This window comes from Lygodium microphyllum, chromosome 2 (assembly GCF_053477565.2).
Source record: "Lygodium microphyllum isolate KBCC chromosome 2, Lygodium_microphyllum_v1.1.10, whole genome shotgun sequence".
NCBI classification, from domain to species: Eukaryota; Viridiplantae; Streptophyta; class Polypodiopsida; order Schizaeales; family Lygodiaceae; genus Lygodium; species Lygodium microphyllum.
Window position 1 is genome coordinate 127437407 of NC_141136.1, and position 72089 is coordinate 127509495.

At 40.4% G+C, this 72089-nt stretch overlaps 4 protein-coding genes across 6 annotated transcripts; all 4 read left to right on the forward strand.

Moving 5' to 3' along the window:
- Positions 1-1381: 1381 nt before the first annotated feature.
- LOC148040298 (pentatricopeptide repeat-containing protein At4g18520, chloroplastic-like) lies at positions 1382-1843 on the forward strand. The gene has a single exon (XM_087663607.1). The coding sequence runs from the start codon at positions 1382-1384 to the stop codon at positions 1841-1843; it is 462 nt and encodes a 153-aa protein (XP_087519733.1).
- LOC148040299 (pentatricopeptide repeat-containing protein At5g27110-like) lies at positions 1843-17514 on the forward strand. Its single transcript, XM_087663619.1, has 4 exons — positions 1843-2060; positions 2154-2878; positions 3517-3775; positions 17292-17514. The coding sequence occupies exons 1-4, from the start codon at positions 1843-1845 to the stop codon at positions 17512-17514; spliced, it is 1425 nt and encodes a 474-aa protein (XP_087519745.1).
- Positions 17515-17529: 15 nt separating this feature from the next.
- LOC148040300 (pentatricopeptide repeat-containing protein At4g18520, chloroplastic-like) lies at positions 17530-18808 on the forward strand. Its single transcript, XM_087663632.1, has 3 exons — positions 17530-17893; positions 18086-18483; positions 18620-18808. The coding sequence occupies exons 1-3, from the start codon at positions 17530-17532 to the stop codon at positions 18806-18808; spliced, it is 951 nt and encodes a 316-aa protein (XP_087519758.1).
- A 20286-nt stretch (positions 18809-39094) lies between these two features.
- LOC148040301 (putative LRR receptor-like serine/threonine-protein kinase At1g06840) lies at positions 39095-46435 on the forward strand. Of its 3 annotated transcripts, XM_087698163.1 has the most exons (20): positions 39095-39742; positions 39852-39996; positions 40105-40176; positions 40458-40529; positions 40631-40774; positions 40887-40958; positions 41083-41154; positions 41263-41334; positions 41692-41760; positions 41887-41955; positions 42030-42101; positions 42243-42332; positions 43165-43236; positions 43346-43860; positions 43974-44111; positions 44420-44706; positions 44799-44850; positions 44985-45235; positions 45414-45548; positions 45653-46435. In XM_087698163.1, exons 1-20 carry the CDS (start codon positions 39610-39612, stop codon positions 45995-45997), a joined length of 2877 nt encoding a protein of 958 aa, XP_087554289.1. In that variant the 5' UTR covers positions 39095-39609; the 3' UTR covers positions 45998-46435. The 3 variants fall into 3 exon arrangements, with proteins under 3 accessions (XP_087554289.1, XP_087554293.1, XP_087554296.1); XM_087698167.1 differs by lacking the exons at positions 39095-39742; positions 39852-39996 and having other exon boundaries at positions 40405-40529; XM_087698170.1 differs by lacking the exons at positions 39095-39742; positions 39852-39996; positions 40105-40176; positions 40458-40529 and having other exon boundaries at positions 40655-40728; positions 45653-46433.
- The last annotated feature ends 25654 nt before the right edge of the window (positions 46436-72089 follow it).

Below are 72089 nucleotides of genomic sequence, written 5' to 3' on the forward strand. Positions count from 1 at the left end.
CAAGTTTTGGTGGACTCTCATATACCTATCTTATTGCTTAATATAAAATTAACTCCATTACAAAAATAGTTTTGATTAAAGAATTATAACAACTCATTCGAGAATAGCATGGAAGCTAAGATGGAAGGTTATATCATTTGCTTATGATCATTAAAACTTTCAAGAGTCTACTTGAGTATATTCAACTAGATAATATTTCATGTTGCCACATTCTTGCATACCTACAAGTAGGTGTATTCTCATCCATTTGATTACGTTGCTACTCTCACCTACCTCGACTATCTCACTTATTTGTGACTTATCTACCATCCATGAATGAACTTCTTTACATTCCATAGACTAGTGGCTCCATAGTTATCCTAACAAAGGGATCTACATTCAACTAGTAGCTCTTAAGTGAGTTGTTAGTGACTTATAACATAAGCCTTTTATATTTATGAACAAGCCATAGTAACTCTTTAGAGCTTAGCTAGATTGAGGCATATGCATGAAAGAAAAAACCCATTCAAGAACATAAACAAAGCAATAAAGTCATTTACCCAAAACATACATGGAATGACCAAGAAACATTTTTCTCCACTTTTTTATGTTCATGAGTATGTATATTGATTATCTTCATTCTAGAGTTCACTTTGCATGTAATATCCCTATGCGAGGGGGAAAAGAAGGAGACAACATCATAACGACGACGTGGATGGAGTGGGTGATGACATTGAGGAAGAATGAGGAGTTGAAGAAGATTGCAATGATGATGAAGGAGAGGAAAAAGTCGATGATGGAATCGATGGGGGGGGGGAGGGGCACACATGTGCCACCTCATCCCCCCCAAACTATCACTCCCCCCCCTAATAATACCCCCCCCAACATGTATAAAACTCCCCCTAGGGCTGCGAAGGGGGACTTCTTCCCCCTCCCCCATCGCAAGGAAAAAAGCAGCATGCTGGCACAATGAGAGAGAGAGAGAGAGAGAGAGAGAGAGAGAGAGAGAGAGAGAGAGAGAGGGGTAGGAAGAGAGAGGGTGATAGAGAGGGAAAGAGAGAGGGAGGGTAAGAGAGAGAGGGGAGGAATATTCCATGGTTCTTCCTTCTCTTCCCCTCCTTAGAGGGTGTCCACACGTGTTCTTTCCTTCCTCATTGGCCGTTGTCGTATTGCTGCGCATCCGAGGTGTCAAATCCACCAAAAGTTGTGTGTGTGTGACATTTGTTACTTTGTACATATTTAGTTGTTGTGTTTACATTTTTGTTCTGCGTGGGCAGTATAGGGAGAGAAGGCTCTCCATTAGTATGATATTATGCAGCATGAGGGCATTGTGCCAAACAAGTTCATAGTGACATGTGTTCTAAAAGCTTGTAATAGCATTGGGGCCGTAAGGCATGGTAGAATGATACCTGATCAGATAATCAGTATAGAATCTGATTTTGATGTAGAAGTAGGAAATGCACTCATTGATATGTACTCCAAACATGGAGAACCTGTTGAAGCATATGAAGTGTTCAATGAGCTGGCAAATTCAAATGTAGTATCGTTGAATGCAATCATTGTAGGATATGCAAATCGTGGCCTTAACAAGGAAGTGCAGAGGTGTTTTCAGCAAATGCAACTGGAAGGCACATCTCTTGATTCTGTGACTTTCATTTGCAGCTCAAAAGCGTGTGGCACGACAGGAGCTTTACATACAGGCCATAGTGTGCATGCCGAAATAACAAAAAGGGGATTGGAAATAGAGAATTATGTGGGATACACTCTGGTTGATATGTATAGCAAATGCAGTTCTGTAGAGCAGAAATACACAAAGTTTTTGATGGTCTGCAAGTTCAAGACACAATTTTATGGGCTTCATTGATGGCAGGGTACATTGAACTTGGGCTTCCTGAGGAAGCAAGGAATTATTTCCAGCTGATGCGGCTGAGAGGCATGTGCCCTGATTCTGGCATATATGTTTGCAGTTTGAAGGCTTGTGGTATCTTAGGAGATTCAGAAATGGGCCAAGGCATGCACTCCGAACTAATCAAAAGCGGGCTTGAGAGGGATGCCAATGTAGGCAACACAATCATGGATATGTATATGAAATGTGGGTTTCTAGCAGATGCATGGCAAGTGTTTGATCAATTTTTAGTTTGAGATGGAGTCACATGGAATGTTCTCATTTCAAGATTTTCTGAACTTGATCTTGGCGAGGAGATCCTGAATTTTTATCATCAAATGCAACAGGAAGGTATGTCTGCTGATGCTATTACATTTGCTTGTACTGTGAAAGCTTGTGCTTCCTCTGGTGATATAAAAACAGGCCAGATATTACATACTGAGGTAGTTACTAAGGGGCTGGAGAGAGTCCTTCATGTGGGCAGTACGCTGGTGGATATGCACAGCAAAGCTAGATTGCTTACAGAAGCTCATAAGGTGTTTAAAGCCCTTCTAGATCGAAACACAGTTTCTTTGAATGCACTAGTAGTAGGCTATGCTGAACATGGGTTTGGAGAGGAAGTGGTGAACTGTGTGAAGAAGATGCAACTAGAAGGATTTTCTCCAGATGCTGTGGATGAAACAGCTGATTGTGCTGAAGATCATCAACCAAATGCTGTAATATATAGTCAGCTGGTAATGGCACTATGTCCAGCTGGTAGGGCAGAGCTTGCGAGGAATACGTGCATTGAGGCTCACCAACTACAGTTGTCTCTATCACGCGCACCATATGTTGCTGTGATGGAAGCCTGTAATGTCCATGAAATTCAATATGATTTGGAGAAGATGGGTGCTAGCTTTCTGTCTCAGTCACCCATCAACTTTGCATCTGATGTTGTGAAGCCAGATTCTGAGACTGTAGAAGAAGACTTGTCTTCAGTTCAGTCTCAGAGTTTGACATATCTGAACAGTGACTGTATGTATGCGTACATTGGCTTACTTACCATACTAATGACTATATTGGATTCAACAATGTCAATGCAGAATTCACAGTTTCAAGATTTTTATAATCCATTATATTGACTGAGCTGAAGGAGCGTGCTTTTGTGTTACGGAATGCACAGGGAAGGAGCAAATTAGCCGCCTATTTCGGGAAAAAGCAGAAAGAAAGGGGACTTTGGAGAGCTTCGAATAAAAAAAAAGACGAGGCAGCAGAAATAGGGGAAAGGAGGAAGCCGATGATATCTGCGGAAATGCATATGAGAAAGAAGATCAAATACTGGGGGGGGAGAAGTTTTTTGGTTCCTTTTCTGATCATGAGGTGACTGGGTTCGGCACCGTCTCCTAGTTGTAGGCGAGTAACCCCTGTTATAACGCCTTGAAGATGGGGACCGACTCCTGTACCTCTTTGATGAAGAAGATCTACTTCTATACCTGTAACGTTTTGGAGTGGTAGACCGACTCCTCCGATGTTTCTTGAACGAGGGTGAACGACTTCTATGCCTGCTGCTAGTATGTAGATCAGGAGACCTGCTTCTGCGATCAGGAAGGCTGCTTTTAGCATAGAAAGCCATTCTTTTTGGACAAGAAAATCATCTCAAAGATCTCATTCAGTCGGCCAAGTGCTTGAAAACATCAAGGTCAATGATGCGGAGGTTCGGCATTTAGACGACGAACAGTGCTCTTCTTCTACAGTTAAAGAAGACATTTTCAATTCTGTGGTGACAGAAGAGTTGTCAGGTGCACTAGTGATCAGATTTGTTACAGTACCGCTAACAGATAAAGTGGGCACTCTTCCTAACCAAGAACTTGCTTCAGGGATTGAAAAAATTATCAAATATGGGCTGATCAGAGATGCTCCATTCTTTGAATGGTAGGAGAAAAACATGAAAGCATTACTAGCAAGGCACATCAAAAGAAAAGAAAAGAAAAAATCTTATTGTGACAAATTCAACTGTTGCATCTTTATACTAGGACAAGGTTACTGTTGCTGTTAAACATGGAGGTGCCCATTTTCATGGTTGAGCATGTCATCTTGATGGAGAGTAGTATAAAGATATGGACACTTTGATGAAAGTGTTTGATAAAGCCATAGAAACACGTATGGACAGAAGAGGAATGAAAAACAGAGCATGAGAGAGGCTGTTATTGATAAGGAAGAACCACATGGAGAGAGAGGGAGAAGACCGCTGCGTCTCTTCGTGAGAGAGAGAGAAAGAGAGAGGCAGACTTTATTGACTGTGTTCTGAGATTGCCTTGTGGCTGCCAAAATTATGTGATTCAGAGTTTGTCTTTGATGAGGACTTGTCTAACCTCCCTTGCTACTGGATTGACTTTGGTGAAGTGCAGCTATTACTGCACATTTTAAGAAGCTGGAGGCCTGAACTAGTTGATGATGAGACCAATCTCTGACATTGGGTCATCTCGCACTTGCATTGGTACAAACATTTGATATTTTCAGGTCTGTTTGCCACATTCAAGAGACCAAAGGCTTGAACAAGTTGATTATAGGGCCATTATCTGAAATTGAGCTTTCAAATTGAATCGTGATCTTGCTTGATTGATCTTCTATCTTGGAATTTCTCAAGAACCTCTGTGGTTGCAACTTTGCTTTCGAAAACCCTTCGACATCTTTGGTGAACCCGACGTGAAAGCGTCGCATAAATTTCAGGATGGGAGATACTTTAGCATCAGTTTCAGCCTCTTCTACAATTCCTACTTTGTCATCTACTTCAGCTCCATCATTGACTGCTGCTGATTCAAGTACTTCAACGGATGATTTAAAGCAGATTTTGCAGAATATGTCTATGTATATGCAGCTTCAAAATCAACAGATGCAATTGTATATGCATCAGCAGCAGCAGTTGCATCAACAATAGTTGTCTCAGCAAAGGCAACTATATTCGAAGCAGGAGAATGCAATCAGTGCGACTAAGGTGATTGAAGGCCGTAATGTTTTGGCTTATTTGATGATGTATGAGATCAAGATGGGATTTTTTGGAGTACCAGCTGGACTTATAAGTATTTCCTTCGTCTTGCCACACCCGCCTTGAGGGCAAAAGTGACTGATCTTTTTGTTCAAAATTCGCATTGGCAAGATTTTAAGAAGGCCTTGAAAGAAGAGTATTTCCTTGAGGACTTTGGGATGGCTACACGGCGGTCACTCCGAGAGTGGGTCTACATGCCAAACAAAGGTCTAGCTGCTTCAGAGTTGATACGAGAATTTGAAGAGAGGTATAGTCAGCTTGATGCCATTGAACAAAGAGCATTGGATGTTGAGAAAGTTGAGCTTTTCTTGCAAGCTGCAGATCCTGCTCTTCAGGAAGAATTAGGAGAGCTTCTTGAGGATCGCACGAAGCCTATGGGTCTTAAAACGGATTGGCAAGATGCCTAGGATGCAGTCTCGACTTTGACCAAGAGGAGGATATGGAAGACCCGCCTACAGAATGGATCTATGACACCGACGCCATCTTCTGCTCCTATACCTGCTTCTATCCCTGTCATTTCTTCTCTTCCTCAGCCAGTTTCTTAGCCTATGCCAGTGCCTACTGTTTCTAATCCTCCTATTCCTCCTGTTCCAAGACCGATGCCGGCTCCTTCTACTCCAAAACCATCCGCTTTGTCGGTGCCTTCCTCTCTTGATGATATAATCAAAGGCATAACGGATTTGACACTGGAGTCAATTAAAGCAGAATTGGTGGGAAAATTGAAAGAGCAGTTTTCTTCGACTGTGCCTACTATTCCTTCTAGTGCTCCTACTGCACCTAAGAGTGCTCCTAGTGCACCTAGGAGAGATCGAAGATGTATTTGGTGTGATAGTACAGACCATCAGCATTGCAGGGATTGTGAATCTTTTTAGGATGCAAGGAGGAAGAATTTGGTATTTTGGGGACAAGATGGTAAGATCTGGTTGACTGAAACAGGAGCTCCTCTTGCTACCAATTTTGGGAAAGGCGGAATGAAGAAATTAGTGGATGACATGGCTGCGTGTAATTCTTATGTGGCAGCTAGAGGAGATGCTTCTGCATATGGAGTCCAGATTGAGAAAGGATCAGAGAATCAATCAGCATTATGGACTTATGCTATGGAGACGGCAAACAAGGGAAAAATTCAGCAGATTGTTTTGACTAGTGCAGGTTCTAGCATCAGATCTGAGACAGGTTGGGATTCGCATGTTGACACGTACACTATTTATGCCTACTTGGCTAAGTCTCAGGGAGCAAATGTACTTGTTGAGGAGAAGCGTAAGAGGGATGAAGAGAATCCAAATGCAGCTAAAAAGACTAGAGGGGGTGAGTTTGTTACTCCACCTTACTGTAGGACTATCTTTGAGGCCAGGGCCAGAACGACAGATGGAAGATGCTCAAAAGAAAGAAAAGAGGCAAGAGCCTAGAGAGAGAAAGCAGCCAGGGTTTAGATTGATGTCTGATATTGAGACATCTACGGACATGAAGAAAATTTTTAATGACAAGATACTTGGCAGTGAGGTGACTTTTACTATTTTTGTAACGTGTCCGCTAGAATCATTCCTGGACATGTCTTAGCAGTCCATCGGGAAGGATGTCTAGAAAGCTCCGCCCGGCACTCCCATGGAATGTTACGGGACTTGCGATCTAGGTCTTCCCGCGTCTGCCACGTAGCGGAAGTATCCTGGCCGTTCCCACTTAGGATCGACCTGAATTTGGGTTTTCCTGTTTGGTCATTAGCTAGCAGCAACTAGCGTCAGCCCCGATCGAACTACTTTACGTAGAAACGCCCGATCCGAAGCGGATTCACACTGCACTTGGTTCAAGGAGAATGGGAAACGAGAGGGATGCAAGGCTCGACCTCTCTGCCACAAGGCATAGTCCCATTCCGTTCCCCTAAAACAACGCGAATCGGGTAATAGTTAATTCTAAGTCATCGTTCTCGTTACTTGTTTCGGTGTTGACGATCCTCCTCTGTTCGTTGAAGACTTTGAGAAAAGTTTCCGGCTAACCGGGACCACCCCTCCGTAGGACGGACCCATGGTCCATCCTCCGCACTTTCCTCAGTTTGTTTTAGTTATGTAATTACCTACCACATTAGTTTGACATATAACAAACAGCTTCCTTGATTAACCCTGTTATGCACCGGTTCCTTCACGTAATCTTATCACAGGACATAAAGAAAACAATGTCAAACAACTCCTTTATTATCATTATATCCTTTTATCTTTGAAATACAAGGAGTTCCCGCCCGTAGGCGTATTCATAATCCGCCCGAAGGCTATCCAGTAATCCACCAGGGATCACTATTCCAAGTTTCCGCCTGTAGACTAGTACGCGGGCCTCGAGATCCAATCCCGAGTCACGTTAGTCTCTTGTGCAGGGCCGGGAAGGCGAGGGATTTACAGCCAGAGCCCCCCCTGGCACCCAAGCGTCCTCCTGCTCCAAGCAGAACTCAACGGAGAGACCTCTCATGGCGGGTTCGGTCCACGTTCCCGGCGGGGTTCACAACCCCCTTGGTTAGGGTCAGGCAGGCAGTCGGGGGTAACTGAAGCTGCCTCTCAGGCACCAACCTGAAGCTTTAGATATATTTTCATCCTTTAGTTCATTGAGCAAACAATGCAAACAGTCCTTTCTAAACTGTTACAAGCACAATCAATTTCAATGGTCGTTTAGCTGGCAAACTGTTAAGGAGTGACTCCTTTTCTCCGAATGCAACCCGCATTCGATCCGGAATCAATTGCAACTTGGTAAGATTCCTATCATTCTTGGGTTAGGGTCATACCCTACCAATACCTTAGGTCTTGTTGTGGTAGATTCCAGCGACCATGTCGCTTTAGTTTATTGTCTGGTCATTTGCTTCAAGGCAAATACCTAACTTTCCTTTTCCTTGGCAATTATTCCCCAAGAAAAGTGAGTAACAGGATGATTACTCATCCTCTTGTAAGTTAAATTCTTTCAATAACTTGCCAACCTCATTTCGAGAGATGATAAAACTCTCTGGTGGGCAAATCTCAAGTTTATACAAAGTTGCAGCTTTTTGCACATGTATTGCATCTAATTCCACGGGATCATTCCATTGCTTAGTGTTTTCCGTTCACGGAATTTACCCCAGCCGAGTAACAGGGTTTTAGGGTATCCTCTAAATCATTCCTAATTAGGTTGGTCCATGGTTCTAGAAATATGCAACTCCGTCGGAGTTTCGTCATGATCCTTAGGATAAAACCTTAGATCATTCCATGCATGAACATCCCATTGCTTCGACACTTTGCGAACGTGTGTAGGATCTTTAGAATCACGGTTTTTGTCTAAAGCTAGGTCAAATTGCACTAAACCCTAGTTAACACTTAGGATTCCTATCATATCGACTCAATCATGTCCATACGAATCCTTGTGGTTTAGATTACTTAGTCAATTCAATTATGCTTGTCTTGCGACAAGGATGATCCTTCTCAAGGGTGATAATCTAAATCTAACGGGGAGCAATAGATACAATTCCACCAACACGCGTAAACATGTGATTTATTGCCTTTACGCATCACATGGCCCATGATAACTTTATCTTTCTTTGGTGCACGATAATCTGGCTACTAACCTTGCCTAGGACCTACTAGGTCTTACATCAATAGTCGTACCTACAACCTTGTTGTCTACACTTTGGCATCTTATGCTTTGACTCCTAATTGCGGCTCTTAATGAATGACATTTTACACTTGACGACTACGCAATACACAACATTCTCCTAGCTACGAAGTAGTCAATGGAACTCATACAAAACTAGTGTTAATTTATTCCATCTTACAAGCTATTTGCAAGTCCATACGTTCACTTTAGTGCTCTATTATTTCTTTCCGGATGATACCTTAAGGTGCTAACCTTTTCCTATGAAATCATTACGAGAAGTATGTTGCCTAATGTGCGGCACACACTTATTCCTTCCATGTCTATGACGAAAGAGAATGCATTTATAAATTCCATTTCTTTGCCTAATTTTAGACTCATTACTTTGATAATGCACCAAAAAAAAACTACATGCCACTAGCCTTCTACTCGTTCAAATTCATGACATAATTCAATCTTACCTAATGTTTCAGGAGATGCTTTGTCCCATGTATTTCTTTCCAATTTCCGTATGCATTAAAATTAAGTGAAAAAAATGCAATTCCTTTTATGAGCTAAGCGCGCCTAATCATGCGAGAATAACTCGAAGGAACCTGGACTTGAGGAGTCGGGGAGATGTCCACTTGTACATTCGGAGATGAGCCTTCCGCGGTCGCACCTTGCGATCTTTTCGGGGCCATCGTAGTCGTAAATTCGACTTCCGATTTGCCTTTGGGATCTACGGAGTGACGGGTCTCGGAATGCGGCCTTCCGACTTTTGCCTTTATCCTTGTAGGCGGAAGATTTCTTTACGCGATGTTGCTTGTGGCAAAAGCTTTAGGAGTCTTTCAAGAAACTCGAATCGGCACGGAATTTAATCTCGATCGGCTTGCGGCTTTAAAAATCTATCTGCGAAATCCTTGTCGATGGGTCTCGTGGGGTCTTTATGGTCCTCACCTCCTCCTCTTCAAAGTTCCGGGGAGGGTATGAAAAGATATTCTTGGCAAAGTGGTGGGAAGGGCCTTTGGGAAGGGACCTTTGGAAAGATGGTGGGAAGGGGGCTTAAGGAGGCCCCCCCCTTAGAAGCTTCTAAAGAAGCTTCTGCTTCCACAGAAGCACGTGGGGGAAGGGGGGTCGTGATCCACGTGGCGGGGCGGCCTGAGCTGGCCGTGGTCAGGGCGGCAGGGGTGGCGGTTCGTGGCGTGGCTGGCGGACCAGCAGCTGGCGGCAGCGCGGCAGCTCCCGTTCGTTGGCGGCGACCTCCACCTCCACGGCCTGTCGTCTCCTTCAGCTCTTCTCCCACAGCACCTCCCTTTCTCTCCCTCTCTCACAGGCCTCCCTTCTCTCCTTCTCTAGCACACCCCCTTGATGGGGGGTGTTTATATAGGAATGGGGGTGGGGAAGAGGGTCTCCACCCACGTGGAGAACTTCCTCATGCAATCCCTCACTTGGCCATCCCCCCTCCACACTCCCTCTCCTCTAGCCATGCATCGGCTGGGGGAAGGGGTAATAGTAAAAAAAATTTGCCTTAATTTAATTAAATTGTCCCTCCCAAGAGGGTGTTTTTGCGGGTCTTGCGGTTTTGATCTCCCGGTCTTGATTTACCAAAGCGGAGGATCCCATTTCATGCGCGCTGGTCACACATTACACTGTCAATAATTTCAATGCAAGAGATACCCTTTGCACAAGGTTTACACGGTGTGCGCAAGGTTAATATTTACGGTACGGATACGCGGAAATATTACATTCTCTCCCCCTTAGAGGAATCGAGATGTCCTCATCTCGAGATAAACTGGGGATATTGAAGATTGAGAGAGCTTTCATCCATCCAGGTAGCATCCTCTTCGGGGTAATCTTTCCACTGGACGAGGCATTCTCTCAAGGTTCTGGATCTCAACTGTCTCTCCCTGACCGTGGCCAATACCTTGACGGTGTCCCTCACTAAGCTTGGGACATTCCCTTCTGAAGTGACCGAGTTCATTGCAGTGGAAACATCGGATGTTTCGGCCATTACCGTGAGTAGGAACAAAGTTGTTGACGTTATTTGTCCTTGCTTTCTTTCTTTGTCCTTGATTGTGGCCTTGAACTCTCTTAACCTGGGGTCTGAATGCTCCTCCGCTTGGGTCGCTATAAGACCAATTCTTAATACTCCTTGGTTTAGCTTGTACTTCCTGAATTATAGGTGCTGCTCGAATGAGTGCATCCTGAAGATCTGATGGTCTCATAGATTCGAGACGAGTATTTACAGGTGGATTTAAGCCTGCGCAAAATTTGGACACCTGCTGTGTCGTGTCCATTCGTGGCGCATACTTTAAGAGTGAGACAAACTTAGAGTAGTATGCGTCAAGCGTGAGTCCTAACTGTTTTAGCTCATAAAACTCATTCATTTTCTGAGTACGATATGCGGGTGGCAAATATCTCCCTTGCACGGCTTGCTTTAACTTCTCCTAGGTAACGGACCCCTCTGAAATCCCTTGATCCCTGCACCATTGTTTCCACCATAGTCTGGCTTCACCGGTGAGTTTTAATTTGGCGAGCATGGCCTGATTAGCAGGTGCAGTGCTAGCGGCTTCGAAGTAGTCCTCCATAGATTCAATCCAAATCTCAGCGTCTGATTGGACGAATCTGCCTCTCCCGTCAAACTCAGGTGGCTTTATCTGTTTGAGGAGGAACTTCTTCTCCTGGATCACAGTCGTACTTGCCGTAGGGGGTGAATTTGGAACTTATACCTGGGGTTGCGCCTGGCGTAAAAAGTTTTCTTAACATTATTATATGATAATTGACATTAGCTTATCTTTAGTTCAGCTAATTCGTAACTCATGAAGCAACTTGACTTTTTGCAACAACCCTGATGCACAATCGGATAGTGATAAAAAGAAGTCATTATTTATATTTATATGGCGTAGCCTCATACAAGATCTCGAGTGATGATAATCCAATCATTACATTTAGTTTGGGGAGAACAACATTGTATTGGATTTGTCTACAGGAACTGTGTAATAGTAGGGTTTTGGGTCATGAATCTTTAAGAATCGATAATTCATCGGAAGTTCAGGATATCCTTTCCGCTGGAACCCATACTTCCCATGGCGGCCCAATACCTTAATTCTATCAGCCGGAATTACACGGGTTACTTCCTCATATACATATGAGTTTAATTCAACTCTACGACCTCGAATATGCAAAGTCGAATTCACGTGAGCTTCCACAAAAATGAACAGCTTCACGACTTTCAAATCTTCCAACCACTTGATCCTTTTCAAATTGGTCTGTAGATAAGCGAACCGGTGGGCAGCTATGTAATAGATTCCTGAAGATCCAGTCCATCTTCGCTCTATATATAGCGGTGATGGATTATAAATTTGCTCCAAGATGTTCATCATTTCAATTCTCTGCCTATAATGTGGAGAATGCATTGCAGTCATGAACATAATCTGGAACACCAAAAACTTATTCCACGCCTCGTAATTCTGCAAGACAGTATTGAAGATGAGAATATGTTTGGACAGGAACAATTTCTTTACTTCATCTTTCAATGAAATTTTTATGAAAACAATTCCATTGTAAGTCGGCTCTGATACCAACTGTAACGTGTCCACTAGAATCCTCTAGGACACGTCTTAGCAGTCCATCGGAAAGGTTGTCTAGAAAACTCCACCCGGCACTCCCACGGAATGTTGCGGGTTTTGCAATCTAGGACTTTCCGCGTCTGCCACGTAACGGAAGCGTCCTGGCCGTTCCCACTAGGATCGACTGGAATTGTTTGGTCATTGTACTAACAGCGACTAGCTTCAGACCTGGCGTTTCTACGTAAAGTAGTTCGATCAGGTCTGACGCTAGTCGCTGTTAGTACAATGACCAAACAATTCCAGTCGATCCTAGTGGGAACGGCCAGGACGCTTCCGTTACGTGGCAGACGCGGAAAGTCCTAGATTGCAAAACCCGCAACATTCCGTGGGAGTGCCGGGTGGAGTTTTCTAGACAACCTTTCCGATGGACTGCTAAGACGTGTCCTAGAGGATTCTAGTGGACACGTTACAATTTTTGAGATTTTGGGCATCTCGAAAAGAGAGTTTCAATATCAGTTCCAAGAAGTCCTGAAGAGGAAAAGACATGCATTGCCTACTACTGATACACAAGGAGTTTTGATTGGGGAGTTGGATGAGGATGAGGATGAGGTTATGGTTGAGAATGCTTCTATTTTTCCACAGATAGAGAAGAGGGTTTAGCCTATGCATTATGCTGAAACTGATGAGCTTATCTTGATACCCCATAGTCACTTTTCGCGGAGTCATTGGGCTAGGGCAACTACAGAAACGATGGTAAAAATTGGAGAGAAACAGGTGCCTTGTGTTGTTTTGGTGGATCATGGTTCAGAGATTAATCTCATAGTTCGTGGAGTTCATGAAAGTAATAGATGGCCTATGGATGTAGAGCATGGGTGGCGTATGAGAGCCGCCAACAACACTGCAGGTGATTTGTATGCTGCCTGTCCTAGTGTCAGGGTTTCTATTGGAGATGTAGAGGAGGATTTCCATTTCTTTGTGCAAGACTCATGCTCTTATCCCATAATTCTTGGACAACCATTCATCACAAAGATGCGCATGGAGACAAAAGTAATGGATGATGGATCTGTTTATGTACGGATTCGCAGTAAAGATGGTATGAGAGCAGTTTAGTTTATGACTGTGTGTGTGAACCATGTTAGGAAAAGGGATACTCTTAGAGATGCACCTTTGCCCACTGTGAGGGATTCGGGTTTTCATCAGGTACCGTTGTTTCGTGAGACCATGGTGGTACAGAGCAGAGGAGATTGGAGTTCTCGCCTCCTGGCAGCAGTGTTTTCTCCTCCAGTTTTGTTGGAATTTCAGCAAACAGTTCGATGAGTTATCAAGAGACTTCTAAGTTGCCTAGAGCTTCCAGGCAGTACATATGCAGGAAGGAGAAAAATTTGAAAAATGCAAGTATTTTAGAGGATGATGAGCATATAGATGGGATGTATGAAAGTATGATTTGTGCATATACGATGACAAAGATGAAAAATATGCTGAAAATTGATATGCAGAGTTGTCACAGTCATATATCAGTGCAATCCTTGGACATGTTTCATGAAATTGCAGATTTTGTGTCACAGATAGAGTCAGAGGTTGAGGTGACTCAGCAAAAAGTGTTGAGTGTTGAAGAAATTCAGCAAACAGAGTTTCTGGCTGATTATGATTAGCCTACAGAGACACAGAGGGCTGATAACTTTCAGCCAACAGAGTTTACTGCTGAAATATTTCAGCATCCAGAGTTTAGGGCTGTTCCTATGCAGTTCATAGAGCAGAGGGTTGAGGATATTTAGCCACTAGAGTGCAGAATTGCAAATTTACAACAAGATTTGAGTAATGTAGAGGATCATAACACGAAATACAAGACTGTGGATAAGAAGGTGAAGCCAGTAGTTATACCGCTTCCACCTGACAGTGATCAGCAAATAGAGAGGGCTGCCAAATAGCCAATTTTGAGGAATCCAGAGCATATAGGCCATAAATTTTCAGCAGAGACTCTTGCTGAATTAAAAATTGGAAATGGTGATTTCTTGCTACCCACAGAGAAGCAATGCTTTCAGGAGATGCTTGAGCGACATGGAAGGGGGTTTGCTTTTTCCCCGCATGAGATTGGATGTGTGAATCCGGATATTGTTGCTCCTATGGTGATCTTTACTATTCCTCACATTCCATGGAACCTCCGACCTATTCCAGTGCCTAAGGCACACCTGCCAAAGCTAATTGACTTGTTGAATGAGAAAATCATGATAGGAATCCTAGAGCCGTCATCCGCACCATACTCAAATAGGTGGTTTATGGTTCCAAAGAAGAATGGTACTCTCCAATTTATACAGGACATGCAGCCAGTAAACAGAGTTACTATCAGGAATGTTGGTATAGGTCCAGTTGTGGATGAGTTTGCAGAAGCATTTGCTGGACGCGCCATCTATTCTTTAGGTGATTTGTATTCGGGATATGATTAGTTTCAGCTGGCTTTGGAAAGCAGGGACATAACCACTATGACAACTCCTATTGGGCTTGTCAGGATGTGTACCTTGCCTCAAGGTGCCACTAATTCTGTTGCGCATATGATGAATTCCATGCATAAGGTCCTTCGTGATTATATACCTCAGCTTACCATGCCTTTCTTGGATGATGTGCCCATTAAGGGGTGTGCAGAAGAAGAGAAGAATGAGAGTTTAAATGAGCAGGGATGCAGATATTTTGTGGCTGATCATATTTCAGCTTGTGAAAAGATTTTGGCCAGGTTAGAAGAAGTGAACTTGACACTATCAGGGCAAAAATATGTTTTTGGAGTAAATGAGGTTATCATTGTTGGACATATGTGTGGATATTATGGCAGGAAACCCTCACGTGAGAAGGTGGATGCTATAGGCAAGATTATGGAGTATTGTTCTACCACTTCAGAGGTACGGAGATTCATTGGAGCTTGTGTGTTTTATATGATTTGGATACCCCATTTTGCACACATAGCAGATTGTTTATATCAGCTGCTTCGAAAGGGGCAGAAATTTTATTGGGATGAGAGTCACACTAGAGCCATGCGGAAATTGAAGAAGTTATTGCAAATTGCTCCTACTCTCAGGAAAGCAGATTATAATTGCGGAAGGCCTATTGTATTGACAGTTGACACTAGTCCAATTGGCATAGGTTGGGCTGTGGGTCAAGATGATGCAGATGGAAATAGGTATGCTATTCAGTTTGGGGCGAAAGTCCTAAACGAGAGATAGAGGATGTATTCGCAAATCAAGAGGGAATTACTGGGAATTGTTACGGCTCTCAAATGTGACAAGGAGTACTTTATTGGAGCCTCAGTTGTGGTAGAGACAGATTGCTTGCCATTGATAGGTATGATTACAAGTTGTTCTACTCCAGATATAGCTATGCTGAGATGGATTGCATACGTCAAGTCATTAAATCCAGAATTTAAACACATAGCAGGGAAGGATAATCCAGTGGCGGATATGCTGTCTAGAGCTAGATATGATGATGAGGAGACACTACTTGCAGAAGAGGATGATGCAAAAATTTCAGCCGCTATGGTTGATCATGTTTGCCATGTCTATGATATTGTGGCTTTCATAGAAGAACTCTATGTTGGAGATTGGTTGCAGATTGGCAAGTACCTTAGTACACTAAGCAAAAGAGATGAATGGACAGATGAAGAGTTCAAGAAGATTAGAAGAAAAGCCTATGGCTATTTTCTCAAGGACGGATTTCTTTGGAAGCACCCGAAGAAAAGAGGTGGATTACCCTTGCGGGTTGTCTGAGATAAAGGGACACAGTTACACGTGATGAGGGAGTTTCATGAGAGTCCTTGGGCTAGTCATAGAGGAGTGTGGGCTACTTATGATAAAATCAAGGAGAAATATTGGTGGAAAGGCATGTATAGAGATGTTTCTCACTTTGTAGAGACTTGCAGAGACTGCCAGATGTATTCGGTAGTGCGTCATCGAGATGAGCTTCATCCGACCTATCCGCTATGCATTCATTATAAGTGGGTAGTTGACTTGGTTACTATGCCTATGGGTCTATGGCAGATGAGATATATTGTTTTGGCTAGAGAGGATCTTACCAATCATGTTGAGGGTAGACCTTTGAGAACGAAGACCACTAGTGCAGTGTGTAAGTTCTTATTGGAAGAAATTTTCTGCAGGTATGGCTGTGTGGGTAAGGTCACTGCAGATCGCAGTGAATTGGATGCGGATGAAGCTAGGGAGTTTTTCTCTCAACTAGGAATCAAGTTGGCTCTAACCACATCATACAATCCAGAGGGAAATGGGAAGAGTGAAAGAGGGCATCTGCCGATAGTGAAAGCATTAGCCAAAGCATGCAGAGGACGGATTGGAGAATGGACGAGACTTCTACCATTTGCTTTGTGGGCTGATCGTACGACTCACAGTGTTACCACAACATATATGCCCACAGAGTTGATGTATGGTCAGAAACCAGTTGTGCCGACTGAGACTTGTGCTTTGACTTGGTCAGTATTACCTTTGCAGGAGGATTTGACGAGAGAGGAGCTCTTAGCTCTTCGGATCCGGCAGTTGGAGAGAAGACCAGAGGATATTCAGCTAGCTATTGACAGGTTGAAGGTTGCTAGACTTAGAAATAAGGACAGGTTTGACAGCATGCATCGCTTGCGGCCTAGAGCAATAGAAGAGGGAGACTGGGTATTAGTATTTGATAGCAGCCTTGAAAATCGATATACTGCACTTCGGAAGATGGTGAAAAGATGGTTTGGGCCGTAGACATGTCTTTGAAAATGCAACATATGAGTTGAAAAAATTGGATGGGACAATGCTTAGAGTGCGTATTGCAGGGAAAAGAATCAAGATTTTCAAGAAAAGAGATGATGAGGATTATGCATTGGAAGAATTTGCAAGAGAAGAGCAACGAGAAGAAACTCCAGTAGAAGAGACAGATGATATGATAGATAATCTTGCTGAAATACCGGAAATACACAATGAAGAGATTGATCTATTCGTGGATCTTGACGACAATGATCATGGGTAGTTGGCCCATCCGGAGGATGCGCAGGATTAGAGCGGGTGGATATCGTATTGCTGCGCATCCGAGGTGTGAAATCCACCAAAAAATTGTGTGTGTGTGACATTTGTTACTTTGTACATATTTAGTTGTTGTGTTTACATTTTTGTTATGCGTGGGAAGTATAGGGAGAGAAGACTCTCCATTAGTATGATATTATGCAGCATTAGGGCCCTGTTCCAAACAAGTTCATATTGACATGTGTTCTAAAAGCTTGTAACAGCATTGGGGCCGTAAGGAATGGTAGAATGATACGTGATCAGATAATCAGGATAGAATCCAATTTTTATGTAGAAGTAGGAAATGCACTCATTGATATGTCCTCCAAACATGGAGAACTTGCTGAAGCATATGAAGTGTTCAATGAGCTGACAAATTCAAATGTAGTGTTGTGGAATGCAATCATTGCAGGATATGCAAATCGTGGCCTTAACAAGGAAGTATAGAGGTGTTTTTAGCAAATGCAGCTGGAAGGCACGTCTCCTGATTCTGTGACTTTCGTTTATAGCTCAAAAGCGTGTGGCACAGCAGGAGCTTTACATATAGGCCATTGTGTGCATGCCAAAATAACAAAAAGGGGATTGGAAACAGAGAATTATGTGGGAAACACTCTGGTTGATATGTATAGCAAATGCAGTGCTGTAGCAGAAATACACAAAGTTTTTGATGGTCTGCAAGTTCAAGACACAATTTTATGGGCTTCATTGATGGCAGGGTACACTGAACTTGGGCTTGCTGAGGAAGCAAGGAATTATTTCCAGCTGATGCGGCTGAGAGGCATGTGCCCTGATTTTGGCATATATGTTTGCAGTTTGAAGGCTTGTGGTATCTTAGGAGATTCATAAATGGGCCAAGGCATGCACTCCGAACTAATCAAAAGGGGGCTTGAGAGGGATGCCAATGTAGGCAACACAATCATGGATATGTATATGAAATGTGGGTTTCTAGCAGATGCATGACAAGTGTTTGATCAATTGTTAGTTCGAGATGGAGTCACATGGAATGTTCTCATTTCAGGATTTTCTGAACTTGATCTTGGCGAGGAGATCCTGAAATTTTATCATCAAATGCAACAAGAAGGTACGTATGCTCCTGATGCTATCACATTTGCTTGTACTGTGAAAGCTTGTGCTTCCTCTGGTGATATAAAAATAGGCCAGATATTACATAATGAGGTAGTTACTAAGGGGTTGGAGAGAGTCCTTCATGTGGGCAGTACGCTGGTCGATATGTACAGCAAAGCTGGCTTGCTTACACAAGCTCAGAAGGTGTTTAAAGCCCTTCCAGATCGAAACACAATTTCTTTGAATGCACTAGTAGTGGGCTATGCTGAACATGGTTTTGGAGAGGAAGTGGTGAACTGTGTGAAGAAGATGCAACTAGAAGGAGTTTCTCCAGATGCTGTGGATGAAACAGTTGATTGCTGAAGGTCATCAACCAAATGCTGTAACATACAGTCAGCTGGTAATGGCATTATGTCGAGCCAGTAGGGTAGAGCTTACGAGGAATACGTGCATTGAGGCTCACCAACTACAGTTGTCTCTATCACAGGCATCATATGTCGCTGTGATGGAAGCTTGTAATGTCCATGAAATTCAATATGATTTGGAAGAGATAGGAGCTAGCTTTCTGTCTCAATCACCCATCAACTTTGCATCTGATGTTGTGAAGCCAGATTCTGAGACTGTAGAAGAAGACTTGTCTTTAGTTCAGTCAGAGCTTGACATATCTGAACAGTGAATGTATGTATGCATACATTGTCTTACTTACCATACTGATGACTATATTGGATTCGACAATGTCAATGCAGAATTCACAGTTTCAAGATTTTTATAATCCATTATACTGACTGAGCTGAAGGAGCGTGCTTTTGTGTTACGGAATGCACAGGGAAGGAGCAAATTAGCCGCCTATTTCGGGAAAAAGCAGAAAGAAAGGGGACTTTGGAGAGCTTCGAATAAAAAAAAAGACGAGGCAGCAGAAATAGGGGAAAGGAGGAAGCCGATGATATCTGCGGAAATGCATATGAGAAAGAAGATCAAATACTGGGGGGGGAGAAGTTTTTTGGTTCCTTTTCTGATCATGAGGTGACTGGGTTCGGCACCGTCTCCTAGTTGTAGGCGAGTAACCCTTGTTATAGTGCCTTGAAGATGGGGACCGACTCCTGTACCTCTTTGATGAAGAATATCTACTTCTATAACTGTGACGTTTTGGAGTGGTAGACCGACTCCTCCGATGTTTCTTGAACGAGGGTGAACGACTTCTATGCCTGCTGCTAGTATGTAGATCAGGAGACCTGCTTCTGCGATCAGGAAGGCTTCTTTTAGCGTAGAAAGCCATTCTTTTTGGACAAGAAAATCATCTCAAAGATCTCATTCAGTCGGCCAAGTGCTTGAAAACATCAAGGTCAATGATGCGGAGGTTCGGCATTTAGACGACGAACAGTGCTCTTCTTCTACAGTTAAAGAAGACATTTTCAATTCTGTGGTGGCAGAAGAGTTGTCAGGTGCACTAGTGATCAGATTTGTTACAGTACCGCTAACAGATAAAGTGGGCACTCTTCCTAACCGAGAACTTGCTTCAGGGATTGAAAAAATTATCAAATATGGGCTGATCAGAGATGCTCCATTCTTTGAATGGTAGGAGAAAAACATGAAAGCATTACTAGCAAGGCACATCAAAAGAAAAGAAAAGAAAAAATCTTATTGTGACAAATTCAACTGTTGCATCTTTATACTAGGACAAGGTTACTGTTGCTGTTAAACATGGAGGTGCCCATTTTCATGGTTGAGCATGTCATCTTGATGGAGAGTAGTATAAAGATATGGACACTTTGATGAAAGTGTTTGATAAAGCCATAGAAACACGTATGGACAGAAGAGGAATGAAAAACAGAGCATGAGAGAGGCTGTTATTGATAAGGAAGAACCACATGGAGAGAGAGGGAGAAGACCGCTGCGTCTCTTCGTGAGAGAGAGAGAAAGAGAGAGGTAGACTTTATTGACTGTGTTCTGAGATTGCCTTGTGGCTGCTATGTGATTCAAAGTTTGTCTTTGATGAGGACTTGTCTAACCTCCCTTGCTACTGGATTGACTTTGGTGAAGTGCAGCTAGTACTGCACATTTCAAGAAGCTAAAGGCCTGAACTAGTTGATGATGAGACCAATCTCTGACATTGGGTCATCTCGCACTTGCATTGTTACAAACATTTGATATTTTCAGGTCTGTTTGCCACATTCAAGAGACCAAAGGCTTGAACAAGTTGATTATAGGGCCATTATCTGAAATTGAGCTTTCAAATTGAATCGTGATCTTGCTTGATTGATCTTCTATCTTGGAATTTCTCAAGAACCTCTGTGGTTGCGACTTTGCTTTCGAAAACCCTTCGACACCGTAAGCCTATACCTTTTTTGCAATTTTGTTCTCCACCCCGCAAGCTCAACTTTTCCCCAATTGGCCCCCAGTCATCGAGTACAAGGCGCGGAGATCTAGTGCGATTCACGTCTAAGGGAGACTAAGATCGAGAATGGCCCCCAAGAAAAAAATGTGGTGCGTGGATGGCAATCCCTCAAACAGCAATGAAGCCTCAGGTACATTAGATGCCACACGATAATAGGTTAACTAAAATGATAAAGTTCATCTCAAATATTCAAGGATAAAGTTTGTGAAAGTGCTTGTATAAAGGGAAGCTAAGTGCCCCTAATTTCTATACGACAAATCCATGCATAGCACAAGCACCATATAAGACTCTTAAGTATTAAGCATCAATAAGTCTTCGATTAGTCTTCATCTAGGACAATATTGTTTAGGGTTTGCAAGGTTACCCTAAGGGTTATGCACATAGACAGTACATGCATGGGAAGATCATATGAAACTTGCAATGATGGTAAACAATTTGATCTTGCATTAAACACTTGCATCCATCCTATGAAGTGTTCACATTAAATATCAGTTAAAGGGTTTACCTTGTGCTGCCAAACCATGAATTCATTACAACTTGTATAATAAATTTGGGAATTACTTTATATTAGAAGATATCCTTGCATCGTTAAAAATTTGTCTCATATTCCTTGCCTTGGGAGAAAGGAAGATAAGGTCAAGAATACGTTTTGTAGAACTCCAATGAATAGTGGAAGGGGAAGAAAGATATTGTCCCAAAAAGTTAGCTGCAAATAAAATATCTGGTCTTGTGTTTAAACCAATAAATTGAAGACAACCAACAAGATTAGCAAAAGATTGATGAATGGCTGATTCTTCATTGCGTGTTGTAGATGTACCCTTGGTAGAGCTCGAAAGAATGGGAGTGTTGGCAGAGTGCGCATTTGTCAACCCAAACTTCTTAACAATATCATTAATAAACTTTGTCTGGCGAAGAAGAAGAACGCCTTGTTGTCGGTGTCGTTGAACTTGAATACCCAAACAAGAATGTATCTCACCAAGATCCACCATTTCAAATGCAGTCAACAAAAGCTTCTTCATAGCATCCAAGAAAGGATTATTTGACACAAAAATAGTATCATCAACATATAGAGCAAGAATAATAAAACATTTGTCCTCCCTTTTGATGTAAAGATTTGGGTCAGCAAAACATGTAACAAAACCTTTAGATGTGAGAAACTGATCAATCTTAATATACCAAGCACGAGAGGCTTGCTTCAATCCATATAATGCACGATGAAGCTGGCATACAAGTTGCTCCTTTCCTGCAATCATAAAACCTTCAGGTTGCTCCATATAGATTTCTTCTTCAAGATCTCCATTGAGAAAAGCCGCTTTAACATCCATTTGGTGAATTTCTAGATCAAATAGTGTTGCAAAAGCCAAAATCATACGAACAGTTGTGGAGCGCACAACAGGAGAAAATGTTTATTGATAATCTACTCCTGCAATCTGCGAGTAACCTTTTGCAACAAGTCATGCTTTGAACTTATCAAATGAGCCATCAGCTTTGGTCTTGGTTTTATAAACCCATTTACATTTGATAGGAACACGATTTGGGGGGAGTTCAGTAAGAATCCATGTACCTTTGGAGATTAGAGAATTGTACTCAGCTTGCATAGCTTCTTGCCATTGATCCCTTTGAGAAGAATTGATAGCTTCCATATACGATATTGGATCCTCTTGGACAAACATAGCATCATCAAAGACATCATATTCAATAGAATAGAATCCATGCTCTATCTCAATAGGAAGATTGACATAGATCTTCAAATTTTCATCAATCTTCTTTGGAGGTGAATGAGGTTTATGATCATCAGAATTAGTAGACTCACAAAGCAAGTAAGGAAATGCACTAAGCAAAGACTGTGTATCATCTGAAACATTTGACGACCATGTGCCACCCATAGTCTTCTCATCAAATATAGCATCACGACTAATGATAACCTTTTGAGTAGAAGGATCATAAAATTTGTAACCTTTGGAATGATCTGAATAACCAAGAAAAATAACCTTCAAACCTGGAGGATCCAACTTATGTCGAGTGTCCTTGGGCACATGAATATAAGCAATGCAGCCAAATGTGCGAAAGTGAGAGATTGAAGGTGTCTTCCCTGTCCAGATTGTTATAGGAATTTTACCAGCAGGTGCAGTTGTTGGAAGATGATTTTGAATAAAAACGGCTGTTAGAAGTGGTTCAGTCCAAAACTTTCGAGACAAACCAGAGTGTATAAGCATGCAACGTATAGCATTAAGAATAGTGCGATTTTTGCGCTTAGCAGCACCATTTTGCTGAGGAGAATAAGGAACTGTAAACTCATGATGAATACCTTGATCCTTATAGAAGTCATCAAATAGATTCGATACATATTCACCGCCATTGTCATTGCGAAGCGTCTTTATAGAGAATCCAGTTTGAAGCTCCATACTTATCTTGTATTGTTTAAATATAGATAAAGCCTCAGACTTATGTCGAAGAAGATAGACACGTGTGTACCGTGAGAAATCATCAATGAAAGTTATAAAATATCGATATTGAGACTTTGAAGCAGGAAAAGGACCGCAAATATCGGTATGAACCAAATCCAAGAGAGCACAGGAATGTGATGAAGTAGAAGTGTGGAAAGGTGAACGATGGTGTTTTCCAAGTGCACAGTACTCACATATTCCCATACATGGATGAGATTTAAGATCCATACCTTGCACAAGACCATGACGATGAAGATAAAGAATTTTGGCAAAATCGGAGTGTGCAAATTGTTGATGCCATAATTTGCAATCTGCATCTCCAAGGGCAGTAACAACATTTGCAACTGTATCGTTCAATGATAGCTCAAATAGATTACCATGTCGAGGAGCCACTGCTATAGTATGTCCATCTTTCTCTATACGACATTGATTATGATCAAAGCCAATAAACAAACCAAGATCAACTAGACGAGCAACAGAAAGAAGATTTCTTAGCAAATCTGGAACATGACGAACTCCTCTTAATATTTTAGTGGATGAAATAGTCCCCAGATATAAATCACCCACTCCTTTGACTTGACAAGTTGTATCATCCGCAAGGTAAACAAACTTCTTGATAGGAAGAGAATGATAATTGTGAAGCCACTGCGATTGGTATGTCATGTTTCTAGTGGCACATGAATAAATGATGAATAGAGAACCATCATGAACATGAAGTACCTTTTCTGAAGAGATATCATGATGGACGAAATTGAGCTCCTGATGAGTATGATCATCATCAGTTGTAGTTTGTTGAACAATATAAGCTCGAGAACGTTCTTCATCATATCTATGTTTATAACAACGACGAGATGGATGATCTGTATGTGCACAATAATCACAAGGAGGAAAACTTTTGGACAAGCGAGGTTGCTTTGTAGTAACTCCATGCTTCTCATCATATTGACATGCCCAGCAATCAGAAGCCACATGGCCTTTCTTATCACAATAAGAACAATGTTTGTTAGGATAAGAAAGACGAGAAGATTTACTACCTTGATTAGAGCGTCCACCCTACTGAAAAAGTGAAGTGGGATGCTTGCGAGCAACAAAAGCAACATCAAAATCCCTTTGTTCGCGAGTGACCAAAATAGCAGCAGATTTTTCCAAATGATGCTCATGACGTTGAGAATATTCAATAAGAGAGATACATGCTTTGTCAAAGTGGATATCATCCTTGCTAGACAAAATAGTGATTATATTGTCATATAAAGGATCTTTGATGGCATGAAGAAGTTGAGTAACAATCAGATTTTTAGCAACAGGAGCGCCGGTAGCACCAAGCTGATTGATAATGTCTTTAAAAGCCTCGATATGAGAGTGCATAGAAGTACCAACCTTATATTGAAGATTCTTCAAACAAGTTTGGAGATATAAAATTTCGGTGACCGATTTCTTCTCAAACGTTGAGATAAGATACTCCCAAACAGCATGAGAGGTTTCCAGATGAAAGACATCCAACATAAGTGATTCAGGAAGTGCGGAAAATATATAACAACGAGCCGCTTTGTCACGACGAATCCAATTAGTATGATCAATTTTCCATTGTTCAAATAACGGGCCATCAGTAATCAGAAAATTGTTATTCATCACATCAGTAGGTTGAACTGGGCAAGACAGGTTGCCCAAAACAATATCAAATAATTCGTCACCTTTAAGAATTAGCATCATCTTTGCTTTCCACCAAGGAAAGCCTTGTCCTTGGAAGAAGGGAGCTGAACGTTGGCCAGGCGGATATCTGTTAACAATTACGCAATTGGCCATGCCTGTATGTCAAGAGAAAACAAATAAGATAAGATCACAAAATCTACAAACCATGATCAAGACGAGGGTAGTTGAGACGCATGACAATCAAAATAGAGAGATGCATGTAAGAATGACGAAAAGTATTGAGTGACTAAAAAGAAAGCCCGAAATAGAGAGACGTAACGTGCAAGACGAGATGACGCGTATAAGAAAAGTGCTATTTCGGCCGAGCAAAGAACGTGAACGATAATAAAACATCGCTAAAAATAGCAAGATGTTTGCTTGTCGTAATCAATGTCATTAACGAAGATGAGTGATTAACGAACGGTAATTAGGGATTAACGAACTGTAATTAGAATTACAGTTTTAAATAAAGCATCACAGATTCGAGTAGAATTGTTGTCTTAAATCCTGAACTGTCATAACTTTTGATCCAGAACTCCGATTGACAAGCGGTTTTGACAGGATTCGAGAGCATGACGAGAGCTAATACTTCTAATTTGGACAAGTTCTAATACTTCTAATTTGAAAAAATTCATGTATCAAATCATCACTTGTGCAAAGAATTCAATCAAGTATAAACAACTTATCCTCCTTGTTGTTGCTACGCATCCATAGCTCTAATACGATGTTGAGAGAGAGAGAGAGAGAGAGTACGAGAGACATACACAAGACATGCTCCCAAAGAATAATTCATATTGATGTAGAGTTAGTATATATTGGTGAGACCCAAGTCAAGTGAGCGATTATATATATAGTTGTAACATGTTTGTGGCGTTGGAAGATCCTATTATAGATAAAGGATGAAAAATCTGGTTCCATGTGATTTGGACCAGGTACTTCTGTAGGGAAGAAGGGATAAATAATTTCTCCTATATGGGCAGGAGACAAAGATTAACTAGAAAATAAGTTAATGAACTTGTTTGTCAAAAGGATGGTTTGCTCTGTTTTCCTTTCAGTGCTATAAGTTATGCAAACAAACCCTATTCCTTAAAAGGCTTAATTAAGGAAGTTGGTTTTAAATGTCATACATAAATGTGATAAGACCTAATTAAACAACTAAAGAATTCCTATTGAGGGAAGCCGGTAGGCGAAATCCTTGATGGGTCCGTCCTACAGCAAGGTGGTCCCAGAGAACTAAGAGGCTTCTCACAAGGTTTTATCGTCTTTTGACACTTAGATATTGAACACTGATTCATGCCATTTTAGGGGACTGGAATGGGACTGGCCCTAGGGGTAGAGAGGTTGAGTGGCACATCCTTCTCACTTCCCATTCTCTTTGAACCAAGTGTTACTTGGATCTACTTCTGCTTGGGTATCTCTGCGTAAAGTAGAATGTCCAGGACCCAACGGTAGAATGCTATCAAGAGACCTTGATCACTAGGGACCCAGATTTCAGGTCGATCCTAGTGGGTTCGTTGTGAACGTTCCATTGCGAGGCGGACTCGAGAAAACCTAGGCAATAAACCTCGTAACATTCCATGGGAGTTTTGGGCGGCGTCGCTTAGAATCGTCTCTCGATGGACCGCTAGACATGTGTCTGGACAACTGATAGGCGGGCACGTTACATTGCAATTGAGCAAGCATCTTAATGATAGTTTTGGTTTACAAAGCTTATGATGAAACTATAAATGTTACATCATCAATTATCTTTCAATGTTTACTAATAAAGTTTCTTTCATGGAAGAAAATGTTTTTGTTTCACGTGTGTGTATGTGAGATATATTTTGTGTGTGTGTGTGATAGTTGTGGTTTACAAATTAGTTGATGAAGCTAAAACATGTCACATGTCCAAATCTATTCCAATGTTTATTATAAAGTTTATTTCATGGACAAAAAATCTTTGTGTGACTTATGTTGAGAGAGAGAGAGATAGAGAGAGAGAGAGAGAGTTGCGTATGTGTATGTGCCACTATATATGCATTTCATATGCATAAGGACTCAAGATAATAGACACTTTGAAATTATTAGAATCTCAAACTATCCATGAATTATTTTTTAATGTGACAAGTCTCAATCATTGATGGCAGATATGTAAGCAACTACCTTGGTGATTTAATCCCAATCATAAATCATTTTATTAACTCTACATTGTATGCATTCAATTCTTGAAGTTTGTGACATACTATTCTACATTATTTTGTAGGCAATTCTAATGTGTGATCATACGCTTCAATATTCTACTCCTCCTAAGTGGTGCTTATTGACTAATTCCCTCTTGAGGCTTGTTATTGAAATATCTATTAAAACCTCAATGATTTGGTAAACATTATAATTTTAGGTAAAATGAGTGAGTTTGGCCCAAGTTATCTCTCCTAATAAATAAATTCGAAAAGAAAAACTAACCTCCATAATTATGGGCCCAAGTTTCCCATTATCTTTGGTAAACACATGTTTAGACTTACATATATACTTGCATAGTAGGTGCATGCATCTCAAGGAAGTTACTATATGTATATCCTCCACATCATGTGCATTCAAGGCCTATTTATTGTTGAGAATCAGCAATCACACTCAAACAGCCTCTTTGTATGGAGTCTCAGGGTCAAGGATATGCAGGCTAACTTATCCCATATGCACAATGGTGCCTACTGCAGTTTCCTACTTTCCTATAAAGCATTGTACTTGCTACCTTTCTTAATGCAATGATAGTACTCTTTTCTTTTCAGTGAAGTGTCAATGTCATTGTCCACATACACAAGATTGTGTTTATGAGTCCAAGTCTCAATCTTGGAACCTAATTCACTTGTGTAACAAACAGTGTCCTTGTCTTCTCCATCATGAGTCCACACTTCTCATTTCATCCTCCATAGCTTCCAATTTTGCCATGCTCTAGATCCCGCATTTCTCACATGGTATCAGAGCCCAGTTGGGCATGGCATTGCTTGTCTAGCCTCTCTTGATTCCTTTCAACCTCAGTCTAGCTCAATGTCAGCTCATGACTTCATCTCCCAACTCTACTCTCACTGAAGCTTCCATGGCAGCCATAGCCAGCAGCACCCTGTCAGATTGAGCTGCTTATATCTCACTCCACAGGTCAAATCTCTTGGAGCTTCCTTCTGGAAAAGTATTCCCCAACTCACAAAGCTTCCCTGCATCACATCAATCTAGGATATTGGACCATCTGGAGCTCAGCATTGTGAAAATCCTCAATCTCTGCTCTGTGTCTGCCATAGCCAGACAGGACCTACCTTACTTGGAGCTTCCATAACTCTTCAACCAGGCCATTTCAGCCCACGATTTCTTCTAGGGAGTTGTTCCTCTGCTCAAGGCGCTTCATCCTGGCACAACAAACAACCACATTAGCAAGCTACAGCTCTGGCATTGCACAAATTCGACGTCGCTGCCCCAGACTGCGCCGATTCTGTTCGCGCCCCCTACGTGCTGCATACTGTCCACGATTTTGACGATTATGATAGGGCTTTTGTAGCCCATGAAATCAGCTTCCTAGGCATATAAATTTTTTTGAAAATGATCCATTGTAGCTCCTGCAATCAGCAAAAAACCAGGCCCCTGTCTCAGAAACCCTAATTCCACCATAGCCAAAGCTTCAAAATCTTGACATTTTTCACTGTTTCTCTCACTGAAGTTATCAACAGTGATTTTAATCACTGAGCAATACTCTCTGAAGTTCATTAAAGTACTGTCACTCAGATCTGAAGGCATCAGCATCAAATCAAGAAGGGGAAGATCACTTGGATTTTAAAAGAGTAAAAGACTTTTGCAGATTTGGTATTCATTGACACTCAGTTAGTGTTTTTTAACACTTGTGTCTCTCAATCAATTCTTTTGTTGCTCAAATCTAATAAGTCTAAAGTTGATTTGCTACTATTCCCGTAAATCTAACATGGGAAAAGACTCTCCAAATGCTCGATTCAAAGGAGTCGGGTTCCACACTTGGCAAACCCGCATCAAGCTCATCCTGATGAAGAAGGGTCTCTGGGCCATCACAAATGGCAAAGAGAAGAAACCTCGGGACGCGGACCTTGCAACTACTTGGCAAAAGAATGATGACAGAGCTCAGGCCATTATCAAACTGGAACTAGACGACAGTTATATCCATCATGTGGATAACTGTGAGACCTCACAGGATACATGGAAAAGACTTGACACCCTGTTCGGTGCACAATCTAAATCATCAAAGTATGGTCTCCTGATTGAGTTCTTCAGGCTTGAAATGAAGTCCAGCACATCACTTGCCACACATCTCAATTACATGGAAGGACTCCTAACCCAACTTGCAGGAATCAACATTAAAATGGATGAAGATGTTTGCATCGGTGTTCTACTTAAGAGCTTGCCTCCTATTATGTATCAACAACTTTAATCAACATGCCAAATCCTGAACTTGTTGATATCCAGGCATCACTGTTAGAAGAAGAAAAGAAGCTAAAAACTAAAGAAGAACCAAGTACCTCTAGAGATGAGCATGCATTATATGTTGGCAACAGGTACAAAGGCAAGAAGGATCAGCTCTTTTGTGACTTTTGCAAAAGGACCGGACACACCGAGAAGTTCTGCCACGCAAGAAAGAGATCCCAAAAGGCCTATCTAGTCGCAGTCAAAGAAGAAGAAGAAAATGGAGCAAAGGAAGAAGAAGATGAAGATGAAGACCACCAGGATCGGAAGGACAAGACTCATCAGTCCTTGTACTCTCATAATTCTGATAGACTGTTTTAATAGCCTTGTATTTTCCTTGCCCTAATGCTTCCTGCCATAAGCTTTGTAAACTCCTTATGTAACTTGGCATTACAGTCCCTGTACACTTTGTGAGGCTCCTGTTATAGCCTCTGGATGTCCACCATGTTTATGGTACCCACACTTAGCTTTTTCTGCGACAGCCTCTGGTGTTTTGCCATGTCTGTGGTATGCCCACACTTTGCAGGTGGTTCTCATTACAGCCTCTACACACTTTGTGCCTTTTCTAGTTGTGATTGAGGAGGGGTGTTGAGAATCAGCAATCACACTCAAACAGCCTCTTTGTATGGAGTCTCAGGGTCAAGGATATGCAGGCTAACTTATCCCATATGCACAATGGTGCCTACTGCAGTTTCCTACTTTCCTATAAAGCATTGTACTTGCTACCTTTCTTAATGCAATGATAGTACTCTTTTCTTTTCAGTGAAGTGTCAATGTCATTGTCCACATACACAAGATTGTGTTTATGAGTCCAAGTCTCAATCTTGGAACCTAATTCACTTGTGTAACAAACAGTGTCCTTGTCTTCTCCATCATGAGTCCACACTTCTCATTTCATCCTCCATAGCTTCTGATTTTGCCATGCTCTAGATCCCGCATTTCTCACATTTATAAATATCTTTATCTGTGAATTTTTCATTACTAAAACATAACCCTTTTCTATTCAATCTATAAATAACTCCCTTATATTACACCCTTTTGTATGTAAAAAATATATAAAACTTGTATTTTAAAGATACCTTATTTTAAACCCACGTGATGTACACATATATTGATGAGTAACTTACTCGAGGCATGCATGCATGATCCTTTATAAGTGCACCCACATCTCTATGCACACATAGGCCTATTGATAAAGAAACTAAATCTTACTTGAAGGTGCTAAATATTTATACTTCTAGCACTACAAGGATTGTAACGTATCGCGACAGCGGGTAGCGACGCAGGTAGCGACGTCGCTAAATGCGACGCAAATAGCGACGCTCCATAAGGACAAAAAATAGGCCGAAACTCGAGCGCGGGTTCATTTCGCGCATTTTCGTCGAACGTTTCGAGAGGGAGAGCGAGAGAGAGAGAGTGACCGTCTTGCATAGGGTGAGAGAGGGAAAGGAAGAAGGCTTGCCACTACCGCCGTTCGCGAAGGAGAGAAGAAGCCTTCATCGCGAAGAGGAGCCGCCAAACCCTCGCTATATCTCATCGGTGAGTCCATTCTCTCCTTCTTTTGCTTGTTTAGGGTTTAATTCTCTCCTTCTTTTGCTTGTTTAGGAGAGGAAATGAGAGAGAAAGAGAGGGAGAGTGAGAGGGAGGGAGAGAAAGACAGAGAAAGAGAAAGAGAAAGAGAGGGAGAGGGAGAGGGATGGGGAGGAAATGAGAGAGGGAGAGGGAGGGAGAGTGCATTCTCTCTCCCTCTCCCTTTTGCTTTTATAATTTGTGTATATATATTGAGAGAGGGAGATGAAATGAGAGAGAAAGAGAGGGAGGGGGATGAAATGAGAGAACGAGAGGGAGGGAGAGTGTATTCTCTCTCTTTTTTATTTATTTTTTATATAATTTGTATATAATGAGAGAGGGAGAAGGAATGAGGGAGAGGGAAAGGGAGAAAGAGAGTGAAATTAAAGAGAGGGAGAGGGAGGAAGTGGGAGAGGGAGGGGGAGGAAATGAGAGAGGAAGAGGGAGGAAGAGAAAGAGGGATTGAGAGAGGGAGAGGGAGAGAGAAAGAGAAAGAGAAAGAGAAAGAGAAAGATAAAGAGAAAGAGAAAGAGAGGGAGAGGGAGGGGGGAGGAAATGAGAGAGGGAGAGAAAGAGAAAGAGAAAGAGAAAGAGACGGAGAGGGAGGGGGAGGGGGAGGAAATGAGAGAGGGAGAGTGCATTCTCTCTCTCTTTTACTTTTGCTTATATGATTTTTGTATATATATATTGAGAGAGGGAGAGGAAATGAGAGAGAAAGAGAGGGAGAGGGAGAGGGAGGAAATGGGAGAGGGAGGGGGAGGGAGGGAGAGAGAGAGAAAGAGAAAGAGAGGGAGAGGGAGAGGGAGAGGGAGAGGGAGGAAATGGAAGAGGGAGGGGGATGAAATGAGAGAACAAGAGGAAGGGAGAGTGTATTCTCACTCTTATTTATTTATTTTTTGTATAATTTGTATGTAATAAGAGAGGGAGAAGAAATGAGGGAGAGGGAGGGGGAGAGGAAATGAGAGAGGAAGGGGGAGGAAGAGAGAGAAAATGAGAGAGGGAGAGGGAGAGGGAATGAGAGAGGAAGAGGGAGAGGGGGGAGAGACGAAAACATAATAGGGAAATGAGAGAGGGAGAAGAAATGAGAGAAGGAGAGCAAAGGAAATGAGAGAGGGAGAGGAGAGAGAAAAAAAGAGAGAATGAGAGGAGAGAGAAAAAGAGATAAGATGTTAAACACAATAGGCAAATACAGAAAGAGAGGGTGTGGGTGAGGGTGAGGGTGAGGGAGGGAGAGGAAATGAGACAGGGAGAGGAAGAGAGAAAAGGAAATGAGAGAGGGAGAGGAGAGAGAAAAAGAAATGAGAGAGAGAGGAGAGAGGAAAAGAGAGAAAGATCATTAAACCTAATGAAAAAATAGAGAAAGAGAGAGTCAGGGTGAGGGAGGGAGAGGAAATGAGAGAGGGAGAGAAAGAAAGAAAGGGAAATGAGACAAGGAGAGGAGAGAGAAAAAATGAGAGAGGGAGAGGAGAGAGAAAAATAGAAAAAATTTATTAAATCTAATAGAGAAAGAGAAAAAGAGAGGGTCAGGGTGAGGAAGGGACAGGAAATGAGAGAGGGAGAGAAAGAGAGAAAGGTAAATGAGAGAGAGAGAGAGAGGAGAGAGAAAAAGAGAGAAAAATCATTAAACCTAATAGGGAAAGAGAGATAGAAAGGGAGGGTGAGGGCAAGGGAGGGAGAGGAAATGAGAGAGGGAGAGGAAGAGAGAAAACGAAATTAGAGAGGAAGAGGAGAGAGAAAAAATGAGAGAGAGAGAGAGGAGAGAGAAAAAGAGAGAAAAATCATTAAACCTAATAGGGAAAGAGAGAAAGAGAGGGTGAGGGTGAGGGAGGGAGAGGAGAGAGAAAAATAAATGAGAAAGGGCAAGGGAGGGAGAGGGATGAGAGAGAGAGGAGAGAGAAAAAGAGAGAGAGAGGAAGAGAAATGAGAGGGAAAGGAGAGAGAAAAGGAAATGAGAGAGAGAGGAGAGAGAAATATCATTAAACCTAATAGGGAAAGAGAGAAAGAGAGGGTGAGGGCGAGGAAGGGAGAGGAAATGAGAGAGGGAGAGGAAGAGAGAAAACGAAATGAGAGAGGGAGAGGAGAGAAAAAAATGAGAGAGGGAGAGGAGAGAGAAAAACCATTAAACCTGATAGGGAAAGAGAGAAAGAGAGGGTGAGGGCGAGGGAGGGAGCGGAAATGAGAGAGGGAGAGGAGAGAGAAAGGAATGAGAGAGAGGAGAGAGAAAAAGAGAGAGGGAGAGGAAGAGAGAAAACGAAATGAGAGAGGGAGAGGAGAGAGAAAAAATGAGAGAGAGAGAGAGGAGAGAGAAAAAGAGAGAAAAACCATTAAACCTAATAGGGAAAGAGAGAAAGAGAGGGTGAGGATGAGGGAGGGAGAGGAGAGAGAAAAAGAAATAAGAGAGAGAGGAGAGAGAAAAGGAAATGAGAGAGAAAGAGAGGAGAGAGAAAAAGAGAAATATCATTAAACCTAATAGGGAAAGAGAGAAAGAGAGGGTGAGGGCGAGGGAGGGAGAGGAAATGAGAGAGGGAGAGGAAGAGAGAAAAAGAAATATTATGTGCCAGGTACTGAGTACTAGGTACTAAATACGTGTGTTTTATGATACTATATGCTAGGTCATAGAAAAAGAGAGAGATGGAAGGAGAGGATAACAATCTAAGAAAAGAAAAGAATGATAACAAAAACAAATTGTTTGTTGTAACGTAGAAAAAATGAAAAACAAAGAAGGTCCTGTTGTTCAAGATCGCGAGGCATATCTTAATCAGCGTGTCCCATGTCCTTGCTCTCAATGCAAGCTGGCAATTAGAGAAAAATGCCGATTGTCTATAGAATACGTACGACGATTTGGCGAGTTTCAATCTGAGATCATTGATCAGGCGATTGCGGATTTTCAGCAAACGTTAATTTGAAATTAATATCAATCATGCATTGTACTTGCAAGCTAATTGAATACCATATACAATAAGATTGGGTCTCGCTGGAAAATTTTCTATCCAGGGAGGTGATGTCTCGTCCCAAGGGGGAGTGCACCCTTTGCGGCCAATTAGAAGAGTACTTGGGCATGCAATGGATGGAGTGCAAGAGCCAATCCACCACTCGCAAGGCCAATCTATAACGTCAATGTCAGAGGAGACAAGCAACCTTCTAGACCTACCTACAATCTTGGAGCCTGAGATGGAGGCAATGATCGATGCATTGATTCCCATGGATGTCGAGACTTCTGATCCGCTTAGAGAGGAAGCATCCATGCCATTATATGATGGGTGCTGAGTATCTCGGCTGCAGGCACTGCTTGCACTCTTAAGTGTGCAAGCAAAATACGTGTGGAGCGATACGAGTTGGAGCAAAATACTCTTCATATGGGTACATACGCTTCATTGATTTTTTTTTTCGGCACTATTATTGCAAACATTTGTGCTTTTTCAAGGTGTTTTATGATTTTTTTCAAGTTATTGAAATATCATATATTACCACATGCAAATACCATGCTTGAGTCTCGTGATGATGCACGACATGTTTTATGGAAGCTTGGCATGGACTTTAATTTATTATGATATTATCTTATTTAGATATTATTAGTTAGTTTGTTATTTGTTATTCAGTTTCAGTTTATTATTACTTTATTATTGTTTTGTTATTTTAATTAGTTTAGTTGTTATTGTTACTGTTTTGTTATTTTAATTGGTTTAGTTATTATCTAGTTTATTATTTAGATATTATTAGTTGTATGTATTATTTTTTATTAGTTATATTATATTTTTATTGTTATTTTAATTTTAATTAGTTTAGTTGTTATTGTTATTGTTATTAGTTTAGTTGTTATTGAGTTTATTATTAGTTTATTGTTGTTTTGTTATTTTAATTGGTTTAGTTCTTATTTTATTTTAATTTATTTGATTTAGTTGTTATTGTTAATTTAATTAATTACTTTAGTTATTATTTTTTATGATTTTATTAGTTATTAGTATATATAAGATATATATTTTATTATTTTTATTGTTATTATTATTATTATTATTATTATATATTTTGATTAGAATATTAGATTTAGATTAGATTAGATAGATATAGATATTAGTTTATTGTTATTGTTATTATTTTGTTATTCAGATTATTGTTATTATAACTATGTTTAATTTACTAATAAACATTTTAGGATATGTGTTTTGGTGATACCGACTATTCTATGGCGTCGCCAATAAGGACGTTTTTTGCGACGACGGGGGAAAATTTTGTTATTTGCATTTTCGTCGCTTTAAACGTCGGTATAAGGCCTATATCTTGTAGTGTAGTCCAAGCATGTACATTTAGTGCAACATCATGTGGTCAAAGCATACCTCTTCACTTTTGCTAAATATTTATACATGTAGTTCAAGCACGTACATTTAGTGCAACATCATGTGGTTGAAGCATACCCCTTCATTTTTGCTAGCAAAGGGAGATCTACATGCTATCCAATAAAACAAGAAGCCATACATGTATATATACATTCTCATGAGCTTTGAAATCATATGTTACTATTGACAATGAAGAGCCAATAAGCTGACACTAAAGGATGCATAGTTTGAATGTTTTATGAAAACCAAGACATAAAGATGTTATATGGTTTAATTTCTTGACTCACAAGAAACCAATATTTAATATCTAAGATTTTGTATTATAGCTTCAAGTAGCTAATAATAATATGTTGTTACACAAAGATGGCATTGTTTGTTACACACATCACACATTTTCTCTTTTATCTTTCTATAAAAAAAGGGAAGCACCTATGAGATAGAAAGGTTGCTTCCCTTTGATCAATGTGAAGCTTTCATGATGCAACATTAGGAGCTTCACAATGCTTCACAATGATGGTAATCATGCGAAGTCTAGTTAGTAGGCTTGGTCAACACAACAACCAAGTAGTTAGTGTTTCTTAAGTGTGGGTTCTAAAGCATTCTAAGATAGCCTATAAGGTTACTAGTTCGATCACTAAATGCAAATAGTCCCCAAGAAGGATAGTGCATGCTAAACAATTCTACTTTCTCACATGATGAAATCTACAATACAATGGTGAGGTTTTCTCCAATGTTGTTTCCTTTAAGCAAAGCTACGTTGTACATTTTGTGGTAAAGATTTTAATACAAAGTTCCAACTAATTCCCCTTAGGTAAAGCCAAGTTATACGTCTTACATAAAGAGTTCATTAATTACTATGATTTTGCATCTTCTACCCATTTGGACTTATAAGGCTAGGGTTTAAGATTGATAATGTTATGTTTTTATTCACACTTTATTATATCCAACCTCTAATGCTCATTGCATTCACTTTGATCTTGTACATAGTTAAGTTGATGATCACTTAGTTATCTAAACTATAATTGCCAAAAAGGCTTTATCCAAATCAAGTTTTTAAATGATTGTTTTATGAGGTAACTCATGTAAGTACAAAATATTTGTAGATTGTAATGAGGCTAATGCTTATTTTATCACAACTTCAAATACTATATGCAATACTATGTTCTAGCAAATACGTTTGGAGCTTCATGTTGGCACTTTTGCATGTTTATGCATATGTTCATGTAATTATTATTATTATGTACGAATATGAAAATCAATTGACTTTCTCATGGCCCATTTAAAGTTTTTTTTTTGACTTTTTTCATAGCCTATATAAACCATTTCATAGTTTAAGCAATTAATTACTTGCATTTGCAATCAAATAGGGTGGGGAGATGCCTATCACACTTATAAAATGACGTTTAGATACCATTATCTAACAAGGCATGAACTTCTCTCTAGACAATGATTTAATGCTAAGTATTGCATTGATTTGGTTCCTATCCATTTTAACTATTCTTTTAGCTAGTGGAGCTTTGCTACACATGCATGTGTAGGCACTCTCAATGTGGTAGGGACTTGAGGATGGGTCTAGCTAGCCATTTGCAAAAGAGTGCTATTGTATATGGACCAATAAGTTCAATAAGCATCGCATGCATGGCACTTTCACTTCCAAGAGTCTTCCATTGCTTTATCTAAATGGCATTAGCCAAAATGCTTACTCACGTTCCACATGTGCATGCCCAAAAAAGGCACATATTTTGGTGCCATGGGGGTGTCTGGCTATCTTAAGAGGATAATTCGCATTGCACATTGCAAAAGCCACTCAAACAATGATAATGAAGAGGAAAGAAATTATGCATTATGTTAATGTAAATCTCATGAAACAACACATTATGTAAAAGTGACCTCAACAATTTTAAGCTATATATTTGAGAATTTTTTTTCTTAGTAGCTGGCATTATAAATTAGTGGAAACTTTTCTTGGTTGACAATTTAATTTTAATTTTGAGCCTCTCACATAAACTATAATATTCTATCCATATGTGGACGAGTTCCACTCCACCATCTCTCTTTATATATCCCCATTGTAATGATTATTTCCCTCACCCATGGCAAGTCCACTTGAATGACTAAATAATTCATAGCACATCCACTTGATCGATCATTTAATTTTTGTAAGTTGTAGTGACCTCAGGAATGGGCCATGCTTAGGTCAATTCAACTTGCATAGGTCCATGAAGTCAAGTTGAAGGAAGTGTGGCCCAATTGCTTGACATGTGCTCCAAAAAATATGGGACTCTAGCAAGTAAACTAGTCTCACTAAAATTAGACATACCTAGTAGACTCTTGTAAGTTTTATTACATGGCAACAAGATTGCTCTCTCTCTCTCTCTCTCAAGTTCTTTTTTTAATCGTCTAGTTTTTGCATCGGACTACATTGTCCACATAAGTCTTGAATTGTGTGTGGGCATAGTGCTTTTCTGTCAAACCCCCTCCCCACTATGTACATGAACTTAAGTGTGGAAGGGCTCTTATTAATGCTTGCTATGAGGTTCATGATGGCATTGATCAAATTTATATCCTTCATTGCTACCCCACGAAATGGTGGGGACTACTTTAGAGCTTTTCAACATAATTTCAATATTTAATAGATTTCAAATGTAACACAATAAGATGCTCAAATTCCTTTTATGACCTCATGAGCTAATACATTTTCATGATTAAGATGCATTATGTGTATAATGTGAATCTAATGGTGATAACTCACATTATTAACTAGTTATGTGAAAGTTGGTACCAATATAGTTGATACTACATGTCGTACTATAAAGTAGCCATATTGTGATAGCTAATGCTACATTTGTGCCTTTTGTCAATAATTTCGAGGGATCATATTTTCCCATCATGATAGCTTAGTTTGGTTTTTTCTTTTTGCCTTTTGTCAAAAATTTTAGGGAGTTATATTTTTGTTCATTGCACATTTTTTGCAAAACAATTCTCTAAAAGGAATTGCCATGCGTAGTGATCTTGCTTTTCACCTTACAAATTTCTAACGAAAGAACCTTATAAATTTTCACCCAAAAAAAAAAAAAAACACAATAGCCTGAGAAACTTACATGGTTAAACCTACCAAGGAATGAGTGTGAATGCCATATAATTTGTGGAACATTTAATCCTCTTTAGCCCCAATGAGTTATAATAAAAATTGCATAACTAAGGTTGCTAGGCAATCGGCACTCATGCGATGTGACCAATGAGTTACAATAAAAATGGCATAACTAGGGTTGCTAGTAATTGCCACCCATGCTATGTGACCAAGGGGGAGCCCACTTTTTTGAAATAATGGGAATAATTGTATTATCCAGAGAGGTTGGAGCGCACTTGGAATAGTTGTTTGTGTTGGGGAAGGGAGCTTATGATCAACAATAAGGATAGACATTGAGTTATGGGCCCCTTACCATTTATTTATAGGTCATGAAAGGACATGAATCTACTCTTACTAGGGTAAATATGACACTACTAACAATCATGTAATAATAATCAATAGTAAAAAATGATCTTTGAAGTTGGGAAGAGCAAAGGAGTGTTCACCAAAAACTTTTATGCGAGAGTAGATACAAAAACCTTTAACTCAAATTTTGAAGGGATATTTTGATCTAATTATATATATTTGCCATTCATAACTAGAAGTTTTGTAAAGCTTAAGGTTTTGTAAATTTTGGAAGGAGTTTTGCTTCAAACTATAATTGAACTAATTTATACATATTTATCAATTTTATAGCTAATGGTTTTGTGAAGAGTGAGTAAGGTGGAGTCTCTTTACGAAAGGGTAGTTTTCTAACAAAGGGTCGTGGTTTTTGAGGAGGTTGGCTCACTCAAATCTGCTCTGGTTTTGATTTTACCAACCCATTTTCTGTGGTTTTTCTGCATGAAGCCGAAAGAATCAGTTTACGTAGACTGGTAAGATCAGTGGACCCAGCTTTTAATGTTGGTCTTCAGCAGCATTTATAGCCACATCCAAAGCTTGATCACAAAATGTGTCAGATACAGATTTCTGTTGCTTTACAGATCATTTATAGCCACATTTATCTCATCAGTTTGAGAGAACTGGCTGGTATTCTCTGCTTGTTGGTTAGAATTATCCCTGCAACAATCCTTGCAATAAAGCTAGAGTCAGAACTTGCCTCTGCAGGCTAGAATTATCTCTGCAACAACCCTTATAATCAAGCCAGAGTCAAATATATGAACCATGCAGGATAGAATAGTCCCTCAAAAGCTGGAGGCAGACATTGTCTCTGCAGAATAATCTATGCAACGATTTGTTGTGAGAGTAAGCTATAGTCTATACACACAGATTAGGAAAGATCCCTTAGAGCTAGAGCCGGTCGGACACAGTCTCTGCAGATTAGAATCATCTCTGCAACAATCTGTTGTAATCCCTGCCGAATCAGCTCCCTTCAAGCAGCTAGAGAGAGCAATCGTCGTGTAGTCATGGAGTGTGGTCACCATAGCAATATTTGGATATTATAGGTGATGCTCATTCACCTATAATAGTCTCTGCAAATTAGAATCATATGTGCACCGATTTGCTTACTAGTATCCAATGGTTCCATTGAAAGGCAAGCATTCGATCGGAGGGCGACAGCTGAAATTGGGCTCTCAGATACTGGCCCTAGTCCTTTCCTTCATCACCATATCCCCACACACGACAGATGCTGTCACTGATCAAGTTGAAGGTATCGTCGTACTGTAGTCATGGAGTGTGGTCACCATAAAGCAATATTTGGATATTACAGGTGATGCTGACACGTTGTTCCTCTGTTCATTCACCGTGTGTGTCCGCAGTTGCCGCTCTACGAGCAGTACGAAGGCAGATTGGTGATGTTTTCGGAAGACTAAGCAACTGGAATGGAGACGATCCATGTGGGAGTACTGGGTGGACAGGGGTCTATTGTGTGAACGTGACGGGGACACAACATGTGAAGGAGCTGTAAGTGCTCTCTCTCTCTCTGTCTGGAAATATGGTCTGTTACACTTATTTATTATTTTGCGCACAATCCTGCTTTGATTTATTGGATACTGCGCTTCGCAAACACAGGCGCCTCCTTAATATGAATTTCACAGGAATTCTGGCCCCAGATTTCGGCAACTTCACTCACCTGACGATCTTGTAAGCTTTCACACCATTCAATCAATTTATCCAGTTGTAACTTGTAAGCTTACATGCCTGTACTATGATATCTGTGTCGCATATTTCTGCCTCCTGCTCACATGAGCATTGATGTCTGTGAACCTATAAGGACATACTTATACGCAGCACATGGATGTCATAGCCTGTAGGCATGCATCTAGAGCATGGAATAATGTTCTGGGTGACCATTGAAAATCAAGACAACAGTGTCATGCAGGTTACTTGACTGAGACGCTTTATGATTTATATTCATTCTGAAGGGACGTCATGTGGAACAACATCACGGGGTCCATACCCCCAGAGATTGGAAACCTGAGGGAGCTTTATCTCCTGTGAGTATACTCTAACCTACTTCATCGTGCTTTGGTCTTCGAGTACTGCTACAGGGAAAATTCAGGCCATATCTGCCATTTTGACACTTACTTTTCTTTAGGTTACTCAATGGCAACAAATTGACTGGAATTCTTCCTCCAGAGTTGGGCAACCTTGCAAATTTGAATCGAATACAAATCGATGAGAACAATATATCAGGTCCAGTGCCTGCAAGTTTCCAGAATCTGAATAAGGCAAAGCATTTGTAAGTATGTGGAACTCTGTATGGTCAATGTCCTTTGCTGAAGAATGAAGGCATGGGAGTCAACTGTGTAGCCATATACCTCTGAATCTTTGCACTGCTTCTGTTTCTGCAGCCACATGAACAATAACTCGTTGAATGGTAGCATTCCGAAAGAGCTAGGAAATCTGGAGAGCTTAGTGCATCTGTAATGTTCCACTATCCCCTCATCAATGACATGGTTTGAAACCATTTATGAACAACTCATTTTAAATGACTATGGTGGTGCCATTTTAGTGTCAGCCTTGACATTGTTTTTCTGGTATATTCAGTCTACTTGATAGCAATGATCTAACTGGAGAGCTGCCAGTTGAGTTGGCAAATATATCTACCTTACTCATTTTGTAAGGGCACCTCTTGAGTTCAGAATTTCGCAAACACCTTGACCACTTTTGGTTCTTTTATATTAAAGCTTCTTAATGTCAATGTTTTGATGCTTCATGGTGTGACAGACAACTTGACAATAATCATTTTACTGGTTCAATACCGTCAAACTACTCCCACATGGTGAACCTTAAAAAAATGTAGGTACAAACTCCAACTGTCTGTTACACCTTTTTCCTCTGTCTGGTTCCATATACAATCAAGCCTCCTGTATCCATTCACATTAATGATGCAATTGTTGTTAGGCATTCCATATGAAGAATATAAAAGAATGACACATGTTCAAGTCTTAATAGCACAAGCTCATCATGCACGTTTTTGTTTAAGGATGAGCATAGTGTGCTATACAAGATCAATAACACTTTTCAATGCTAATGGGGATGATAAGATGGCTATTGGAAAAGTTGGAAACTGCAAAAAATCAGTTAGACATTTTCCTCTTGTTCTGAATATCTCTTATGGGTTAAAGAATCTCAATGGTCCATGCTAATTAGCAGGAGCCTGAGGAATTGTAACTTGACTGGACAAATACCGGATCTTACACATCTAACTTCTTTGGGATACTTGTGAGTATACCATGTCAAGCATTGTGAGTATACATGAGCTTCTTGGGCATAACTTGACTGAATGCTGGGTTCTTTAATCTTCTGACGATACACATCTCTGGTTCTTGTTCTTATCTGTTAATGTAGAGATCTTAGTCACAACCAGCTGAGTGGGAAGCTTCCATTTGGGCCTCTTTCTACAATTCTTACAACTATGTAGGTGTCCAAAGTCTTATGATACTGGGCTGATTTTGTAGTGTCAAGTCTAACCACCTTCATGTCTTATTTAGTGACTTATCTTACAATCAGCTGGATGGGCCACTGCCAATGGACTTTTTGGAAGTGCCAAAACTGGAGTTTCTGTAAGTGTTCTAGAAGATGGCTCACTTTGTCTACCTTGAATGATCATTTCTTATGCATGGGAGTGTGCATTGGTGCTTTAGTTTGTATTGTTGTTCTAACAATGGCAGACTGAATATTCCTTGTATGCTGCCTTGCTACAGAATCTTGCAGGACAACTCATTAGATGGAAACATTACAGTGAATGATATCCAACATGATGCCTTTCCGAATTCAGAGTCAATATTTGTTCTGTAAGAAATCTCCCCGGCACCTTGGTTTTCTTTATTTTGTACATATGTTCATGGACTATGTTTCAAACTACACATTCACAAAACATGCTAATGCTCCACTGGTAGTAAATTAAGTATGCTCTCAAAACAATCTGGACTCAAAACAAGAGGAATGAATTAAAGCTTGTAGAACATGCTAAAGGGCATATCATGGCATGGAAAGGGTGCCTTCATATATGAAGCTCGCCTAAAACAATAGTTAGCACTTTGGTATGGGCTTTACTTTGTTTATGTGATTATATATACTTGAGACAGAAGAGGTGGGCTTGCAAGTTACGTTGGGCTTTTACCCCCCTTTCAAAGCTATTGGTGCTGTCATAATTGTCATATTAAGACTCAAGGATACATAATCGATTAATTAATACATAATCTCTAATGTCAACATTAATTGATTAATTAATTGATACATAATTGTCATATTAAGACTCAAGGATGCATATTAAGACCAACATTATTCGATTAATTACTTAATACAGAATCTCTAATGTCAACACTGACATTAGTGGGCCAATAAATTGGTCTAGGATGGAATTTGACATTGGGTATCACCAAGTATCTATCAAACATAACTTACCATACAACATTTGTCTTTCACACCAATTGATATTTTAGGGAGTGGGTCTCACACTAATGAAATAATTAATGTGCATCTCACATGTGGGAGTCACATTTGCACATGTCCTTGCGACTTTAGCTTTTTGTGACTCTTGTAATCTTGTAATTTTGTTGTGATTACAATTGCTCTTTACCAAACAAAAAATGATGCTTATGCCTCACCTCTATGATTCTGTAGGGACTTTCAGAACAACAATCTTACTACGTTCGTCGCTGGCGCATTGGATTCTGTAGAGAATGTTAGATTCAGGTGAAGTAAGATCTTGTAAGGTTTTTTAGGCCTCTTTCAATGCCAATTGTGAGTAGTAGAAGTGGAAAAATGGGGGAGGTAATTGATACTGGGAAAGAATTGTTGTCAGGTTGTTTGGAAATCCAGTGTGTAGCAATACATCTTTAGTACCACCAAACGTCTGCACAGTGTTTAATGGAAGCAATTCAGAGCTTCTCGATGATGAAAGTGCTCCTGAATTATCTGCTTCATGTCAAGAATCAACATGTGATGCAACTCGCAATCAGTATCTGGATTATGGATTACTAACTCAGCAAGGTTTTTGCCAATGCGCCTATCCTCTCGAAGTAGGATATCGATTGAAGAGTCCTGGTTTTGTTATCTTTGAGCCCTACGAGGATATGTTCCGAGATTACCTATCATCAAGTCTGAACTTCTCATCATATCAAGTAAATGTGTCCCAGTATAATTGGGAACCTGGTCCACGTATGTGGATGTCAATCATGCTATTCCCGAGTACAAATATTTTCAATAACACAGAGGTCCAACACCTTTACAATACCTTCACAACTTGGAACATTCCTGACAATAGTACATTTGGTCCTTACGATGTGATGTCCTTCGACATAGGGTTTCCTTACAATGGTAAGCTTTCACCTATTGACCTGCAAGTCCTCACTCAAGGAGTTTTGTCTTTCCAATGTTGTTTTCTGCTCTCTGTTTTCTCATTTGGGCTTACAATCTTATTGATTGTGCAGAATCCTTTGCTCCACCTAGAAAGAGCTTGAGTGGAGGTGCTATTGCAGGTGTCGTGATTGTTGTAGCTGTGTTTACAGCCATAGTGGTCGGTGCTACGATGTTCTTCGTTATTCAACGCCGCAGTCCCTCCAGAGAAAGTATGATTCCACCCCCCTTCTATTGATGCATGGACCCTCATACTATGAAACATTGTAATATTGAACATTTTTTCTTTTGATTGCCGCACACTACAAATGGAGCATCTTTACTGATTGGCTACTGATTGGGTTTTTAGATTACTTGTCTAGTAATATGGAAACCAAATGTTCTACTGTGAGAATTATTATCAGGGCTATGGTTAACATCCTTAATTTGAATGATTTTTAAGTTCTAAGATATTTGGTGCATTCAAGGATTCCATAATCAAAGACCAAGTACTAACATAGCATTTTGTGGTTCTTTGTAGAGAAACACTATCGACGGATTAAAGTAGCCGGTGTGAAAGATTTTACATATGAAGAAATGTCAAAGGCCACCAACAATTTTGATGATTCCATGCAGATTGGGAAAGGTGGATATGGAAAAGTCTACAAGGCTATTTTGGCTGATGGGGTAGTAGCTGCAGTAAAGCGTGCACAAGAGGGATCATTACAGGGTGCAAAAGAATTCTATACGGAGCTAGAGTTACTTTCACGTGTTCATCATCGCAACCTCGTCTCCCTATTAGGATTTTGTGATGATCAAGGTGAACAGGTATGCATCGCAAGGTTTCTACATTTCTTATAGTTCAAGAAGTGTCTGCTTTCTAAACTAGTAAGGAGAACTTATCTTGGGCTTTGTTGCAGATGCTGGTGTATGAGTTCATGGAAAACGGTACCTTACGAGAGCATCTTAATTGTGAGTAAAAATTTTCATGATGATCTTCTTCAAAACCAGCACAAGAATCTAGTTGTATTCATATTTGTATATCAATTCTAGAGCAGTTGAAGAGCTTCTCCTTCATTGATATTTGAGGGGCTATACTGTTTCAGCAAAATCGAAGGTGGCCCTAGATTTTCCAACCCGTATGCAAATAGCCTTGGGATCAGCTAGAGGCATTTTATATCTTCACACAGAAGCAAGTCCACCCATATATCACCGTGACATCAAAGCTAGTAACATTTTACTTGATGAGAAGAGGAGAGCTAAGGTCGCAGACTTTGGGCTTTCAAAGCTTGCTCCTGTTCCTGAGCTAGAAGGTGTAGCAGGTGGTCCAATTTCAACTGTAGTGAAAGGCACTCCGGTGAGTGGAAGCTTCATATGGTTGATCATATCTTTCTCTAGATGCTATGGTTCTAGCAGAGCACAAATGTAGGGACTAACTTCACGTCAAGGATGCATGCATTCTAAAGTGATCATAGTTATCTTTGGAGTGTGAATCACACTATTGCTTGCTAAATAACTGCCGAAATTTCTTGCAGGGCTACGTGGATCCAGAGTACTTCTTGACCCACAAACTCACCGACAAAAGTGATGTTTATAGTTTTGGAGTTGTCTTGCTAGAGCTTGTAACAGGCATGCATCCCATTTCACATGGGAAAAATCTTGTTAGGGAGGTAAGGATTTAACAATCTCTAGTAGTTTTCTGTCTCAAAAATAAACTGTTCTTTTTAAAAGGATTTCAAGCTAGGAAAACTCTAATGGATGTGGAGTCATGCAGGTCAACCTTGCATATGAGGCTGGCATGATGCTGTCCATTGTAGACCCACGGATGGGCTTATATCCATCCGAATGTCTAGAGCCTCTAGTGAGACTAGCAATTTCTTGCTGCAAGGATGATACAGACTCTCGTCCATCTGTGGCTGAAGTAGTGAGGCAGCTGGAAGCCATATGGCATCAAACACCGATACCAGAGTCCATGACCTCATTTGAGATATATTCAAGAGACACTCATAGTACTCCCCCCAAGGCGAATGCATCACGTGTGAACAATCCTTACATATCATCAGACATAGATGGAAGTGTGTTGATGAGTGGCACTATCCCAAACCTTTCTCCAAGGTAGTTGTTTGAAGGACATCGCCATATGATTCCATGGTTGAAATACGACCAGTACCAGTCTTATGAAGATTTTTAGCCTCAGGTCTACAAACATTGCATGCAAATCCTTTTCACATAAGTTATCAACGCCATAGTTGTAAATGCACCTAACTGTGGTACCAATCATTTCTCAGCTTCCTAGCCTTGGTTGGTATGCATGCACATCCATATCTTTTCCACATAGATTCTCAATGCACTATTGTTTTGCTAGGTAGTGGTTGTTTGTACATGCATGTACACATGATGAAGCACTAACAATGCTTCACATGGTTGACATCATTGTGAAGCTTGTGAGGTTACACCTTCACTAGCTAAGTTGGTTTAGCTAAGCTTGTGACCAATTATTTACCACTTTGCAAACCACCTTAATCATAATTTCATCAAGAGGTTTAGCTAGGTTGGGATATCTCATTGTTTCAAATAGTCAAGGTTATCATCTGTTGCCTTTTTCTTTGGATAATTTCTCCTGATGTTTATATTTGAGACTACTGATATTGAGAATTTTTTGGAAATACCCAAATGCATCAAATGATGTGAGTCAAGAAGACTACCAGAAAACATCGACAAGGTGGGAGTAATTTTTAAAAGGGGATATCACATAATTCAATGGATAAAGATGTTTGTAAGAGGGAATATCACAAAACTCAATGGATAAAGATGTTTGTAAGAGGGGATATCAAAGAAGTCCATGCTCCAAAATCCATTCATAGATATAAATTATAAACTCATTTTACTACCCTTTGCTAACATGGATGCACTCAAATATAGATTTACCATAGTTATCTCTTAATTATGATATTGGTCTTCTTTTCAACATTCCAAGCCCCCATGCTCTATTTAAATTTTTTTGCATTTGAGGGACCTTATGTTCTAATTTTACAACAATCTCCATGCCTTGCTTAACTCCCCCTCTCTTATCTTACAACAATCTCCAGCCATGGCAAGAGTGTATGTACTTAACCAAATATCATGTTGGTCCTTATATCTAGCTAATACTTGACATCACCACCACCTTCTTCTAAGTGTTATAAGCCTATAAGCCTAAATTTTCAACTTAATTTTCTTGACATGCACATGCAACATTCTTTGCAATTGTATGACACCATCAGTACTCTTTTCTTATACCCTCCTATTGAGAATTTCTATGTATCTCCACCTCTACTACTACTACTTTTTGTAACACTCGATCCTCACTGAATGACCTAGTTTTTCACACACAATTAATCTAAAAGACAAGTATAAGACTAATATATGGTTCTCTTTCTCATTGGCACAAACATGCATATATGCATCCATTCACAAAGCAATTCAAGTGGTTTTGTATTCATGTCACATGAGACTAAATAGGGTCATATGGATGCATATATATTTGTGAGCCTCATTTGATGATAGGAGTTGTCAGTTCAACCAGTTGCTTCTAGGTCACATGTAAGCACTTGTAAATGTGTCAATCCAAAGATGTGTGTATGTGATGTTGTATGAATATTATTTGGAACAATGTAGCATTTCAAGAGGGCATGCATGCATGAATACATGTGGTATTCATTCTATGGTTTTTGTGTGATTTATGGTGGATAAAGGGCTACATATAGGTGTGACAGTTATAAATGTATCCTTAGACTGCATTATACATGTAGGTATAGAGATAATAATGGCATGTTTCATAGTGGATTCATAAATGTATCCTTAAACTCAGTTATACATGTAGGTACCTAGATAATAATGCCACTTCCTTGTAGTCTCCCTTGTAGTTTTACACATGTTGGAAAGGATTTTAGTGGCAAGACAATATCATTGCTTGTCACAATCATTGATTATCCGAAACAAACACTCGCTCATACATCATTGGTTATGGAGAATGCAATATCATAAAGATTATCATCAATGGAAACCATATACAACAAATTAAAGAAACAAGACATGCATACGATACTTTCATTATAGAAGATAATCACTTAACAAATACAAATGCCATTGGATGTATTAGAACTAAGAAAGGAAAGTAGAACACATAGAATAGAAAATTGTGATCGTGCTATGATATGACATACATGACATAAAGGCAACCCAAATCACCATATCCAAAGCAAGCTACAATATCACCATGTCCGAAGCAAGCGATAATATCATGAGACCATGCTTGACATGGGATTACATCATCCACTTAGGCACACATGGTAGGCCAAGGATGTGGTATATGCTTAGCACAATTCCCCTCATTGCACCACCATTCATATACAACTATTTGCATTTGCATCGAGGGAGAGATATAATCCTCAATAATTTGAAATAATCCTCAAATTATGGAGGGATTTGATAGCCTTGATCTTTGTAGCCTTGTCATAAGCCTGGCAAGTAAAGATCCATATTAGTATATATTATAAACACCTCAAGGAATAGTTATCACATTCCGGGATGAGAAAAATCCTACATGGGTAGCACCCCCAAAAACCATATCAAAACTACCACCTACAGCACCATCTAAGTTGCCAGCTCTAGGTAGGCAAGATTCGTCCTTGGTTCGCCGTCCCTCACATGCCTCCACCTCAAACCCCGAGAAGGTATAGGTCAAATGATAAGCGGTTTAATTCCATGCATATAAGAGAAGACATAAACTGAGTTTTCTTTTTAAAATGTGAGGGAAAAAAAATCCATTGATGGATAATAGTTACATCATATAAAGGATATGCATCGAGGCATTAGGCCAATGCTACTAGCTTTTTACAAAATAGACGGAAGACCCAATGGGTGCTCCTCATATGCTTCAGATAGACTATGATCTGATCTTTTAGGGCGGGTATCTCTTTAGCAGGAGTAGTCCCCTTTCCTAATCTGAGGATGGCTCTATTCCTCAAACACCATATGTGCTTGAGTGTGATTGCTTTTATGGTGTCCAAGAGCAACAGTGACGTCTTGTCAAGTTGCCCAAACTCCCCGAAAAGGGCAAGCTTCATAGTGATAGCACCCTTTATATTGGCCTCTCTTAGCCATTTCCTAATGGCTCTCCATATTGGTGTGATAGTAGGACAGTCCCAAAAGAGGTGGGTGGTACTCTCTTCCTCTTGTTTACACCAGATGTAGTAAGGGGGGTTTTTTAAAAATTTATTCTAGACCGGTAGCTTATTGAGTAGCAGTCTCCGCAAGAGGGTGTTTAGTTGGTTTCATTTGGTAGCTTTCATGTTCATCTTAGCCGTATCCTCCAAGTGGACATTCGGGTGTGAGGGAACTATTTTTTCCAAACAACCCAAGTTTGCATGATTACATGGGCAGATGGGCCATGAATTTGTTTAGACTTCTTGGCAAGCCAAGCTCTTGTGCCTGCCTCAGTGACCAGTGATTTGAGGAGATGGGTGCGCTATGGAGTGCTCAACGTGGATAAGTTGGCTTGAGGCGTGACTTCAGCCTCATTCACCAATGAATTTCAGTTTCACTTAGTCTAAATTGGTGCCTAACGGTAACCAGGTCCTTCCACGTGGCAGAGAATGAGTCCCAAACATCTGCCCATGACTTTAGTCCTTTAAGGGCCATCTTCCTTGCCAGTCTGGGCTACTCGTGATAGGGTGTGAAGGGAGGATCATAGGAGAATGGGGAGAGCCAAATGCAAACCAACAACGAACTATCCTCTTTCATTTGGGGATCGGGGAGGAGTTTCATTTCACCCAGGAGACAGTCCCATAGCTATACCAGATCTTGTGCCATTCTAGACTAGGGGATTTTGATCTTCAAATTTCCACCTAGCATATCATGTCAGGATACTTCATGCCATTCTTTGCCATCAACTTTAGCTATTCTAATCCATTCCTTGAGAAGACCTACCTAGAGTTTATAAGTATCAATTCTTTTGAGTGTCGAGAGTGCCAATCGTTGTGCTTTAGGATAAAAGGAGTCCAGCCCATAACCCCCCTTTGATCTATCTGCAGCAACAATGGCCCATGGTATCTGCACATAACCCTTGGCTGAGTCTAACTTCCACAAGAAATCTCTCACCATTCAGTCTAATTGTTCCCAAGAAGTCTGATGAAAAGGGATCATGGAGGCCATAAAAACTGTTAATGAGGATAGAACCACCTTGGCTACCACTAGCTTCCCAATTAATGACAACTGAAATTTTTTCCATTTCTCGAACTTATTCTGGATATTGCCCTTGAACCATCAAAAGCACTATTTGGAAGAAATACCTACACCTATTGGACACCCAAGATACCTTGTGATTTCCCCACATTTGACTAACCTGAAGCCGTACTGTAACAACCATGGATGGGCCTCATTATAGGTTAAGGGAAGTAGCTCCATCTTGATAGTGTTGATTCTGGAAGCTGATAGACTTGCAAATTCTTGGTAAAGTCCCATCAGGTTATCTAATGAAGTATTCTCTGCCTGGACTATACTGGCATTATTGTCCGTAGAAAATTAGGTTGTCATATGGGATGCATCCGGGAGGGGTAGTCCTTTAATAGTGCCTGCTGCCACTTGTTTGTCAACATGCCTCAAGAGAGGGTCATTGATAATTGCAAAAAGGAGAGAAGCCAATGGAAAACCCTGCCTAATTGATCTACTAATGAATTGCCATAGATTTTGTCATAGCAAATTTAATTTTCCATAGATTTTTTCATGGGTAATATAATTAAATTTGTGGTGCCTCACCAAAGTTAGCACAACTCAAGGTAGGGAGAAGAGACTTAATAGCCATTAAATAGAAAAGAGACTTGATAGCCATTAAATATGTAGCCATTTGAGGCTTGTGTTATGAAGGATAGGGCCATTTATATCCACACTTGAAAGTAGACCACTTAGATCCACACTCAAAAGCATACCACACAAACCTATAACTCAAGAGTAAACCACTCAAATCCACACTCAAAAAAGTAGACCACTCAGATTTACACTTGCATCTAAGCACTTGGATGGGACTAACACAAGAATTCTATCATTTGAATGGCACCAACACTCAATTTGAGTCTACACTTAAGTTGGGAAGGAGAATAGAAAGAGAGTTTCTTTTAGCAGTTGAGAGAGAAAGAGGAAAGTTGATAAGGAGGGTAGAAAGAGAGGTTTCTTTTAGCACTGAAGAGAGAAAGAGGAAAATAATTAGTGTAAAGAGAGACATGAAAAGATTCATGGACATGTGGAGATGCAAAGAGGAGACTAGAGAAAGCAAGTGGGAATGGGAAGAGAGAGAGAGTACAGGCAAAGATTAACACAACCATGAGTAACAAATATATAGTTATGAAGGAGAGCCTTGCCACTGTTACAACTATATATATCATCTCTCACTTAACTTGGGTCTCGCCTATATATACTAACTCTACATCAATATGAATCATTCTTTGGGAGCATGTCTTGTGTATCTCTCTCGTACTCTCTTTCTCTCTCAACATGGTATCAGAGCTATGGATGCGTAGCAACAACAAGGAAGATAAGTTGTTTCATTGTTTATACTTGATTGAATTCTTTGCACAAGTGATGATTTATATCTGGGGACTGTTTCATCCACCAGAATATTAAGAGGAGTTCTTCATGTTCCAGATTTGCAAAGAAATCTTCTTTCTATTGCTTGTCTAGTTGGTCTTGGTTTGTTTGTTGGCTTTGATCATAATCAATGTCGTATAGAGAAAGACGGGCATGCTATAGCAGTGGCTCCTCGACATGGTAATATATTTGAGCTATCATTGAACGATACAGTTGCAAATGTTGTTATTGCCCCTGGAGATGCAGATTGCAAATTATGGCATCAACGATTTGCACACTCCGATTTTGCCAAAATTCTTGATCTTCATCATCATGGACTTGTGCAAGGTATGGATCTTAAATCTCATCCACGTATGGGAATATGTGAGTACTGTGCACTTGGAAAACACCATCGTTCGCCTTTCCACACTTTTATTTCATCACATTCTTGTGCTCTCTTGGATTTGGTTCATACTAATATTTGTGGTCCTTTTCCTGCCTCAAAGTCTCAATATCGATATTTTATAACTTTAATACAAGATAAGTGTGGAGTTTCAAACTGGATTTTCTATAAAGGCGCTTCGCAGTGACAATGGCGGTGAATATGTATCCAATCTATTTGATGACTTTTGTAAGGATCAAGGTATTCATCATGAGTTTATAGTTCCTTATTCTCCTCAGCAAAATGGTGTTGCTGAGCGCAAAAATCGCACTATTCTTAATGCTATACGTTGCATGCTTATACACTCTGGTTTGTCTCGAAAGTTTTGGACTGAAGCACTTCTAACAGCCGTTTTTATTCAAAATCATCTTCCAACTACTGCACCTGCTGGTAAAATTCCTATAACAATCTGGACAGGGAAGACACCTTTAGTATCTCACTTTCGCACATTTAGCTGCATTGCTTATATTCATGTGCCCAAGGACACTCGACATAAGTTGGATCCTCCAGGTTTGAAGGTTATTTTTCTTGGTTATTCAGATCATTCCAAAGGTTACAAATTTTATGATCCTTCTACTCAAAAGGTTATCATTAGTCATGATGCTATATTTGATGAGAAGACTATCGGTGGCACATGGTCGTCGGATGTTTCAGATGATACACAGTCTTTGCTTAGTGCATTTTCTTACTTGCTTTGTGATTCTACTAATTCTGATGATCATAAACCTCCTTCACCTCCAAAGAAGATTGATGAAAATTTGGAGATCTATGTCGATCTTCCTATTGAGATAGAGCATGGATTCTATTCTATTGAATATGATGTCTTTGATGATGCTATGTCTGTCCAAGAGGATCCAATATCGTATATGGAAGCTATCAATTCGTCTCAAAGGGATCAATGGCAAAAAGCTATGCAAGCTGAGTACGATTCTTTAATCTCCAAAGGTACATGGATTCTTACTGAACTCCCCCCAAATCGTGTTCCTATCAAATGTAAATGGGTCTATAAAACCAAGACCAAAGCTGATGGCTCATTTGATAAGTTCAAAGCAAGACTTGTTGCAAAAGGTTACTCACAGATTGCAGGAGTAGATTATCAAGAAACATTTTCTCCTGTTGTGCGCTCCACAACTGTTCGTATGATTTTGGCTTTTGCAACACTATTTGATCTAGAAATTTACCAAATGGATGTTAAAACGGCTTTTCTCAATGGAGATCTTGAAGAAGAAATCTATATGGAGCAACCTGAAGGTTTTATGATTGCAGGAAAGGAGCATCTTGTATGCCAGCTTCATCGTGCATTATATGGATTGAAGCAAGCCTCTCGTGCTTGGTATATTAAGATTGATCAGTTCCTCACATCTAAAGGTTTTGTTGCATGTTTTGTTGACCCAAATCTTTACATCAAAAGGGAGGACAAATATTTTATTATTCTTGCTCTATATGTTGATGATACTATTCTTGTGTCAAATAATATTGCTTTCTTGGATGCTATGAAGAAGCTTTTATCGACTGCATTTGAAATGGTGGATCTTGGTGAGATACATTCTTGTTTGGGTATTCAAGTTCAACGACACCGACAACAAGGCATTCTTCTTCTTCACCAGACAAAGTTTATTAATGATATTGTTAAGAAGTTTGGGTTAACAAATGCGCACTCTGCCAACACTCCCATTCTTTCAAGCTCTTCCAAGGGTACATCTACAACACGCAATGAAGAATCAGCCATTCATCAACCTTTTGCTAATCTTGTTGGTTGTCTTCAATTTATTGGTTTAAACACAAGACCAGATATTTTATTTGCAGCTAATTTTTTGGGACAGTATCTTTCTTCCCCTTCCACTATTCATTGGAGTGCTGCAAAACGTATTCTTAAGTACCTCAAGGGTACTAAGGAATTTGGTCTTATTTATCATCGTCGAGAGGATTCTTCTTTATCTTCTTCAACTTCTCTTGACCTTATTGGATATACAGATGCTAATTGGGCAATTTCACACTTATCCATGCGATCTACAAGTGAAAATTGTTTCTTTGTAAATGGATGTTTGGTTTCTTGGTCCAGCAAGAAACAACGATGTGTTGCGGTTTCTACAACTGAGGCCGAATATGTTGCTGCATCATTAGCAGCTCGTGAGCTAGTTTGGCTTCGACAACTACTTGCAGATTTGGGACATCCTTCATCATCTAGTACACCTCTTCGATGCAATAACCAAAGTGCTATTAGTCTTACCAAAGACTATATACAACATAGTAAATCAAAGCATATTGCTATTCATTATCATTATGTTCGACATGAAGTCAAGAAAGGTTCCATTATGGTGGAGCATTGTCCCAGTGATCAAATGGTTGCAGACATCTTCACAAAAGCTCTTAGTGAAGCTCGCTTTAGTTCATTAAGACATGCACTTGGTAGTATTGTTCCAAGTTCTTATCTCACTGATTGAGGCATGTATCATTGTATTCAAGAAAACTTTATAGTAAATCATTTTTGTATCGTAGGTATGTGTAGGGGCTCGCGTTTTTCCCTTGTTCTCCCCAAGGGTTTTTTCACTCGCAGCTAGAGACCTTTGTTTGAGTGGGGATGTTACAACTATATATATCATCTCTCACTTAACTTGGGTCTCGCCTCTATATACTAACTCTACATCAATATGAATCATTCTTTGGGAGCATGTCTTGAGTAACTCTCTCGTACTCTCTCTCTCTCTCAACAGCCACCACCACTGAAAATTTGAGAAGAGAAAGAAGAGGGCCACCCCATCATTACAAAGACAAGAAGAAGAAGAAGGCAAATTAGAGAAAAGAGAACACGACCATAAGTAAAAAATAACTTGTGATGGTGGGCCTTTTCACTACAAGGGATTTGAGCTGTTGTTACCATCACTATCAAAGTTAGTATTTGCATCTCTATTAGTGTTGCTATAAAGCAACCATAATAGCGACACTAATAGTAATGCCTTAGTATGGTGAAAAATAAAATACTGAAACAGTCGGAGAATTTTTGCCACAATTGTTTCAAAGAGAGGAGGAGAGGAAGAGGAAGAGGAAGAGATTGAGATATTGAAAGAGAGGGAGAGATTCAAGAGGGAGCAAGAGGAAGTGTGCAATAAGAATATCATGAAGAAGAAGAAGAAGACCATTTCAAGGGAACTAGGGTGTGTATCTTTGAGCCTTGATATAAGCTTTCTCTCATCGTGACCTTTCTCTTTTCCTTCTACATTATGTTGAGAGAGAGAGAGAGAGAGAGAGAGAGAGAGAGAGAGAGATTAGAGGAGGGAGGGGGCATAGAAGAAAGTAAAAGAGAGAGTGAGGGAGGAAATTATATATATATATATATATATATATATATATATATATATATATATATATATATATATATATATATATATATATATATATATATATATATATATATATATATATATATATATATAATGTGTGTGTGTTGGAAAAATAAAGAAAGAAAGAGAAAAATAGAAAATAAGAGATAGAGAAAGAGTAATGGATTGAGATTCATTGAGAGTAAGAAATTTCAAGGAGAGAGAGAGAGAGAGAGAGAGAGAGGAGGGGGTTTAGGAGAAAGAAAAACAAAGATGAGAGAGAAAGAGAAATGAAGAGAGAGAGAGAGAAAGAGGGATATAGATAGGGATCTAGCAAGAGCGAAGAAGGAGAGATAAAGAAAGAGATCAAAGAAAAATAGAGACTGAGAGAGGGGGAGGGCTTTCTCCAAGACTTAGGAGAAAGAAAAGAGAGAGCAAGGGAGGAAGAGAAATGGAGAGAGAGGGGGGGAAGGAAGAGAGGGATTTACATAGGGATCTAGGGAAAAGTGAGGATGGAGAGACAAATAAGGGTAGGGGTAAAGAGAGAGAGTAAGAGAGAAGTGGGGGGAGAGAGAGAGAGAGAGAGAGATAGATAGATAGATAGAGAGAGAGAGAGAGAGAGAGAGAGAGAGAGAATTTAAGAGAATAAGAGAGAGAGAGAGAGAGAGCATAACCTCGAGGGGTTCACTATATATATCCTCTATATAACATGCGTTCATGGATTGTTTATAAATATCCTAATTTATGAAATTTTCTTGAATAAAACACAACCCTTTTCTATTCAATCTGTAAGTAACCCCTTTATATGACACCCTTCTGTATGTAAAAAATGTATAAAAATGGTGTTTTAAAAATCCCTTATTTTGAACACATTATATATACATATATTTATGAGTGACCCCCTCCCCCCCAGAGCATAACATGGCATGTATGATCTATTTCTTATATTGTATTGCTTATATTGTAACAAAAATAACAAATGATGACAATTGAGGTGCTAGAGATCGAGACATATATCACAATCAGTGGTGTCCCATCTCCTTCCACTTAATGTAAGTGGGCAATCCATCAAAAATGTCATTTGTCCATGGAGTATGTGTGATGCTATGGCAACTTTCACCCAAAGATTATTGATCAAGTGATCTTTAACTACAAGTTAGTAGTTAGTAAAGTTTTTAGATATGTGCAGTACTTGTGGCATAGAGAGAAGCTCTAATTTCAATATTATGCAATGTAATGTTTGTGTGACAAAATCTTTATAGGGGATGATGGTACATCATAAGCAACAGATCTCCTACACATGGTAAGAAGATTTCGTGGGTGTACCATGCAAGGAGCACATAAGTAGATGTATCCTCTAAAAGGTAGTTCCTCTAGTGGGGCCTCCATTGGAGAAGAAATTGGGGAGTAGCAAGACTATTCTTAGAGATTGGATCTTGAAATGGAAGTGATGATTAAGCCATTACTACCCATGGATGTTGAGTCCTCTAACCCATTGAAAGAGTATACTTCCATACCATTGTATGATGGGTGCGAGTATCCCACTTAAAGGCACTTCTTACACTCCTAAGTGCACAAATATCAATGGAGCAATGCAAGTGTGACTAAGTTGTTCAAGTAAATAATGTGTCGATCATTTTAATTGTATAAAAATGGGATAAAATTATAAAGTAACATTTTTTATGTTTTTGGGGTTTTTAGAACATTGAAGTATCACATATTTCCATATAGAAAAACAATGCTACAATGTCATTATGATGCAAAGAAAGTGATGTAGAAATTAGGCATGGATTACAACAACATACATGCCTATATCATGTCTTATTGACTTTATTTGGTCATCCATCTCTTCCAATATCTGCCTTGAAGCTTCAACCCTTAAGGTTGGATTTGAGAAGTTTAGGGGACTTCGACAGTTATGACCATACAATGCTTGAAAAGGGATCATTTGAATGCTTTGTCGGTAAGAAGCATTGTAGGCAAATTCAACCAAAGGAAAGTATTGAATCCACCTCTTCGGCTCACGACAGTAGTATGCCCTAAGCATATCCTCGATGACTTGATTTACTCACTCTGTTTGGCCATCCATTTGGGGATGGTAAGCGGTGCTAAAACAGAGTTGAGTCCCAATAGCTTCAAAGATAGCTCTCTAGAAGTGTGATGTGAAGAGAGAGTCACGATCACTAATGATTCTTCTGGGCAAACCATGTAGCTTGAATATCTCCTTGATAAACAATCTTGCAATGTATGAGGCTTTATAGTTTGTCTTTACTGGAATAAGGTGTGCAACCTTAGTAAGCATGTCAACCACAACCATGATGGAGTTGTATCCTCCCTGGACTTGGGGTAGGCCTACAATAAAATCCATACTGATGAATTCCCATTTGATTTGGGGAATGTCAAGCGGTTCCAGTTTCCCTGGCATCATGACATGTTCGGCTTTGATACATTGACAAGACAAACACTCGGTGACATATTTGAGAACATCACCTTTAAGCCTCTCCCAATGGTAGCTCTTCCTGACTGTATTGAGAGTTTTGGCATAGCCAGGATGTCCTGAAAAAGGGAAATCATGAGCTTCCCATAATATCTTCTGCTTAAGTGGCTGGCTTGCTGGTATACATAGCTTTCTGTAGTAGACAAGTCCATTATTGATAGAAAATTCATGATGCTTAGCCTACAACTTTGGTTCTGATCCTTGATAGGGATCTCCCTTAGAATTTTTTGGTAGGCAAAATCATGGCATGCATCCTCTCTAGCTAACTCAAGTATTGGATTGTTTGGCATAGATACTTTTGTAGCTAGAGATCTAGCTGTTGATGGATTCTGCAGGATTAGAGAATTAAGGAATGCCTTGCGACTGAGTGCATCGGCAACTACATTCTCTTTTCCTGGTCGGTACTTGATTTCAAAGTCATACTCCTCCAACACTTCAATCCACCGACGTTGCCTCATGTTGAGCTCATTCTGGTTAAAGACCCATTTGAGACTCTTATGGTCAGTTTACTAGAGTAAACTTGTTACCCAACAGATAGTGTCTCCAAAGCTTTAGAGCATGGATGACAGCTAACAATTCCAGATCATGCGTAGCATAATTCTTTTCATGACTCTTCAATTTCCTTGAAGAGTATGCTACTAGATGACCTTCCTGCATGAGCACACATCCCAAGGCAAGAATGCTAGCATCAGTTACTACCTTGAACTCTTTATTGAGGTCCGAAAGTTTTAGAATAGGTGCTGATACCAAACTTTGCTTCAATCTGTTGAAGCTATTTTGTTCCGGAGTTGACCATGCAATGGAAGTTTGCTTCTTCAGTAAGTCCCCATCAGAGGTGTTGCAATCAAAGCATAGTTTTTTATGAAGACCCTATACCATCCTGTCAATCCAAGAAAGCTGCGTATCTCTTTGAGGGATGTTGGTATTGGCCATTCAAGTAGATATCTGACCTTGGCTGGGTCCACTAAGATTCCTTGCGTTGATACTATGAATCCCAGATATTCAATCTGATGCTTGAAGAATGCACACTTCTTCATCTTAGCATACAGCTTATGTGCCCTCATTGTCTCAAGGACAATCTAGAGTTGGGGTTCATGATCTTCTTCCTAATTAGAATAGACTAAAGTGTCGTCGAAGAAGACGAGCACGAATTCATGAAGATATGCCACAAAGATATCGTGCATTAACCTGTTGAAGCTGGCAGGTGCATTCGTAAGTCCGAATGACATAACTAGGAACTCAAAGTGCCCATATCTTGTATTGAAGGCCGTCTTGGGGATATCTTCTTCTTTGATCCTTATCTGATAGTAACCTGACCTAAGATCAATCTTGGAGAAGATATTTGCACCCTGAAGACGATCAAGAAGCTCATCTATTCTAGGGATAGGGTACTTGTTCTTGACCGTTGATTGATTCAACCCTCGGTAATCAATACATAGTCGAAGTGTCCCATCTTTCTTTTACAGGATAGACAGAAGGCATACGTGGATTTGAAACGTCAAGATAGAATCTTTGAAGAAGGAGACATGGTCTTCATTCGCGTATGCCCTAAAAAGAGTTCCCTATCCTTAGGAGATTGCAAGAAGCTCAGTCCAAGGTATTGTGGACCTTACAAGATCCTCAAATGCCTAGGACCTAATGCTTATAAATTGCAAATTCCTGAGAACCTAAAGGTTCACAATGTATTCCATATCAGCCTATTGAAGAAATATATACCTTATCCTAACCATCTACTTGACGATCAACAAGTTGTAATGCCTAGTCAAGGAGTCCTTGAACTAAGGCCTGATAGGATCTTAGATGTTAAGGAGAGACAACTAAGATCCAGAACCCTGAGAGAATGCCTTGTCCCCTGAAGAGAATGCCACTTGGATAAATGAAGGCACACTCAACCATCAATATCCCCAGTTTATCTCAAGATGAGGACATCTCGATTCCTCTAAGGGGGAGAGAATGTAATATATCAAATATTGAAAATTCATGGGAAATTTTTTTATACTTCTTCCGTCGGCGACGATTTGTGCTAGAGAGGGAGAGGGATTTAGAAAGGCCAACAAGCTCCTCACTGGAGCTTTCCTAGCCTCAATGGCCATGCCTCGTGACACGAAGGAGAGGGAGGATCCCCCTCCCTCCCCTATTTAACAGACGGGGTTGCTACCGTGGGAAGGGGGAAGGGAGGACGCCGCCATGTTGCTGAAAAGGAGAGAGTAACCGCCGCCATAAGGCCCTGTCGTATCGTTGCCGTAAGGAGGGAGGGCCGCCTCATTTCGGTGCTGTGGACGAGGACTCGATTGCCGTGTAGCCAATGGGAACCGCTGCCTTCCTTTTCGCCATCAAAGACGGCTCTCACATCCCCCCCCACGTAATCTTCTGGAAGTTAGAAGCTTCCAAAGGGGGGGCCTCCTTAACCCCCCTTCCTATACCTTATTACCCCCACAGTTTTAATTCCCTTAAGCCCCCTTTCACCCTCGTGCTAAAACCCCTTTCCTTTCACTTTGGAGTCACTCCCCCCCAAGAGCATGAAGGCCTTAAGGGTCTTATTACCTTTTCCCCTGTGTATAATCCCTAAAAGACCTATCTCTTTGGCTTTGGAATCACCCCCTTCCCATGGCCTCTTAAAACCACTTCTCCCGTGATTACCCCTTAAGCCTTTTCCTTGGCTTCAAAACCTTTCACCCCCGCCCCCCCCCCCCTCCCCCCCCCCAAGTGTTTAAAACCATCACAAGCCCCTTAGCCCTTTCCCATGAATGTTGAAACACCCCTTCCCCTCCCAAAATAATTAAGGCCTTAAAAGGTCTTATTACCCCTCCCTCGGGATTTTAAAGTTCACTTATGCTCCCTTTCCTTGGGCTCCCCTCCATGTTTTTAAAAACCCTTAAAGCCCTTTTTTCGTGGATATTGGAATCACCCCCCCCCCCCCCCCCCCCCCCCCCCCGAGTTTAAACCTTAAGCCTTTTCACCCCCCGTGCTTTAACCACCTATAAGCCATTTTTCCTAGGCTTTATAGGTCCCTTTCCCCCTCAAAACTACTAAGGCCATTAAAGGTCTTATTACCCCCCTCCTCGTGGTTAAACCCCTTAGCCGTTCCTTGCCCTTTTCAAAATACCCTTGGGACTCTGGTTTTTTTCCCCACTCGAAAAAGAGAAGAGGAGTGTTGAAGTGCAAGGGAGCGACGGTGGAATTCCAAGGAGGAGTTGTAAAGCTGCTTCCACGTCCGAAAAACTACAATTGCGATGCCTCCTAAGAAAGTCCAAGGCGTAACAGCGGGAGGGTCATCTCCCGGTATCCATGTGGATATCTCACCCCAAACCTAGGTTTTCCTTCTTAATTTTTATTTAATATTGTTGTAATTCAAACATGCAAGGTTAATTATTAGAAATAGGATATATTTTCGTCCTAGTTGTTCACAACGAAGGAACTTAGTCATCAATACTTTTAATGAAACATGCAAAATAAAGAAAGCGTAAAAGCATTTCTAGCAAATAGCTTATGCATTGAAATGAATTATAAGATTAGATTATTATCCATCAAAATAGTATACTTTGGTGAAGCCTAGAGGTATAAACTGCATCTCGCACTATTAACCCATATCGCAATGAATCATCATGGAAAGTGCAAAGCATGAAACGACTTTTATGATGTATAAAATTTATGAAATTATCGTTGTCAGCTGCATAAATTAGCAAGAAAAAGGTTACTTATTTAGCATGAATTTGTTTGCAAAGAAAAGGAAAGATTAGTTGAAATTAACCTAACCTATGCCTGACCTCAAACGGATAAGTTAGGGTTGAAAAATCACTTTACGCATAGTCAACAAATCATGTGGAAGTAATCTCGAAATTATCTTCTAGAGTTAACCAAATTGACATAAACTTAAATCGAGAGGGATGCAAAGCTCAACCTCTCTGCCATAAGGCATAGTCCCATTCCGTTCCCCTAAAACTGTGTAAATGGGGTTCACTCATAACTCTAGGTCCACGCTTTAGTTGTTCGTGTTCTTTGACGATCTTCCTACTGTCCATCGTGATTTGAGAAAAGTTCTCTGCCAACCGGGACCACCCATCCGTAGGACGGACCTATGGTCCATCCTCCGCACTTTCCTTGGGTTTATTTAGTTATTTAATTACCTAAACATTAGTTGGACATGTAACAACCAGCTTCTTTAACTAACCCGTTAGGCACTGGTTCCTTCACGTAATCTTATCACTTGACATAGAAAAACAATATCAGACAAGTTCCTTATTAACAGGTTATCATATTTATCTTTTAAATACAAAGAGCCCAGCCTGTAGGCTTATCCACAATCTGCCCGAACGCTATCCAGCAATCCACAGGGATCACTATTCCAAGTTTCTGCCCGTAGACTAGTATGCGGGCCTCGAGATCCAATCTCGAGTCACGTTAGCCTCTTGTGCAGGACCCGGAAGGTGAGGGATTTACGGTCAGAGCCCCCTGGCACTCAAGCATCCTCCTGCTCAAGTAGCGCTCAACAGAGAGACCTCTCGCGGTGGGTTCGGTCCACTTTCCCGGCGCATTCAACAACCCCCTTGGTTAGGGTTAGGCAGGCAGTCAGGGGTAACTGAAGCTACCTCTCCCTTCAAGCCTTCAACCTGAAGTATAGATATCCATTTATCTTTTAATTCATTAATCAAACAAAGTGAAACAGTGCTCTAGAATTTGTAGCAAACACAAACATTTCCATTGATCATTTTTGTTGGCAAACTGCTAAGGAATGAATCCTTCCTTTTGAATGCGTCCAACACTCGATCCGGGATAACTTGCAACTTGGCAAAATCCCCTATATCCTGGGTTAGGGCGTACCCTATTAACCCAACTTGGTCAAACCTTGAGTTCATTGGTTACTTCAGTCTATCGGCGGTGGCTGGTCTTTGGTTTCTAAACAATCTTCCTTACTCAAGAAGGATACTAAAGTATTCATCCTCTTGCAAGATAACTTGCGTAAGGATCCGCCAACCCCATTGCAAGACTTTGGCCATTGTCTTGTGATCCAATCACAAGATCATATGACTCCGCATTTACTACGCAAGCGTCGCATAGAACTATGAGACAATGGAGTCATGAAACAATTTGTTTCAAGTTCTTTACGCTGACGTCGTTAGAGCTAGGGTTTCCAAACTTCATCTTTGTAAGATTCTCAGGGACAAACCCTAGTTCCTTTTATGATTACAATTCACTGTCCCTATATTCAGGGAATGTGGCAAGTATTTAAGGTATAGGCGTTTCTTGCAATTTAACTCATTCCCAACGAGTATTTCGCAGCATAGGTGTTTTTAAGTTTATGTCAATTTGGTTAACTCTACAAGATAATTTCGAGATTACTTCCACATGATTCGTTGTCTATGCGTAAATTGATTTTTTCAATCCTAAACTTTATCGATTTGAGGTTAAGTTAATTCCAAATAATCCTCCTACACTTTGCGAACAAAGTTCATGCTAAACAAGCAACCTTTTACTTGATAATTTATGCTATTGACAACGATAATTTCATAGAGTTTATGCACCGTAAGAATCATTTCATGCTTTGCACTTTCCATAATGATTTATTGTGATATGTGTTAATAGTGCGAGACACAGTTTATACTTCAAGGCTTAACCGAAGTATACTATTTTAATGGATACTAATATAGTCTTATAATTTATTTCAATTCATAAGCTATTTACTAGAAATGCATTTATGCTTTCTTCATTTGCATGTTTCATTTAAAAGTATTGATGACTAAGTTTCTTCATCGTGAACAACTAGGACGAAATATATCCTATTTTTAATAATTAACCTTGCATGTTTGAATTACAACAATATCAAATAAAAATTAAGAAGGAAAACCTGGGTTTGGGTGAGATATCAACATGGATACTGGGAGATGACCCTCCCGCGGTTGCACCTTGGACTTTCTTAGGAGGCATCGCAATTGTAGTCCTTCGGACATGGAAGCAGTACTACACTCCTTTTCCGAATTCCACCGTCGCTCCCTTGCACTTCAATACTCTTCTTTTTTTTCGAGTAGGGGAAAAACCAAAGTCCCAAGGATATTTTGAAAAGGGCAAGGAACGGCTAAGGGATTTAACCACGAGGAGGGTGTAGTAAGGCCTTTTAAAGCCTTAGTACTTTTGGGGAAAAAAAGGACTTATAAAGCCCAACAAAAAGGGCTTATAGGTGGTTAAAGCATGGGGGGTGAAAGGTTCTAAGCACGGGGGTGAAAGGGTTTAAGCACGGGGGGTGGAAGGGTTCAAATCCCATAAGAAGGGCCTTAAAGGTTTAAACCGGGTTCCAACACCCATGGGAGAGGGGGCTTAAAATACGGGGGTAGTAATTCAAAGGGTTTTAGAACCCACAAGAAGGGGGGGTTGAAAGGGGCCAAGGGTTTTGAGGCCCGTAAGAAAGGGCTCAAAGGCTAAATTAGGGGGGGGGGGTAATAAAAGGTTTTTAGAAGGCACATGAAGGGGGGTGAAAGGGGGCTTATGAAGCTCCCTTCTAGAAGCTTCTGGAAGCTTCTATGTTTCCAAGAGGGAGAGTACAGTTGGCAGTGGCGGCGGCTGGTTCACGTTTTGTAGTAGCTCGCGGACATCCTCCCCTCTCTCAAGGCCTTCCCTTCTCACAGGCCGCCGTATTTCAGAATGCCCCCCTCTCACCTCACAATGCCTGTAGAGTGCCGTCCCACCTGCCTCATCACAACTGCCTCGTCTGTTTAAATAGGGGAGGGGAGGGGGATCCTCTCTCCCCTAACGTGTCGATGCACCATGGAAGTTGGAAGCATAGAGCTCCGCCAAGGAGCTTTGTCATGCTTTCTATTCCCCTCCCCTTCCAGCATGACAGTCGACTGGGGAGGGGAATTAAAAAAAAATTGTCATTATTTCTTTAAAAGGAATTATCCCCATAATTATCCTACCCTTAAGAGGATTTCCTATGTGAATGGTCTTTTTATCATTTTTGGAGTTGTTACAGTTTCAAAGAGTGAAGGTTATCATCTGTTGCCTTTTGCTTTGGATAATTTCTCTAGATGTTTATATTTGAGACTACTCATATTGAGAATATTTTGAAAACCCCATCAAATGATGTGAGGCAAGAAGACTACCAGAAAACATCGACAAGGTGGGAGCAATTTTAAAAAGGGGATATCACATAATGCAATGGATAAAGATGTTTATAAGAGGGGATATCACAAAACTCAATGGATAAAGATGTTTGTAAGAGGGTATATCAAAGACGTCCATGCTCCAAAATCCACTCATACATATAGATTATAAACTCATTTAAATACCCTTTGCTAACATGGATGCACTCAAATATAGATTTACCATAGTTATCTCTTAATTATGATATTGGTCTTCTTTTCAACATTCCAAGCCCCCATGCTCTATTAAATTTTTTTTTTGCATTTGAGGGACCTTACGTTCTAATTTTACAACAATCTCCATGCCTTGCTTACCTCCCCCTCTCTTATCTTAGAACAATCTCCAGGCATGGCAAGAGTGCATCTACTTAACCAAATATCATGTTGTGCCTTATATCTAGCTAATACTTGACATCACCACCATCTTCTTCTTAGTGTTATAAGCCTATAAGCCTAATTTTTCCACTTAATTCTCTTGCCATGCACATGCAACATTCTTTGCAATTGTATGACACCATTAGTACTCTTTTCTTATACCCTCCTATTGAGACTTTCTGTGTATCTCCACCTCTACTACTACTACTTTTTGTAACACTCGATCAGTGAATGACCTAGTTTTTCACACACAATTTATCTAAAAGACAAGTATAAAGACTAATATATGGTTCTCTTTCTCATTGGCACAAACATGCATATATGCATCCATTCACAAAGCAATTCATGCGGTTTTGTATTCATGTCACATGAGACTAAATAGGGTCATATGGATGCATATATATTTGTGAGCCTCATTTCATGATAGGAGTTGTCGGTTCAACTAGTTGCTTCTAGGTCACATGTAAGCACTTGTAAATGTGTCAATCCAAAGATGTGTGTATGTGATGTTGTATGAATATTATTTGGAACAATGTAGCATTTCAAGAGGGCATGCATGCATGAATACATGTGGTATTCATTCTATGGTTTTTGTGTGATTTATGGTGGATAAAGGGCTACATGTAGGTGTGACAGATTATAAATGTATCCTTAGACTGCATTATACATGTAAGTACAGAGATAATAATGGCATGTTTCATGTCACTTTATAGTTGTTAATTGGTGTGTATAGTGGATTCATAAATGTATCCTTAAGCTCAGATATACATGTAGGTACCTAGATAATAATGCCACTTCCTTGTAGTCTCCCTTGTAGTTTTACACATGTTGGAAAGGATTTCAGTTGGTAAGACAATATCATTGCCATTCTCCATCATTCATTATCCGAAACGAACACTTGCTCATACATCATTGGTTATGGAGAATGCAATATCATAAAGATTATCATCAATGGAAACCATATACAACAAATTAAAGAAACAAGACATGCATATGATACTTTCATTATAGAAGATAAACACTTAACAAATACAAATGCCATTGGATGTATTAGAACTAAGAAAGGAAAGTAGAACACATAGAATAGAAAATTGTGATCGTGCTATGATACGACATACATGACATAAAGGCAACCCAAATCACCATATCCAAAGCAAGCTACAATATCACCATGTCCGAAGCAAGCTATAATATCATGAGACCATGCTTGACATGGGATTACATCATCCACTTAGGAACACATGGTAGGGCAAGGATGTGGTATATGCTTAGCACCATTCCCCTCATGGCACCACCATTCATATACAACTATTTGCATTTGCATCGAGGGAGAGATATAATCCTCAATAATTTGAAATAATCCTCAAAATATGGAGGGCTTTGATAGCCTTGATCTTTGTAGCCTTGCCATAAGCCCAGCAAGTAAAGATTCATGTTAGTATATATTATAAACACCTCAAGGAATAGTTATCACATTCCAGGATGAGAAAAAGCCTACATGGGCAACACCCCCAAAAACCATATCAAAACCACCACCTATAGCACCATCTAAGTCGCTAGCTCTAGGCAGGCAAGATTCGTCCCTGGTTAGTGGTCCCTCACATGCCTACACCTCAAACCCCGAGAGGGTATATGTAAAATGATAAGCGGTTTAATTCCTGTGTATAAGAGAAGACATAAACTAAGTTTTTTTTTAAATGCAAGGAAAACAAAAATCCATTGATGGAGAATAGTTACATCATATAAAGGATATGCATCAAGGAATTAGGCCAATGCTACTAGCTTTTTACAAAATAGAAGGAAGACCCAATGGGTGCTCCTAATGTGCTTCAGATAGACTATGATTCGATCTTTTAGGGCGGGTATGTCTTTAGTAGGAGCAGTCCCCTAATTTCCTGATCTGATGATGGCTCTATTCCTCAAACACTAGATGTGCTTGAGTGTGATTGCTTTTATGGTGTCCAAGAGCAACAGTGGCGTCTTGTCAAGTGGCCCAAACTCCCCGAAAAGGGTAAGCTTCATAGTGATAGCATCCTTTAGATTGGCCTCTCTTAGCCATTTCCTAATGGCTCTCCATAGTGGTGTGAGAGTAGGACAGTCCCAAAAGAGGTGCGGCGTACTCTCTTCCTCTTGTTTACACTAGATGTAGTAAGGGGTTTGATTTGGTATCTTTCCAGGTATTTCTTAGCCCTCTCCTCCAAGTGGACATTCAGGTGTGAGGGAACTCTTCTTTCCAAACAGCCCAAGTTTGCATGATTACCTGGGTAGATGGACCATGAATTTGTTTAGACTTCTTGGCAAGCCAAGCTCTTGTGCCTGCCTTAGTGATGACCAGTGATTTGAGGAGATGGGTGCGCTATGGAGTGCTCAACGTGGATAAGTCAGCTTGAGGCGTGACTTCAGCATCATTCACCATTGAAGTTGAGCTTCACTTAGTCTAAATTGGTGCCTAATGGTAAGTAGGTCCTTCCACGTGGCTGAGAATGAGTCCCAAACATCTGCCCCTGACTTTAGTCCTTTTAGCGGTCATCTTCCTTGCCAGTTTGGGCTGCTCGTGATAGGATGTGAAGGGAGGATCATAGAAGCAACAATGAACCATCCTCTTTCATTTGGGGATCGGGGAGGAGCTTCATTTCACCCAGGAGAGAGTCCCATAGTTGTACCAGGTCCTGTGCCATTCCAGACTGGGGGATTTTGATCTTAAATTTCCACCTAGCATATCAGGCCAGGATACTTCATGCCATTCTTTGAAATCAATTTTAGCTATTCTAATCCATTCCTTGAGAAGATCTACCCAGGGTTGATAAGTCAGTTCTTTTGAGTGTCGAGAGTGCCAATCGTTGTGCTTTAGGATAAAAGGAGTCCATCCCATAACCCCCCTCGATCTATCTGTAGCAACAAGGGCCCATGGTATTTGCACATAGCCCTTGGCTGAGTCTTTCTTCCACAGGAAATCTCTCACTATTGATCTAACTGTTCCCAAGAATTCCGATGAAAAGGGATCATGGAGGCCATAAAAACCGTTAATGAGGACAGAACCACCTTGGCTACCACTAGCTTCCCAGTTAATGACAACTAAAATTTTTTCCATTTCTCGAACTTATTCTGGATTTTCCCTTGAACCATCAAAAGTGCTATTTGGAAGAAAGACCTACACCTATTGGACACCCAAGATACCTTATGATTTCCCCACATTTGACTAACATGAAACCGTATTGTAACAACCATGGATGGGCCTCCTTATAGGTTAAGGGAAGCAGCTCCGTCTTGATAGTGTTGATTTTGGAAGCTAATAGACTTGCAAATGCTTGGTAAAGTCCCATCAGGTTATCTAATGAAGTATTCTTTACCTGGACTATACTGGCATTATTGTCAGCAGAAAGTTGGGTTGCCATATGGGATGCATCCGGGAGGGGTAGTCCTTTAATAGTGTCTACTAGCACTTGTTTGTCTACATGCCTCAAGAGAGGGTCATTGATAATCACAAAAAGGAGAGGTGCCAATGGAAAACCCTAACTAATTGATCTACATAGAGGAAATGGTTGGGAAAGCTTTCCGTTCACCATTACACATGACGTGGCATTGTTGAAGAGTGCACCCAGCATGCCCAGATAGATGAGAATAAATGCAAATGCTTGCATCCTAGACATAATGAGCTTCCAATTGATTCTATCATATGCTTTATTGAGGTCCATGTTGACTAGTATAAAGTCAGTATCCAACCCCAAAGCAGGGTCAATGGAGAAAATAAGTTTAAGAACTGCATCTTGAATTTTCCTCCCATAAACAAAGCTATATTGCCTAGGATGTATGCCTTCACCTAGCAAGAACTTAATTCTACCCGATAGCAACTTGGCAAAAAATTTGTAGGTGAAAGGGAGAATGGTCAGTGGCCTCTAGTAGGATGGTTTGGACCTGTCGAGAGCTTCAGGCACAAGCTTTGTGAGCCGAACATTACATTCTACTGAAATCGTGCATGTTTTCCTAACCCAGTTGAGAAGATGGATTAATTGTTCAGAATAGGATTCCCAGAGACCTGAGAAAATCGGGTGGGAATTTGTCAAGCCCTGGTTTCTTCCCTTGCTTCATCCGATCGAGTGTGAATTTGGTCTCCTCCTAAGTAAATGACCTTTCAAGGTGGAGAGCATCTTCAGGCCGGATAAGGTTCACCGCAGTCCTGAGAAATCTGTGCGCCCTCATTTGGTAGTTCTTTGGCTCATCAGTGTCGCAATGTATAGGGTTGAAGATCACCACAGGGGTTTAAGAAGAGAAGAATGTATGGGGGTTCAAGAGCTTAGACTCCAGAGATGGTAGAGATAAGAGAAGGATTGAAGGTTTCAAGCCAAGTTCTTGAAGATAAGAGACAGTGTTGAGATATCGAGCTCCACTCGTGATACGCAAGGGTGACCATTGTGTATTTATGTCACCGACTTGTCAGTTGCAGACGCGGTTGGTACACCGCTCGTGAATAATAGCTAGATGACAGCTATCCTTATCTACTCTAGTTCGTGGCTCAGTTAGTATGCCACCTTAGTTAGTTGAGTTTGGTTTGAGACCCATATATAGGGTTCTTCTATTTCTTTGTATTTGAGTTCTTTTTGGCTTACACAACTAAGAAGAGAAAAACAGTTTTCAGCCTCCACCTGTGTGTGTATTCCCCCATTGTGCAAGCAAGAAAGCTACAAGTGAGACTCCTTCCTTCTCTCCCACAATCTTGACATGGTATCAGAGCCTTGTTCGTGGTAAGGAGCTCAAGAAAGCAAGCCAAGCTCGCAGTGTTCTAGTAAGAGGAGCAGTGTTGCTTTCATTTTCTGTTTTGGGAGCAGATCTCTGCAGGTAGCACAGCCGAAAATTGCAAGAGTGCATTGTCTCAGGTTGAGACACCCTTCGCGGTGAAGCAAGAGGGCAGTATATGCTGCGGGACAGGGCTTTGGCCCTTGGCGACCTTGTTTTTTTGATTTGAGGCCATTTCGGGGCCTGTTTTGGAGGCGGAAGTTTTCTGCACGCACTCAGGAAAAGGCCCAGTTTTATGCTGTGCAGCCACTGTTCTACAGGTCGGTGAAAAGTTACTGTAGAAATTGCATCGTATACCTGTGCGCAGAGACATTGGGAGTTACAAAATCATCCCCGTTGCCTGTTGATGCAAAATTGTCACTAGGAAGTGACTGTGTGGTCAAATACCACTTTCGTCAGTTTTGTAGATCAGCCCTTGTGAGGTTGAAGTTGTGTTCTTTGCAGTGACAGAATTTTTGCAGTGTTCTGTAATGGCGTCTGATTCTCTTTCACAGATTGTCACTGAAAAGCTTGACAAGAACAACTTCCAAGCATGGAAATTTAGAATGACGAATTTCCTTATGGGAAAAGGATATTGGGAATTTGTTGCAGGAAATGAAGAAGAACCAGTTCTTCCTGATGTTCCCAATCAACAGCAAATGCAGGCATTTAAAGCATGGCATGAGAGAGCCGGGAAAGTTATGTACTGGCTGTCTATCAGTATTTCAGACTCTATGATTGTGCATATTCAGGATGCAAGTACGCCAAAGGAGGCATGGGATACTTTGTCAAAAATGTATAGCACAAATACGCAAGCCAGGAAAATGCAGCTCAAGCAAGAGTTGCATAATGTGCAAAGAGAAAGTATGAGCATCAATGACTACCACATGAAGGTGAAGAAGATTGTAGATGCACTTGCTTCCATTGGGTCGCCAGTGGAAGATGATGATTTAGTTTCTGTGACCTTGAATGGTCTAGGAAAGGATTATGCACAGTTTCGGACATCCATTTCAGTTCGTGAAAGATTTCCTGATTTTGAGGAGTTGATTGCTCTTCTAATTTCTGAGGAGCAGAGAAATGGTGGTGCATCTTCTTCAGGAGGAACTTCAAAAGAAACTGTCTTCTACTCAAATGCTGGAAGAGGTAGAGGCAGAGGTAGAGGAGGCCGATTTGGAGGCCGTGGTAGAAATCAGAATATGCAGCAAACTCAAGAAAACCAGTCCTATGGAGGAGGACGTGGTAACTCTAGAGGCAGGGGGAGCCAAAGAGGTCGTGGTGGATGGCAAAGAGGCCAAAATGCAAACAGCAATGTTGAATGCTACTACTGTGGTAAAATGGGTCATATGGCTAAAGACTGCTATAAAAAGCAGAATGACATCATGAATGGAAAACTGCAACAAGGGAATTATGCATCTTCTAGTAGACAGGGTGATGACAGAAAATAGCATTTATTTATGGTGCAGCACATGAACAATTCTGTGACAAGTGCAGAAGAAAGCAATTATGTATGGTATGTTGACTCAGGTGCATCAAACCACATGACAGGTCATGCAGAATGGATGGAGGATGCAAGGAAAATGGAAAAACCAGGATTTGTGGAGACTGGTGATGATACTGCACATCCTATTGTGCAGATTGGAAAAATTCCTTTGTCTATGCAGGATGGAAAAAAGAAATACATGTCCGATGTATTTCATGTCCCGAATATCACCAAGAATCTGGTTTCTATTAATCAAATGGTTGAGCAGGGCTTGTAGGTCATATTTAATCCTCATGGATGCTTTGTTGAGGATATGAAAAATAAAGGTCGCTTGATAGCAAAAGGAAAGAAGAAGGGCAGAATGTTTACATTGGATGCAAACATGCCTGAATTGAGTGCAGCAATGTTTGCACATGGGACCGGTGTAGTTGCAGATATTGATATCTGGTATAAACGCATTGGTCATGTTAATGTACAGCGACTTAAATCAATGCAGGCCCAAAACATTGTTGCAGGATTGCCTAAATTCAAGGTTGCAGAAATGCATAAGGTATGTGAAGCATGTCAGTTTGAAAAACAGGCAAGGAAA

Bases quoted from the DNA above. Each gene is read 5' to 3' on its own strand.
- LOC148040298 (XM_087663607.1), top strand. From the start codon at position 1,382: ATGATACCTGATCAGATAATCAGTATAGAATCTGATTTTGATGTAGAA.
- LOC148040299 (XM_087663619.1), top strand. From the start codon at position 1,843: ATGGCAGGGTACATTGAACTTGGGCTTCCTGAGGAAGCAAGGAATTAT. The intron at 2,061-2,153 runs GTATATGAAATG...TCTCATTTCAAG, and splicing joins GGCAACACAATCATGGATAT to ATTTTCTGAACTTGATCTTG. The intron at 2,879-3,516 runs GTATGTATGCGT...GATCTCATTCAG, and splicing joins GACATATCTGAACAGTGACT to TCGGCCAAGTGCTTGAAAAC.
- LOC148040300 (XM_087663632.1), top strand. From the start codon at position 17,530: ATGCAGCTGGAAGGCACGTCTCCTGATTCTGTGACTTTCGTTTATAGC. The intron at 17,894-18,085 runs GTATCTTAGGAG...TTCTCATTTCAG, and splicing joins TTGCAGTTTGAAGGCTTGTG to GATTTTCTGAACTTGATCTT. The intron at 18,484-18,619 runs GTTGATTGCTGA...TCTCTATCACAG, and splicing joins CAGATGCTGTGGATGAAACA to GCATCATATGTCGCTGTGAT.
- LOC148040301 (XM_087698163.1), top strand. From the start codon at position 39,610: ATGGTTCCATTGAAAGGCAAGCATTCGATCGGAGGGCGACAGCTGAAA. The intron at 39,743-39,851 runs GTATCGTCGTAC...GTGTGTCCGCAG, and splicing joins TGTCACTGATCAAGTTGAAG to TTGCCGCTCTACGAGCAGTA. The intron at 40,530-40,630 runs GTGAGTATACTC...ACTTTTCTTTAG, and splicing joins CTGAGGGAGCTTTATCTCCT to GTTACTCAATGGCAACAAAT.